The sequence below is a fragment of the Monodelphis domestica genome, chromosome 1 (assembly GCF_027887165.1).
Source record: "Monodelphis domestica isolate mMonDom1 chromosome 1, mMonDom1.pri, whole genome shotgun sequence".
Lineage (NCBI taxonomy): Eukaryota > Metazoa > Chordata > Mammalia > Didelphimorphia > Didelphidae > Monodelphis > Monodelphis domestica.
The window spans coordinates 693563760-693635848 of NC_077227.1; the positions used below are offsets into that span (position 1 = coordinate 693563760).

Genomic DNA, 72089 nt, shown 5'->3' on the forward strand with positions numbered 1-72089 from the left:
AAGGTCAGTTATGACTTATCCACAATAAGCAACAAAACCAGAATTCAAACTCTATCCTCTGACTCCAAATGGAACACTCATCCCATTCTACCGTGATTCTTTCTTTCTCCCATCTAGACTTGCTTTTGGTACTCTGTATCCTCCTCATTTGTGATTCTCTTCTCCCCAACTCATCGTTTTCTGTCGACACAATGGCAAAGGAAACCCCCAACTAAGTTATCAGTTTCCCCTCTGGTCCAGTTGCTCCCGCCATATTGATTGGGGAAGACTTGTGAGGATATTGACGCTGATTCTGAGAGGTGTGAGACTAGGAACAAAAGAGGCAACTCCTGCTTCTGTTCCCCTGAGCCAAAAGAAAGCAATGGGAAGGGAGGGCAGGGAAGGAAGGAAGGACAGGACAGGACAGGACAGGGGGATGGATGAGTTGGCCCCTGAAGTGGCTGCTGGGCCCTTGGGTAGCTCTTTGGTTGCTCTCCTCCCTTCGCTTGTCGCCTGAGCCCTGGTTGAGAGAGTCTCTCTTAGTTGAAGTGCTCTAATCACTTGAACTGGAAAAAAAGTTTAAAAATACCCCAGATGTTTACATTCCTTCCATATGAGCTTCTCTGTTCTCACTGTAGTTTGGCCGTTTGATCCGGGCCTGCTGATTGGGAAGTGTCTTTGGTATTGGACACAGGCCCAGCTCGGCCCCCTGCTTGGCCCCCTGGAGGCCCCAGTAACATCCCTGAGTCCTCCCTGCCCCCAACTCTCCCTCAGCCTCAGAGGGGCTGCTGAGAGGCAGGGGCAAAGGCTAAGACATGGTGCCACTAGCCTAGACTCTCTCCCAACACGGCGTCCTTCCCTGGGCAGTAGCCAGGCCCCTTAGGCCTGTCAGCTTCTTCTTATTAATAATAACAATAATAATAGCTCATATTTATTTGGCACTTTGTAATAATAATTCCCATTTCTGGAGGACTCAGAGATAGGAGAGCCAGGGCTGTGAAAGTGGATCGAACGGGAACTCTGTTGTCAGAGGACTTAACGACCTATGTGAATTTGGGCAAATTACTTCCTTTGACTTGTTTCCTCTCCTGCAGAATGAGATGTTTGGATCAGATGGCTTTTCTTTTCTTTCTTCTTAAAAAAAAATCCAACTAAACCTTACCTTCCGCTTAGAATTAACATTGCATATTGGTTCCAAGGCAGAAGAGTGGTAAGGACTAGACAATGGAGGTTAAGTGACTTGTCCAGGGTCACACAGCTGAGAAGTATCTAAGGCCAGATTTTGAATCAGGACCTCCCATCTCTAGGGTGGCTCAACCTACTGAGCCACCCAGCTGCCTCCTAGATGACCTTTTTGAAAGTTCCTCCCAACTCAAAATTCTGATGCTAAGGTCTAGAAGAGGCTTTCTTCACAGATAACCCAGTGAGGTAGGGGATACTGGCAGATAATCCTTAGTTTACAGATGGGGAGACTGAGGCCCAGAGAGACAAAGTGAGTTATTCCTGGAAGGGCTTCTTTCGGTGAGTCCTCTGCAGTGACAGATTACAAAGTTGAGATCCAATAAAAGTTGACCCAGCTTTAGCCTGTTAAGATAGGAGATGGACTAGGCATAAAAACGAATTAACTCGTTTTTCTTTCCATTTAAAAAAAAATTATCCAAGTTTCCTCTATACAGATGCATATCTTGAACCCTAAGGAGAGGATATGTATGTATGCAGTCAATGCACAGTCAACTTGGAGATAGAGATAGGGATAACAACTAGATGGAACCTTAGAATGTAGAATTTTTAAAAATCTTGGCCTTACTAGTATCAATTCTAAGACAGAAGAGCTGTAAGGGCTTAAGTAAGATGACTTGCCCAGGGTCACACAGCTAGGAAATGTGGCATCCAGTTTTTCCTGACTCCAGACCCTTCACTCTATCTGCTGCACTGCCTAGCTGCCCCTAGAATGTAGAATATTAAAACAAACAACATAAAATGTCAGAGCTGGAAGGGATCTTAGAACACAGAATATTCTGGAAGGTTCTTTAGAAGGTAGAGTATTAGAACTTTCCTCCAATCCCCAACCTCCAATCTGTTGTCAAATCTTGTCATTTCTACCTTCGTACTATCTCTGACATACCTCCCCTTCTCTCCCAGCACCACCCCAGTGCAAACCCTCTCCACCCCATGCCTACACTGTTTGTATTAGCCTTCAGGTTGGACTCCCTGCCTCACCAGTCTGTCCTCCATTCAGCTGCCAAAGCTCAGGTCCAATCATGTCACCTTCCCCGTCAAGAAAGGCCAATTATGTCCCAAAATAAAGTCATTTGTTTGTCATTGACAGCCCATCCCAACCTACTGTGTTCGATCTAACATTCCTTGTTCTAATGGTCTACATTTTCTTCTTAGAGCCTTTCCAGCTCTATTTACTCAAACCCATGTCTTGAGACTCTTCATTCATCTAATGTCTTTCTGTTACACCAAAGCTATTGTTAGCAGAGTAATAATGACAAATAATAACAATAGCAGCTGGCTTTGATAGAGTGAGTTACAAATAGTATCTCATTTGATCCTCACAACACTCTGGGAGGTATCTATTATTATTATCCCTATTTTATGGTGGAAGAAAGCAAGGCAGACAGAAGATAAGTGATTTGCCTGGGGGTCACACAACTGGCAAATGTCTGAAGTCAGATTTCAAACTCAGGTCTTTCTGAATCCAAACCCGATACCCTTTCCTTTTCTACAACTTCGCTATAAAACCCTTGAAAAATATGCATGAGTTTCGGGTTCTAAGATCCCTTCCAGCTCTCATGGGTTGTGTTCTACCGGCTGAGGTCCTTTTCAGTTCTAATGTTCTTTGACTTGATGGGCTGAACTATAGAAGATGAACCTGAGCTAGAAGGTGTGCTGAGAGATGGAGGAGGGCTTGGCATAATGGAAAGACATTAGACGATGAGTCTTAAGGCTTGGGTTTGAGTCTGTGCTGCTGACTAATGGGCTGAGCAATGGGCAAGTCATTACAAACTCTTGATGCTTCAATTTGTTTGTCGGTAAAACAAGGGATGAACTTGAAGGTCCTTCTCCATTCTGATATTCTCTGATTTTATTTTCTCACCTTCACAGGCTTTATAGGAGAAACTCCTGGTTGGGGGAGACAGGATGGTGTTACTGGAGGATTCTAGAGAAGTTGTTGGTTTGGTAGGGCATCCCCAAGCCTGCCAAAGCAGCCTGCTTATTTCCGGGATGGGTGCTTTGATCAGTTAATTCTTCATTGTGAGTCTTCCTTGACTCCCACCTAAGCCCACGCAGGGCATGCTGTGTCTCCTCGCTGTGACTCAGGCATATCCCCAAAGTCTCACACCAAAAGAAAGAAAGATGATCTCCTTTTGCCAGCCTCTGAGGTACTTTCTCATTCTAAATATATGATTCTAGAAACAGGATCAGGTAAGCAGAGAAGGATGTTTTTCCTAATTCTAGAATATTTGAAATTCAGTTCATGAGGGCTGGGATTTTAGATCATGATCCTTTCTGACCTATAGCTGTTGGAATAAGTGTGGGGAGAGGGCTTGGTGGAGTTTTGCCTGTGATAGGGATTAAGGATCAGTTTTTGATCAAGTTTTGGGCTCAGTCTGTGATCAGGCTCAAGGGTCCATCCATATGGATGAAAACACTCTAGCATTTTTACTCTCAAATACCCAGAAATGACATGTATGCAGTTTTAAACCCCATCAAAGGTCCCAATCCTAATATCTTCTATAACACACCCATAATATTCATGCAGCCATTCATTAAATTCAAGATCTGAAGCAGGAGGGACAAAGTTCACCCTAGAGAGATCCTTTGACTCATTCCCATCTCCCTATGTCTGGGGCAAGATTCTGAGAGTGGCAGACCTTCAAGCTACAAGAGAGTCTTCTCTGAACTCTGTGTTTCTCCTAGTGCCTCGCTCTCTCTATATTAAGCACTTAATAAGTGTTCGCTGATTGGACAGGACCTTGAGACATTTAAGTTTCGATAAATCCATTTCTCTCAGCTTAAAGACAGAGATGAAAAGAGAGGTAGAAGGACAAATTGATGGAGAGAAGACATGGGGATTCCTGAAGAGCCCTGGACTCCGTTTCCCACCAGGTTTTATTATTCCATGTTGGCTTTGGGGGACACTTTATTACAAGGCATTTCTGTGAGAAGCTAGCCATATTAGAGGAGCCTTAACTTTTGCTGGCAGGAACATGGGGCCCAAGTCTCAGAGGAGGATTCTGGAGAGAGAAGTCCCGGCTCATGCTAGGATACATGGAGACTGGGCTTGGCTTCTCTCCTCATGCCTTCTGCCCCCTGAGAATGAGAGGGCACGGGTTCATCTTTGAGATGTTGCGACTCTGGGGTTGTTCTCACCCAGCTCAGTCCAGAATCCAAGTCCTTGTTGTTGGAGGTATGGAAATTATGGGTTATAAGGAAGGCAGGAGACTCAACAACTCCTGGCTCCATCAGACAGAAGCCTTCAGGGGAATGCTTTCTGGCAGCTGTTCCACATTCTTCCTTGCTAGGGCCAAGTGGCTGAAGATCAAAATCAAGAAGAAACCTAAAGAAAGAGTCAGTCAGTTCCAGGCAAGAATATGAGTCCTAGGGGGCTTTTTCTAGATCTTGGCCAACCCAGTTTGGTGGTAATTAAATATGGGTTAATATATGTACTGTTGGGATACCTGGGTGGCTTTGTAAATAGAGAGCCAGGCTTGGAGACATTAGTTCCTGGGTTCAAATCTGGCCTCAGTCATTTCCTAGCTGTGTGACCCTGGGCAAGTCATTAACCCCATTGCCTAGACCTCTGCCTAGAATTTATACCTAGTATTGATTCTGAGATAGAAGATAAGGATTTAAAAATATACATACATACATACATATATATAAATATACACTTGCTCTTATTTTAATCAAGATTGCCCAGAGTTACCCAGCTTATAAGAGTCTGAGGCTGAGGTTTCCCTGACTTCATGTCTAGCACCATTACCCACCCCAATACCTGTTACTTCCTATCTTACCAGGTTGCTGTAGACCACAGAGTACTCTAGAAATAGGAGCAATTTTTCATAGCTTAGAATTCAAAAGAATAGGTTTTTTTGGTTATCCAGAACCTCAAGAGCCCAGGTTAGGAGGAGATAAGGACCTAGGGCTAGAGACCAATCTAGGGACTATTAAAGGCTTCCCATTTCATCTATTGGACCAGAGAGAGAAAGTAGCATATTAGAGCATTCGTTGTTCATGAACAGAATCCTGGTAAGCAGGAGGACCAGTTAGACTTCCAACAAACTCAGTTCCCGAAATAGAAAACCCATTTAGGGCAGGTGGCAAAAGAGGTCCAGGAAGGACTTGTTGGGGTGGGAAGGCGGATTAGGGCTTTTCTGTTCCAAGGAAGGCTGAAAGAGGACAAGATTGGAGCCTATAAAGGCATGTTGGGACTCCAGACCCATGTCTCCTCTTTAAAAGGAGATAATTTTCAGAGCAAAAAAAAAAACAACCAACCAAAAAAAAAACCCTAAACCTATCCTACCTCAAATAGTATTTTACCATCTCTTTCAGATTATTTGTTTTTTAAAGTTTAGGTCACTTTCCACCATCAAACCACAGTGATTCTCTGCCAATAGGGATTATTTCATTCTTTGTACTTAAACATTTGATCTCTCTGTCTCTGTCTCTCCCTTCCCTCTTTTCTTTTTTACTCCATCTCTCACTTCTCTCTCCTCTTTCTCTTATCTGTCTTTCTCTCCTCCCTCCCTCCTCTTTCTCTGTCTCTGTCTGTCTCTCTGTCTCTGTCTCTGTCTCTCTCTGTCTCTGTCTCTCTGTCTTTGTCTCTGTCTCTCTCTATCTCTCTTTCTCTCTGTGTCTCTGGGGTGAACTCATTATTTATGAAATACAATACCCTTACACTTGTGCTATAAATCCAAGTATTATTAAGGGCAATACTTTTAGAAGTAGGTTGGAAAGCTTCATGTATTCGAGAAGCATCAACTAGACTGCCAAAAGGCAGGCAAGGGCATTGTGCAAGAGCTTCAATACTCACTCTCTGAGTGACTGTGGATAAGTCACTTTATCCTCTGTAGAATGAGAGAGCTAGACTATATGATTGCTATGGTCCATGCTCGCACTAAATCTGATAATCCTGTGAACCTTCAAATAGCTCCAGGTCTCTCCACTCCACCTTGATGGGGGTCACAGATCACAAGCAAGATGAAGACTTCACTTACCTATTGCTACAAGGGTGCCTACCATGATGCCAACAGCAGACAGCAGCGTGGGCATTCCCTTCATCCGACCCACCTTGATCAAGCATCTCCTCTCAGAGTTACACAGACAGACCACCACTATGACCAAAGAGAGGGAAACGGGATTTAGAGCTGAGAGGGACCTTAGAATAAGGAGCATCAGAACTGGAGGAACCTTGGGACACAGAATGTCAGAGCTGGGAGGATCATCACGATCTCATCTGTTTTTATTATAGAGGAGGGAACTAAGACTTACAGAGGGGAAATGACTTGGTAGTGAGTATGAGAGCTGGGATTTGAACTCTGAGCCTCTGATTCAGAATCAAGTGTTCTTTTCACTATATCACATTGCGCAAAGGTTTGACATTGTAGACAGTAATTGAAAATATAGAGCTATAGTTCTTAATTTGGGGTCTTCAAGCACCTAGGGGCTTTGTGAATAGTTTCAGGAGGAGAGGGGGTGTCCTATAAATTTGGAAGGGATGAGGCCTTGAGTCAAAGAAAGCTGAGTTTAGGTCAGATACTAGTTGTGTGGCTCTGGGCAAGTCACTTCACCTCTGTTTGCCTCAGTTTCTTTATCTGTAGAATGGGGATAATAATAGCACCTGTCTTCCAGGGTTGTGAGAATCAAATGAGATAATATCTTTAGTACTTAGCACATTACCTGCTTCATAGTAGGTACTACATAAATGCCTATTATTATGATTATAGGAAAATTACATTTTTATTTTCACTAATCTTCAAGTGAAATTTAGTATTTTCAATTGTGAATTTTAAAAAATTATTTGGAGAAAGGACATAAGCAACACCAGACTGCTAAAGGGGTGCAAGATACAAAAAAAAGTTTAAGAACTCTTGATGAAGAGGACTTCTTAATCAAATAGAGGTTAAATTAGATGGCCTCATGCCCCTTCCAACTCTGAAATTTTCTGAAGGACTGGAAACTAGAGGAAAAAGAATTCTCTAATCTGCTTTTTTTTTGACCACTCTGAATCCATCTTCCTAGATTCTTCTGATTCCTTTTCTGTTATCCAAATACCATCTAAGCCACACCATCACACTTTCTAGATTTGCCATACCTCATTCACATAATATGCTTTTCTGCCTCCCTAAAATTGCTGGTGGAACTTTGAATTAGTCTAGTCACTCTGGAAAATCACCAAACTTTGACCAACTATCCCATCTTTAGGCCTAGATCCATGGATATTAATAACAATTTATTTATATCTGCCAAAATCTTCATCCTCTGTCATAGAAAAACTGGAAACAAAGAGTGCCTATTGATGAAGGAATGGCTGAACAAATTGTAGTATATGGATGTAAAAGGATGTTATTGAACTCTAGGAAGCAAAGATTGTGGGGGATTTTAAGAAACCCCAGAAGACTTTTATGAACTGATACAGAGTGAAAGTAGAAGAAACAAGAGAAGAAAGAAAAGCACATTAAAAGGCAACTGTATTCAGATGAATAGCAACAGAGGATAAAACAGACATCCATCCTCTAGAAAAAAGGTTTATGTCTGTGGTTGAAAAGCAATTGCATACACTGCCACATATGGTGGCTTTGTCAGTTGTTGGTTTTGCTGAACTGTTTTTCTTCATTATGAGGGAGGGTTCAGTTGAGGGCAGGAAGTAAAATTGGAAATGACCTTTATAAAATTTTTTACACAAAAGGATAAGTTAAAAAAAACTCTTGTGAGGATCATCCCACTTAAAAAAATAGGGAATTATTGGATAGAGAAAGTGCTAAATAACACATGATGGGGATCGATTGCACCTTAATGGAGAGGAAATGGATGGTTGTTATGTGGAAGTTATTTCAGAATTAGTTGAGAGTATACAGTCAGATCCCTGGCTTATTAGAGCAAAGGTCAAAATCAATGAGAAGAAATAATAAAAAAGAGAAGAATATATGTGTGATATGTGTCAGGCAACCGAGGCAACTCAAAGAAGCTGTTGATGCTGAAAATTGAGAATGAATAAAGGATCTTTATCTACATAGACTATCAACATTTCCTAAAGAAGTTTAAATGATGTAAATCCATCGCCACAAGAACTCCAAACATCTAAACAGATTGTGAACCTTTCCTAGGGAAGTTTAATTGATATAAATTCATCACCATAAAGAGAAGTCCAAAAGCTTAGTAACAGTGTTAACCTCCAAACACTTGATTTTCTCGCCAAGGGGAGAGACATGGCAGCCAAGGTCAACACTGGTTTCGAATATAAATTTGTTTGCAAAATCTAATGGGGAAATGGATAGAAAGCCAACCTCAGAGATGAGAGCTTCTGAATTCAAATCTGGCCTCAGATACTTCCTCACTCTGTGACTGTGGGGAAGTCACTTAATCCCCATTCCCTATCCCTTACAGTTCTTCTGTCTTAGAACCAGTAGTGATTCTAAGACAGAAGGTAAGGTTTTTAAAAAATCAAATGGGAAAGGGTAGTGGAGGATGAATGAAATCCCTTCATAAAACAGTGGGGAGCAGTGAAGGGGCAAAATAAATTTATAGAAAGGTTGGCAAGAGTCCATTCAAAGGTGTATCTTCTCAAGGGCATTTAAGTATATAATTAGGATCACACAGACAAAAAATAGAAAAGATCTGAAGACAATTTCTGCAATACACTTTTCTTCATCAGTGACAACTTTGGAATTTTTACCTAATATTCTCTGGTGTGCTGCAGAAGGAATCAAAAGTGATAATCAGAAAAACAAAGGTCCAAAGAGCAGTTGGACTATATGAAGCAAACACAGAGGAGGTCTATGCTGGAGATGACACATTTCTAAGGATGTTCATGGATCATTTTTTAAGATATGGGAAAGAGGGGAGGATATGAAATACTTGCAAAAAATTCTAAATCTTTTTATTACCAAAAAAAGAGACAATATAAATAAACTCAACAAACTATTAGCATTGTTAGCACATACTTTCCTTGAGGAAGGTATGAGAAAAGAAGAGGCATGGTTTCACAAATAATCTTCTACAGCAGACCATATATTTATAATCACACAATTAAAAGATATAGAGAATATTTTTTCAAACCCTTACCTTCCATCTTAGAATCAATATTGTGCATTGGTTCCAAGAGAAGAAGAGTGGTGAATGCTAGGCAATGGGGGTAAAGTGACTTGCCCAGGGTCAAACAGCTAGGAAGTGTCTGAGGCCAGATTTGAACCTAGGACCTCCTGGCTCTACGTCTAGCTCTTAATCCACTGAGCCACCCATAAGATGTAGAGTGTATAAAATCCTATTGTGCTTATGTTTATTCATTCTAAAAAAGCATTTTATTTAGCAGAGCAAAACATCTCAAAGACTCTTTTGTCCCACATCCAGATGTCAAAATTATTCAGGAAGTCCCAAAAGGTTCATTTTTTGAACATTAATCTTTTTTTCTGGTGATTCTGGTAATTCATGTATTGAATTCATACTAAGTCCAGTTCAATTCTGGTGATTCATGTAGGCCATGAATTATGGCCCTACATCATGCAGTGCTGATCTCCAACAAATTAAAGCTAGGGTCATCCAAAGGGTATTTTGTGGACATGAGTCAGTATCTACCAACGACCAGGGCTATAGAATGTAGCATGTATGTATAGAATGTAGAATATAGTAGTATTATGGTGGAAGCTGTTTTTTATTTATTTTATTTTACAAGAGAAGGCTTACTGCAGGGGTGTTTGTGTAGGAGTAGGAGGTAAGCATGGAACACTAGAAAGGTCTGTGATACAAAAAAATAAAAGGTATTAATGAAAAATAAATAAGAAAGAGCAACAACCCTACTCCCAAGTATATTACAAATGAAGACTTGCTCAAGAGAGTGGTGTAAATAATAATCAAAGGGGTGAATAACTAGAAAAGGAGGAAGGAGGACACAAAGTGAGAGTGAGGGAAAGCTCAGAGATAGCCAGATTTTTCTATTGGTATTCACACAATGATAAGAGACAAAGAAGAAGGCCCCCTCCAGTATGTTGAGAACATGGACAAGAGCTGAAGAAGATGAGAAAAAGAACTCATCTCAATGAGATCATATTTCCATTAAGGTATGGAAATATTTATATCTTGCTTTTGTTTCAAGATCTCATTTTAGGGATGAAGCCCATTTTCAGGTGGGACCTATTTTAGGATCAGTTTGGCATGTCAATTCAATTAAATTCAACAGCAAATTTTATTAAATACCTACTGGATGGAGCAATAGGGAATGTGCCTTTTGGGATATAGACTCAGAACCTAGGAGGGAGTGTTTCTATTGGGATCACCAATACTTACTAGTCAGTTAATCAATGGACATTTATTAGATGCCTATTATGTGCTAGGCATTGTAAAAAGTGTTAGAGATACAAAAAAGGGCAAAAAACATTCTCTGTCCTCAAGAAACTCCCATCTAATGAAGATATTTGCTGCTCAGTTTCAGTACCAACTCAGGCCAGGTTAGGATTGCTTTGTTTGGAGACTGCGTCTCTCTATCTTACCTTGCCTTGAAATGCAGTGGTTACTTATATCCTAATCCCACTGCTGATCAGTGCAGATGCAGCATCCCATCATAGCTCAAAACCTTTCCATGTTGGAGTAGGACTTCATGAGGGTAACAAATTGGCTTCTCCTGTGACCCACCAACCTTCACTTTCCCAATAAGCAGGCATGACAGGAATGGGCCACCACACCTGGCTCCCAGGTTAGTTTCAGTTGCAGACAGGAAATTTAATGAGAAGTGGCATGTAGAAGTTGAATGAGAAAGAGGAGAAGGAATGGCATATGGGGAGATAACACCTCTCCTCTGCCACTTGTTGGCATTAAACTTATGACAGTCAGAGGACACTCTCATAGCATGTTTTGGGAGTTTTTAAGTAACATCCTTTTCAGTACTGGGATTTCAGAGATAGGCACACAAATCAGATCAAAGTACAGCAGTTTCAGACCCTGGAATGGAACTGGGGAGTCTTGGAGTCAACCATCCTCAGCTTGCATTCACATATAGCTGACTATGACCAAGAGAGTCAACAAAGGCTCCTCAGAGTTTTCCAAACTTTATGGGGCAACTCATTGTGAATTAACCTTCCTGCATCCCACTCTTGTTTTACAGGGAAACAAAAAGTTTATGAAAATAAAGACAAGGGGGGCAGAGCCAAGATAGAAGTAAACCAGAGCAGCTCCTTGTCTCCATGAGAATTCTTTCTGATCAAGATTAAAATATCACCACAAAACGAATATGAGAGTGAAAGAACCAACAAGGAGACAGAGTGAAACAACTATCAAGAAAGGAAAAACCCAAAAGGTAAGCAAAGAACATCTGGGACATGAGGGTGAGAGGAGAGCAGAACCAGCGCGAGGCTATAGCAAGGAGGGAAGAAAAATCAAGACAAAACCCAATTTCCAGATTGACGCAATTATAATTTGAGAGACTGAAGAGACATGAAAACAAACTCCAATATGAAAATAGAGGTTTTTCTTAGGGTTAAGAGCTTGGAAGTGATTAGATGATATATCCTATGATCCATGTGCCTAATGCTTTTTTATTTTACCAGGATTGTACTAATCAAATTAAACTATATGTTGTTTGAATGAATGTTAACAAGCCCTCTTGCCAGGGGCTTGTTAGAATATGTTTGAAACACTGACTGATGAGCAATCCTAGATGTAGAATGTTTGAAACACTGACTTATGAGCAATCCTAGATGTAGAATGTTTGAAACACTGACTGATGAGCAATCCTAGATGTAGAACCTAGGATATAACTCTACAAGGTACCTCAGGTTAAGGGTTTTCTTCTAGGGCCCTCACTTATTAAGGAGGTTGGTCATGTTTATGGGACTATTCTATCACATGTGAGAAACAGTAGGATGTCTCTTACATAGAGAACTATCAGGTGCTGAAGTAGGCATGGCTCTTATTCTCAAGAAGTTTATAATCTAGTATTGCGATAAGAGACAAACATAGGTAGCTATAGCATACACGGTGATAATTGAATTAGAAAGGTAGAAAGATATTGATATGGGAAATTGAGTTTAAAATGTTATGGGAAATGTAGAGGAAGATGCTTACCAGTTAAGGAGATTAAGGGAGGCATCCTGAAGGAATTGACATTTGAATTGGATTTAGTATGAATTCAATACATGAAAGAGTAGGGAGAGCAATGCAGGCAAAAGGAGCACCATGAACAAAGGGAATGAAGATAGGAGAGTACAGATTAAGGTAAGAAGTCCATTTTGGCTTAAGAGTAGGACAGAATGTTATAAAAGGTGGTGATAGGGGGTAGGAAGCCCTGAATGTCAGGCAGGTAAGTTTAAGGTAATAGGGAGCTAATGAAGACTTTCAACTACCTCCTTTCTCAGATTACAGCCAATTTATCTTGGATCTACCTTAAAAAAAATTTTTAAGCATAGATATTTATTTTGATTGTTTACATATAACAATAATATCATACATATGATTTGTTATAAATATGCTAATCCAAGGGAAGCAAATCTATCTTTTATGCATGCATGTATGTAGTTTGTATGTTGTCCCCCTCTACTGTGGCTCTTTGTGGGCAGGGGATGCCTTAGACACTTAAATGCTTGTGGATTTGACTTGATTCAAGAAACAATATGTCCAGATTTAGATGAAGCAAGGGTTAGAGACCAGTCACATATGCATGAGGAAATTGTCTGGCAGTTGTGTGAGAGATATATTGGAGAGGGAAAAGAGCATCTTGTCCATCCACTGAACTATTGAGCTCCTAGGGGACAAGGACTATGTTTTGTACTTCTTTCTTAAATCATCTCAGCACCTTAGCTCAGCAAATCCTGGATTGTTCCCTTCCACAGCACTCTCCCCAGGTAGTTGAACAGGCCTTACCTCTTATTTGGAGTTGTTGGGTCTGAGATGAGTGTGTCAGGAAGACTGGGACGAAGTATTCTTGGGGCTCCAACCAGCTGAGGGCCATGGTGAGATAAGCATGGGTACCTAGGGTGGGAGCAGGGAAAGAGTGGGATATTGGGATAGACAGACATACAGGAGGACAGAAGGTGGCCAGAGCATAGCATGGACAAATCACAAGATTTAGAGCTCAAAAGCTCCTTGGAATTAATCTAGTCCATTTCTTTCATTTTTTCCAATAAGAAGGCAGAGAGGAAAAATAACTGTCTACAAGGTCACATAGTCAGGATTTGAACTCAGTCCTGCTAACTCCAAATCCAGTGTTCTTCTCTCAATTCCCACTTTCTCTTGGAGAACTGCTCAATTACTCAGTCTTCTGCTTTTGGTCCTCTATCCAAGTCCTAAACTCACTGTTGAGTGCCCGAAGTCTCCACTCTCGCTGGACTGTGGGGTCCTTCCCCAGGGTGAAGGAATAGGAGTCAGCATTAGCAGCATGCTCTCCCTCCTGCTGTAGCCCACTGATGACTACTCCCTGTGGCACTTTCTGGGGAGTGCAGAGGATCTGGAGCCGGGAGGAGACAGAGACAGGAATGGAGGGGGATTTTTGAGCAGGGGATGGGAGGTCTCCCTCTATATGAAGCACCAGGGCTGCAGTAGTAGTCAAGCTGGGATGGTCTGCAAAAGAACCAAGGCCAAGGTTAAGGGCTGTCTCCTCCATTCAGGGTGGGTAGGGGGAAACTGTGAGGGATTGGTTATCCTGGGCTCATCCAGGAAGTAGACTAACGAGGGATTGAGAATTTGGGGAAATCCTTCCTCATCTCTGGGTTTCAGTTTAGTCTCCAGGGGGAGGAAGACCTAATCGAAATCAGAAGACCTGGCTTTGAATCCTAGCTCCATCATTTGGATCCTTGCTCCATCATCAACTTGGTCTCTGGGACTTCATTTTCTCATCTATCAAATGAAGGGAATGGATGACATGATCTCTTGGCTCATAGATTTTAGAATTGGGAGAGACCTTAGAGGCCATTTAGTTATTCCCCTTGTTTCATAGAAGGTTAACTGACTTCTCCATGGTCATATGGCTTAGTGAGTGTCAAAGGTGGCATGTAAATCCAAACATAGCATTTAATTCTCATCCCTAACTCTACCATTTAATCTCTAAACTATGATCTCTTTTTGAGATCTTTTTTGGATCTAATCTCTTGGATTCTCACTCAGAGGACAGAAAAACATGCTCACCCCCCCCCCCCCCCCAACACACACACCCAAGTTCTTGTATCTGGAAAGAGCCTTAGAGATCAAATCCAAGGATTCTTAAATTAGGATTTGTGGATCAGAATGAGTTTTGCTTTATGCATCTAATGAAATTATTATTATTTTTTAACCCTTACCTTCCATCTTGGAGTCAATACTGTGTATTGGCTCCAAGGCAGAAGAGTGGTAAGGGCTAGGCAATGGGGGTCAAGGGACTTGCTCAGGGTCACACAGCTGGGAAGTGTCTGAGGCCAGATTTGAACCTAGGACCTCCCATCTCTGGGATTGGCTCTCAATCCACTGAGCTACCCAGCTGCCCCCTAATGAAATTATTTTGAAAAGGAGGTCCACAGATTTCACTAGATTTGACAAAGAGTCCATGATGAGTAAATAAGTCAAGAACCTTGGGCCTAATCCAATCTTCTCACTTAATAAATGAAAGAACCAAAGCCCAGGGCCCAAGGCCACATAGGTGTTAAGCAAGAGATTCCAATCAAATGTTCTTCACCATAATTCTTTTCCTCCTGAAAATTCCCACCTCTTCCTACCATTACTCAGAGTCTTCAATACCCAGAGAGATGGCAATAACTGGTTTATGCCAGAGGCTCTGACAGGAGTCTTCCACCTAAGTGGTAGAGATGGGGGTGGATTTTTTCTTTGGGTCTTGGAGAGATATCTTATTCAGAAGGCAGAGTATGGGGAGTGGAAGTGTGGGAGGGACACAAGAAGGGCAATGGCCCTTTAAGAGAGAGCACCTTCCCATCAAATCTCCTGGATAATCATTGACCACCTCCATCTGGTTGAGCCAGATGGTCATGTCAGAGGATGCTGGCAAGGGATAGGGGAAAGCTCTTTGTCCGTGTGGGAGTCATAGAATCCAGTCCATAGAATTGGATGCTTAGGGAAATATCTCTAAAGATATATCCTAGACCTAGATTGCAGGTGGAGACAGTGCTTTAGACAGAGTTCTCCCAAAGTATCATAATCTATCTTGGGACATGAGGAATTCACTTCCTGCCTTGAAAGCAGACTGGGTGGATGACCACTTGTTGGAGATATTGAAGGGGGATGGCTGCTTGGGACAGGGGTGCTATAGATGGTCTCTTTCTAACTCAGAACTTGGGTCTCTGGGCTTCCCACACTTCTTAGCTGAAAGTAGAAAAAACCATACTCTGTTCCTTCCTTTCACTCTTTTTTCTTAGAATCTTTCTGTCTGATTCTGGGTCTTTTAGATTACGGGGCCAGCCCCTTCTTGTTGCTCCCTTACCTATGATCTCAGCTACTACTTGCACAGTATATATCTCCTTAGGCTGTCCTGTCCCCAGTTTTGAAGCTATTCGGACCTCTCCAGAGTGTTCTTCAATGGACAGCCATCCTTTGGAGTCGTTCATCATTGAGAACCTATAGACACATTAGCATGATGGTAAGGAGGTAGCATGGAACAAATGGAGAAAGAAGGGATTGGGTGGATGAGGGAAGGGCAGAAAGGACTTCCAGGAAAACCTTTCTCCTCTCAGAAAAGAGTGTCCCCTGACAAAAATCATATAACTTCTCTTTACCTTAGTTTCCCTAGTTGTACAGAGGGTCTTTGTCATCACATCATGATATCTAGAGCTGGGAGGACCATTTATTTGGATCATATTTAGAGCTGGAAGAGACCTTAGAGGTCATCTAGTTCAACTCTATTTTATAGATGGGGAAACTGAGCCACAGAGAAGTTGTGGTTTACTCAAGGACATAGAAGCCATAATTGGGAAAGCTGGAATTTGATCCCAAATCCTCTGACTCCAAATCTAGCCCTCTTTCAACTGTATCATGTGGTCTCCCTTACATATCATCTTCATAACTGACAGCATAGTCTTGCTCTAGAATGAATACACTAAGGTTCTCAGTTAATATGTGTGACCTTGGGGAAGTCTTTCCTCTTTTGGGGCCTTTGTTTCTCCATCTATAATAACTTCCCATTTACAATGTTTATATCTTGTACATAACATGTTTCCTTCTCCATTGTACTGTTCTCTCTTCCCCTCTCTCTATTTCTTTTTCAAAACCCTTACCTTCCATCTTAGAATCAACACTGTGTATTGGTTCTAAGGTAGAAGAACACTAAGAGCTGGGCAAAGAGGGTTGAGTGACTTGCCCAGGATCACAATATTATGGAGTGTCTGAGGCCAGATTTGAATGTAGGACCTCCCATCTCTAGGCCTGGCTCTCAATCCATTGGGCTATCCAGTTGCCCCCACTGTTCTCTCTTTTGATTCTCATATAAACCTTGGGAAGTAGATGCTTTTATTCTCCCCATTTTATACATGAGGAAAATGAGGCTAAGAGATATTAAGTGATTCATCTAGAGTTGCAAAGTTAGTGTCAGAGGAAGTGATTTAAACTCAGGTCTTCTTGACTCCAAGTTACTCCCTCTATCTGCTGTACCACACCTTGATGCCTTAAGGAAGGGGAACTAGAGGCAGAACATCTGGTCTAACACTTTCATTTTATGCACAAGGAAAATGAGGCTTGGAGAGGCCCTGGAGAGGCTAAAAGATTTGCCCAAAGTCCAGAAGGTAGTAAGCAGCAGCACTTACTACCAAGTTCTCTCACCCAAGGAATCTTGGGGGTGTTGGGTTGGCTGCTCCTAGCCCTGGGAGGCGATGGATCAGGGTTGGAGAACAAGGCCAACAGTCCCTTAATATGCAAGATTTTCTACTGATGAAAGTTTTTCCAGAGAGGAATGGACCACACAGATAGGTTGTGAGGTCCTCTTTGCTGGAGGCCTCCAAATGAAAGCCAGGTGGCCACTTGTCTGGTTGTTACAAAGGGGATTTCCATAAAGGTATGGACTGGACTAGATTCCCTCTGAGATTCCTTTCAGCTCTGAGGTTCTGCGTCTCCATGAAGGAGGATCAAAGGGGATCAGAGTGGGTGGGGTGAGAATTGGGAACACATAGAGGGATCCATTATTCATCAATGCCCCGTGTCAAGCATCTATCCCTGGATGTGTAGCCTTGGAGTGGTGAGGAGTTTGTAGCTCTTCCATCATTTTTAGGAGACTGGTCTAGATGGATCAGAGTCATTGAATGGTGGTCTGGATCTGTATGTTTGGGGTGGGGACAAGTGGAGAATGGAACAGGAGAGCCTGGGACAGCCCAAAAAGGATAATTTGACTATAGCTAAGGTGTCAGGAACATGGAAACCATTGGGTCTAGAAAGAGTCTTCAACTAGAAGATGGAGATGGGGCAACATGGAAATGACATGAGAGACAACATGGCATAGTGAGTAGAGCATAGAACTTGGAGTTAGGAAAATTTGGGTTCAAATTCTGCCCCACATATACTTGCCATGTGATCCAGAGCAAGTCTCTTCCTCTATCTGGTCCTCTATCCTAGTTCCTCTATCTGGTTTCCTCATCTGTGAAATGGGGACAATAGTATCACCTACCTCATGAAAGGGATGGGACAACTAGGTAGCACAGTAGATAGAAAACTGGGCTTAGAATCAGATAGACTCAAATCCAGCCTCAGATACTTCCTAATTATGTGACCCTGGGCAAGTCGCTTAATCTGGTTTGCCTCAGTTTCCTCATCTGTAAAATAAGCTGGAGAAGGAAATCACAAACTACTCTAGTATCTTTGCCAAGAAAACCCCAAATGGAGTCAGAAAGAGTCCAACATTACTGAAATGACTCGACAACAATAGCTCATAGGGCTATTATAAGAATCAGAGATAATGTGTGTAAAGCATTTTGCAAACTCTGGAGTTAAATAAATATTAACTTTTAAACTGAATTCCTTGAGAACAAAGACTTTTTTTTTGCCTTTCTTAGCATCCTCAGTGTCTGGCATATAGTAGGCATTTAATAAATGCTAGTTAACTTGATTTGAATAGTATTCTGTTGAACAGATCTGGGGATGGGCCAAAGGCAACTGGAGGCTGAGAATGGGAAAAGAGAGCTGATCACATGAGGTCAGAGCCAAGCCCAGGGCCAAGTCACATCTGGTCTTCATTTTCGTCCTCTGTAAAATGAGAGTTGGACAAAATCATTTATAAGGTTCCTTCTATCCCTAAATCCCAGGATTCTATGATTCTGCCTCCTGAAGAATGTCCTTTTCCCCCATTAGGAGGGATTCATCCAGTCTCCTAGGATATTGTCCCACCATTGGGTGGTTGGGGGGTCCTGGGAAGCAGTGTAACAAGGAGAATAATCATACCAAAAGCTCATGTTTCTATAATTTTAAGACTTACAAAACATATTCCCCCAATCCTATTGTCCAGATAGTATAGCATTATTTCTCCTGTTCTACAAACGAGGAAACTGAGGTTCAGAGAAAATGACTTGTCCACAATTCCAAGGCTTCTTATAATTTATCAGAAGATCATAGGTTTAGGGAGCGGGGGGCGGGGGTGGTTCAGTGGATTGAGAGCCAGGTCTAGAGATGGGAGGTCCTGGGTTCAAATATGATCTCAGATACTTCCCAGCTATGTGACCCTGGGCAAGTCACTTAACCCCCATGGCCTAGCCCTTACCACTCTTCTGCCTTGGAACCAATACACAGTATTGATTCTAAGATGGAATGTAAGGGTTTAAAAAAAAGATCATAGGTTTAGAACTAGAAGGAGTCTTACAAGTCATTGAGGCCACCTATCTCTTTTTTACAGATAAGGAAAATGAAGTAGGCAGAGGTTAAGTGACTTGCTCAGAGCCACACAGCTAATGAGTATCTAAGATGGGATCTAGGTTTTCCTGGCAGTCATCTAGTGGTCTATCTGTCTCTTGGCTCAAAGCCAATCTCCCTCCCCCCTTAATCCAACAAGCATTTATTAAATGATTACTGTGTGCAAAAAGGGACTTAGGATAGGAATTGGCCCAGAAGATCTCTCAGTCCCTTCTTGCTTCTAAATCCTAGGAGTCTACTTCATAATTCAAGTGATAACTAACCCACAACTCTGGTAATGGAGAGCTGCAGGATACTGAGCATCTCTAGGGTACTTGGGTGCTGATGGGCCAGGGTAAGGAGCAGGAGGGCAATCCTTGGGGCCCGGATTGAAGAGGGAGCAAGAGCAGCTGTTACCTGAGTGGAGGGCTCTGTGGATCCTCTGGCGTGATGGTCAGCAATATGGTGCCCGGTGGGGTACTGGCTGGGACAGTGACCTCATAGCTCTCCTGGCTTAGGAGAGGGGGGTGCATGGGTTCCTCCACTAACACGGTCACAGTGGTTGTGGCTGGGGGGCCTGTCCCTGTCCCCATGAGCTCTGCCAGGTTCTTTGCCATAATCACCAGCTCATAGCTTGGGGTCGAAGCGTAGTCCAGTTTCTGGGACCAGAAGAGTTGAGGATCACTGCCAGGTTTTTCTCTCTCTCCCCCTAGAGATCCTGGCATTTCCTGCCCATTCATTAAAGTTCCTCAAATATCATAGGAAGCCTTCATTGACTTTCCTGGCCCAACTGGCTCATTTGCCATTCCCCACGTATAAAACATCTGCTGCTTTTGGACCGACCAGTCGTCCCCTAATTCCGGAATCCTCTCCCTTTTCACTTCCACCTTTTGGGATTCTTGGTTCTCTCTGGGGCCCAGCAGACTTGCTTCCCTCTACATTCATACCAACTGTGGGTGCTTCCCTTGCCCCCCCAAATGAGACTTTGTGTACAGTTCCTATTCGCTTACCTGTGTCTGTATTATTTCTCTCTCTGTGAGATATAAGCTTCCTGAGGGTAGATCCTGCTGCCATTTTTGTCTTTGTATTCTCAGTGGCTGGCACACTGTCTGGCACCTAAAAGGTGCTTGATAAAGGCTTGTTGAATTGAATTAACTGAATTCATCAATGATGGTCACTGTTTCCTATACCACAGGCATTCCATGCTACTGCTGTTGGGTTGTTTCAGTCATGTCTGACTCTCCATGACCCTACTGGGAATTTTCTTGGCAGAGATCCTGGAGTGGTTTTGTTATTTCCTTCTCTAGCTCATTTTACAGATGAAGAAACTGAGGCAAACAGAGTCAAGTGATTTGCCCAGGGTCACCAGGAAGTAAGTGTCTGAGGCTGGTTTGGAAATCAGGTCCTTCTTGCTCCAGGCCCAGCTTTCTGTCCACTGTGCCACCTAGCTGTCCACTACATGTTAAGGGTTAGGTTATTTTGTCCCTCTCTCAAAGTTTGGACTGATGTATCGAAAGGGCCAACATATCCCAGAAAGAGTCTGATATCTGAGGGGAGGTGGCTTCTAGTCCTCACACTACTATTTATGATCTTTTTGACTCTAGGCAAGTCACATTGATGTCTCTGGGCCTCTGTTGACTCATCAGAAAAATGGGGGTATGATTCCCTCAGTACCTAACCTACTGGGCTGATGGGAGGATTGAATGAAATAGTAATACATAAAAACCCAGTGGAATTGCTCGTCAGCTCTGGGAGGGGGGAGGGAGGAAAGGAGGGAAAGAACATGAATCATGTAACCATGGAAAAATATTCTAAATTAATTAATCAACTAAAGTGAGTCTTATTTAAAAAAAGAAATCCTTGTCTTCAAATCAATACTAGTATTGATTCTAAGGCAGAAGAGCTGTAAGGGCTAGGTGATTGGGTTAAGTGACTTGCCCAGGGTCACACAGCTAGGACAAGTGTCTGAGGCCAGATTTGAACCCTGGTTTAAGTCATTGGAACCCGACTCCAAGCCTGGTGCTACCTAGCTGCTCCTAATGTTTAATCAGCTCTTAAAGCACTAAATTCGTTAGCTGTTATTACCTTACCTAAGCACACCTGGCCCGAGAGTTCAGTGGCAAGGCAATTATTTTCTCCTCAAATATTACCAGGAATGGAAAGTCCCCAATTTTAGTTTGTGTCTAAACACCCTATGTCCTGTGACAGTCTCTTCCCGGAGGAGCTGGAGGAACAGTCGGTCCCTAGTCTCAAAGGCTAGGGCTGAGGGAGGAAAGATGATAATCTTTTATATAGGAAAACCGTGGGATGGGTCCTGGGATCTGCACGGATGGCAGCAGGGATGGAAGCCACCTGACCATCCCCAGCCTGGAGCAGGGCTTAGCACCCATCTGTGTGAGTCCCCAGGTTAGGTCTTGGGCAGAAGCAGAGGAATGGAGCTTCCGTCTTGCCCTCAATTGCTTTTTTTACTTTCTAACCAGCCCCCGCTCCCCACAGACAATGACCGCCTCTGTCCTGGACAGCTGCCCTCTTCCACAGGCCAAACAGAGTCCCCACAAAAATTCTTTCTGCACGTCCTGTTTCCAAATGGTCCCAGAGTCACAGCACCTGATGCCTCCCCCACTCCCAGTCCTCCCTGCCCCGTGCAGGAGCAGCTGCCAGCCTTGGGGTGGGCCCAGGATGTGCCAGGAGGAGAAAGCCAGTTTTGGCCTTATTTGGCCAAACATGTTTCTAGAGACTCCTTTTGCTTTCTCTTCCTCCCCACCTCCCCCTTCCACCCAGGGAAGGACAGAGAAGGGAGGATGAACACTTTCAACTGGGCCTTCCTTCCCCAGATCCGAAATCCCCACCAAGGCAGTCAGATCATTGGAACTTGTCCAGGGCTTATGCTAGGAGAGTCACAGGGTTAGATCAAGACACGGGACCTGAGAGGCTAGCTAGACCAACTCCCTCATTTGACAGATGAGGAAATTGAGTCAGAGAGCAGCCAACTGGCATGGCCCACTATCCATAGCTGGTAAGTGGCAGGGACTTTTGGGACTCCAACCTGCCAGGCAAGCACTTGGGCTGCTGAACTATCCCTGCCTGAATGGAAGGGGGTAGCCTTTGTGGATGGGGTCTAAGCAAGAGAGAGCCTAAGGCATGGTCAGAGAGAGATGGAGGGCCCAGAGACTCCCTGCACCTCCCATTCTGTTCTGGCCCAAGCCAATAGGAGACAGGAAGGATGTAGCATGAGAGAAGGGCCAGAGGTGAGGAGGAGGAGGAGGAGGAACAGGAGGAGAAGGAGGAGGAGGAGGAGGAGGAGGAGGAGGAGGAGGAATAATAATAATGATGATGATGATAACAACAACAACAACAAATAGCATTTATATAGCACGTTAAGGTGTCTACCTACTACACTCAAGGTATTGTGTTAAGCCCTTTATAAATGTTATTTCATTTAATTCTCACAATACCCTAAAAATCAGGAGCTGTTATTCTTCCCATTTATAATTATATAGGCATATATAAAATATAGAGTTATGTGTAGTATAACATATAATTATAACAATAACTTCTTTGTGTCTAAACACCATGCCTCTTGTTACAGTCTCAAAGATTGTATAAATATATGTAAATATAGTTATATAATATAATAATTATAAAAATTTTGTATCTAAATACTGTACCTCTTTATAATAACTTTGTGTTTACACCGTACCTCTTCATAGTCTCAGATTGTATATATAAATATATTTATAGATATAGTTGTGTATAGTATAATATGGAATTATAAAAACTTTCTATCTAAATTCCATACCTCTTGATACAGTTTCAGAGATTGTATATATAAATATATTTATAGATATAGTTGTATATAATACATAATTATATTAACTTTGTATCTATACCATACCTCTCAAAGATACAAAGTATATTTATATATATATATATATAAATATAAGTATATTTATAGATATGGTTATATGTAATATAATACATAATAATAATTAGCACTTATATAGCAATTTAAGGTGACTCCCTACTATGCTCAAAGTACTATGCTAAGCCCTTTTATAAATATTATTTCATTTTATTCTCACAATACCCTATAAATCAGGAGCTATTATTCTTCCCATTTATAATTAGTCACATATAATATATAGATATTGTTATATATAACATATAATCATCATAACTTCTTTGTGTCTAAATACCATACCTCTTGTTACAGATTCAGCGGCTGTCTATACAACTATATTTATAAATATGGTTATGTATAATATAATATATAATAATGATTAGCATTTATATTGTAATTTAAGGTGTCTCCCTACTATACTCAAGGCATTGTGCTAAAGCCTCTTATAAATATCATTTTATTTGATTCTCACAATACACTATAAACTAGGAGCTATTCTTCTTCCCACTTATAATTATCATATAATATATAACTATTGTTATGTATAATACAATATATGATTATAATAATAACTTCTTTGGGTCTAAATACTATACCTCTTGTTTCAGTCTCAAAGACTGTATAAAGATATATGTAAATATATGTATAATATAATATATAATTATGATAACTTTATGTCTAAATACTATACCTCTTGATATAGTCTCAAATCCTGTCTATTTAAATATGTAAATGGTTATGTATAATATATAATTAAATAGTTAGCATTTCTACAGCAATTTAAATACTTCTGCATATGTCATCTCATTTGACCTTCACAACAATCTTAGTACATAGGTACTATTATATCTCCATTTTATTGATAAGGAAACTGAGGCAGACCCAAGTTGAATGACTTGCTAAGAGTCACCCAGCTAATGAGTCTGATACAGAAGTTGAACTCATATCCTCTTTTTATTTTTACTTTTAAAAATTTTAACACCTTTACCTTCCATCTTAGAATCAGTATGGTGTGTATTAGTTCTAAGGCAGAAGATCAGTGAGGGCTAGGCAATGGGGGTTAAATGACTTGCCCAGGGTTACACAGCTAGGAAGTGTCTGAGGTCAAATTTTAACCCAGGACTTCTTGTCTCTAAGTTTCTCCATCCATGAGACACCTAGCTATCCCTGAACTCATATCCTCTTGACTCTATTAGCTGCAACACTCTAACCACAAAGCTACCTAGTTTAGCTTCTCTATCCCATACTTGCTTTTGTTGCCTCAGTTCCCAGACCACCTTCACCTCCATTCAGTTTAGGCAGGTACTCTGTATTCATAACTCTGCCCTAGGCACATTAGGAGGGAGAAAGAGGGGAGGACACTAATAACAATAACAATAACATATCTGTAGAACTTGAAGGCTTACAGCACAAATATTTTCCCATACTTGGTGAAGTGTCTCTTTTTTTACATATCAGGAAACTGAGGCTCAAAAAGGCTAATGCTTTGCCCAAATGATCGTATAGTTCACAAGTAAAAAATAAAATACTTTTTTGCACTTCAAGTATTTGTCTCTAAGAAGCCCAGAGCCTCATGTGTGTGTGTGTGTGGGGGGGGGAGATAAGGAGACTCCAAAACAGAGAGGAAGTAGCTTCCACACAGGCTAATTAATGGGGTTAGTGAACCAAGTGAGGGGTGAGAAGGGAAGTGGCTTGAGTCCTGGACTCTGGGCTTCTCTCTCCCAACAGTGCATCATTCTATTGCCCTTGACTATTTTCCCACCATTCCATCAGCATCAGATAAAACTATCTAATATAGTTACCAAGTGGAAATTGGAACTTAGTTCCCATACTCCCAAGGGGAGACAATTTCCTGTGAAACCTGTGAATCCTCAGAGGGCTTAATGAGAAGACAACATCTAGACCAGCGGTTCTCAACCTCTCAATTTGTAGCAATGAGAATACATAATGCAATCAGGTATTTACATTCCGAATCAGAACTGTAGCAAAATGACAGTTTTGAAGTAGCCACCAAAATAATTTTTTGGTTTGGGGTCACTGCAACATGAGGAACTGTATTGCGGGGTCACGGCATTAGAAAGGTTGAGAACCACTGATCTAGAGGAAGGATCTGGCCCTGAGTACTAGGGGGAAAAGAGGTATCGATCAACTCTCCACAACACTAAGTCTATCTGTTTAAGTCTTTTTTTTTGTCTTACTGTCTCTGTGTCTATGTCTGTGTCTCAGTGGTCATAATAATAATAGCTAGCATTTATAAGGGAGACTAAGTGGAACAGTGGAGGGAGTGGAGGGCCTACAGCCATCTTCCTGAATTCAAATCTGGCCTCAGACACTTCCTAGCTGTGTGACCCTGGATAAATCACTTCACCCTGTTTGCCTCAGTTTCCTCATCTGTTAAATGAGTTGGAGAAGGAAAATGGATAACCATTCCAGTGTCTTTACCAAGAAAATCCAAGTTGGGGTTATAAAGGGTTGGATACAACTGTTTACCTCAGTTTCCTCATCTGTAAATAAGCTGGAGAAGGAAATGGCAAACCACTCCAGTATCTTTGCAAAGAAAACCCCAAATGAGCTAATAAAGTGTCAAAACACAACTGAAATGATTGAACAACAAAACATTTAAGAAGTGCTTTACAGTTTGCTAAGCACTTTACTTTTATCTCAGCTGAGCCTTACAACATCCCAGTGAGATAGGTTGTGTTATTATCCCCATTTTACAGATGAGAAAACTGAGGTTAAGTGGCTCTGGGTGACACAGCCAATAAATGTCTTAGCCTAGATTCAAGTTTGTTTCATGCTTACTCAAAGGAAGGAAAGGAACAATTATTTATTAAGCACCTATTATGCTCCAGGCACTGTGCTGGGGTCCCAATAAATATTATCTCATTTGATCCTTACAACAGTTCTGTTAGTTGGTGCTATTATTTTTTCCATTTAACAGTTGAGAATACTGAGGCAGATTGATGTGAAGTGACTTGTCACACAGCAAGGAAGGGTCGGAGGTTGGATTTGAACTCAGGTCTTCCTGACTCTAGGTCCATCACTCTATTCACCTAGTTGTAGGTTTTTCTGTCATCCCTCCAAGTGGTCATCCAGCTTCAGTCTGAGGACTGAGATTGAGACACTGTTCTACTATGGACCAGCTCTCATTGTTATAATGTTTTTCCTTACAATGGAGCTCTGAGGCCAAGCAGAATGAGACCAGTCCTTTTCCCAAGACAGTCCTTCAAGATCCTGAAGACCTAGAAGATGTCTCCTATCTTCCAGCCGTTAACTCTTCTCTGGGTATTTATTATTCACTTGTTTCAGTTGGGCCTGACTCTTTGAGACCCCATTTAGGGTTTTCTTGGCAAAGATACCGGAATGATTTGCCATTTTCTTCTTCAGCTCATTTTACAGATGAGGAAACGGAGGCAAACAGCATTAATTGGCTTGGCCAGAGTCACACAGCTAGGAAGTGTCTGAGGCCAGATTTGAATTTAGGAAAAGTCATTTTCCTGACTCCAGGCCTAGCATTCTTTTCACTGTGTCACTTAGCTGCCCCTTGCTGTAACCCTTCTCCAGGTTACATGTCCTCAATTCCTTCTATCGAGCTTCATGTGGCACAGCCTTGAGGCTTCTCATCAGCCTGGTTGCCTTTCTCCAGATGCACCATCTGGAAGTGAACACGACATTTCCAATATGGTCTGACCATTAGGGCCATCGTATCCGTTGGTCTGGACCCTTTTGACTGCCTCATCACCCCAAGGTCTGCTAATGAGCTTTCATTTCACTAATCACCCCAATCCGTCTTTTTCACACTACTTGTTGACTAACTGCACTTCTCTTATCTCCTGATTTTGCCATTTATTTTTTAATCTGTGAAGGATTTTCCATTTATCTCTATTAAGATTTGTCTTCTTGCTATTACCACAACCAACAGTTGATAGCAATAGAGTGCTTTGGGCTTTGCAAATGCTTTATAGGCATTTGCCTATATTTATAGTGAGCCTATAGGGAGTCTCCTTTGGGTCCAGAAGTAACCCAAAGAAAGAGGTCAGGACTACAGAGATTCCTATTCCCATTTTACAGAGGACTTCAGCTCATTGGATTCATCCCATCATGCTTGCTGGCTGGAATATTTTTGGATTCTGACTCATCCAGTGTCATTGGAAAAATGGGTAAATGTGCTATCTGTGCCTTTATTCAAGTCTGACCCAAGAATTATGCAGTGTGGAATGAAGGACAGCTCCCTAGGGCACTACACCACAGACCTTTTTCCAAGTTGACATAAAGTAATTAATAATAACTTTTTGTGTCCAATCATTCAGCCAGTTCCAAAACCACCTAAGTGTGCCATTGTCTATACTAAGACTCCCTCTTTTGTCCATAGGATAGTGTAATAACCTTTAACAAATGTCTCCCTAAAATTTAGGCAAACAATGTTGATGGAATTCTCCTGTTGACTCATCTAGGCAGGACATCATGGTTTATTTCACTGATGTCAGAACTTCTACTGGAAAGAATACAATCTATTTATAAGGGGTTCAATTACTTGCCCACAGTAATATAGCTGGTCAATATCAGGGGCTTGATTTGGATCTAGGACTTCCAGATTCCAAGTTCAGTACTCTCTTCCTTCCTTCCTTCCTTATCTCCTTTCTTTTCTTCCTTCCTTTCTTTCCATTCAAATCCTGTCTCACACATTTACTTAATGGGCATATTAGAGTAGGGAATCCTTATGGGTATAACTTGTGAGGAAATGGTTTCTGAGATCCCTTCCAACTCTCTAATTCTGAATACCTCATCTATTTCTTCCTTCTGTCCAGGCATTCTCTAGTATGCCCCCTGGGACAATATGGCTTCTGTTACTCTCTCTACTGACTTTGAGCCAAATGTCAAGGGACCTAAGTTTCTAGCATTACTACCATTCTATACTATAGCTGTGTGACTTTAGCCAAGATAATTCCTCTTCATGAATCTCAATTTCTTTATCTATAAAACTGATATAGTAGTACTTTTACTATGCATCTCCCAGGCCTGCTGTGAGAAAAATACACAACAAGCCTTAAACCACCAGGTAAGGGTGAATTTCATTATTAGTATGGATCACATGAGTGTATATACATCATATTTGGATTTGCATCCCCCACTCACATGCCTGCTGTACATCTGTTGTGTTGTACACACACACACACACACACACACACACACAATCAATAACTAAATTTTAATCCTTTTAATGCTCTGTCTGATAGTGATTTCTGATTTGACCACAGTCTTTCATTTAGTTGTTCAGCAAACGTTTACTCTGTCCTAAGTAAGTGCTTTACAATGAAGCACTTACCCTGTGCTAAATGTTAGGGATACAAAGAAAGCAGATCCCAGATCTCAGGAACTCGCAGTTTAACTAGGGTGCCCACACCTAAATATCTAGGTACATATACCATTTAGACAGGAAGGCATTCAGAAAGGGGTGCAGGTAGAATGGTTCAGGAAAAGCTCTCTGCAAGAGGTAAGATTTAAGTTGGAACTTGAAGGAAACCAGGGAATCTGGGAGGTGGAGATGAGAGGGGAGAGCATTCCAGTTGGGGTGGGAGTGCAGCCAGTTCATGGGTCACGAGAGTACAGCTCCCTTCTGGGTGACCGATGATCTCAATGCAAAGCCCTGGGAGTTTGACCTTTCCTGTCTCCCCATCCCCTCTGACACTCCTGACAGCCAATTCCTGGATCCTTAGGGTGGACTCTGATGCTGAGGCTTGAGCTCCCGCTCAAAAGTATTTACTGTAACTCCCACCCCAGATCACTCTCAGTCCCAGAGATGGAGAATACATCTGCTCTCTGAGAAAACCTCAAGCTACGATGACCCAGGAAACAGCTGTCCCCAACCTCCTCACCTTCTGAAGGCGAACATCTGCGTGGCCACTCCGCTGGTCTGAGTCTAGGACAAAGGTGCCATTGGGGTCTCCTTCCACAATGGAGAAGTCAATAAGGGTATATGCTGGGTCCAGGTCAGCATCTGTGGCTGTGACTGTGGCCACTCGAGTTCCTGGCACTGTATCCTCGGAAAGGCTGACTGGCCCATACTGAGAGCAAGAAGTAGGGCATTACTCCAACAGAGGCAGTAGGGTACAATGGAAAAACCATTCAATCTAGTGACAGAGGACTTGGATTCAAATCTCCACTCTGACCCTTATTGTGATTAGAAAAGTCATTTCTTATCTCTGGATCTCAGTTTCCTCATCTTGTAAAATGAGAGCATTTGACTAGATCATCTCTAAGTTCCTTTCCAGCACTATATCCTCAAATTAGCCCCAGGATGAAGGGAATTTAACACGATAGAAGGAAAGGAAAGAAGCATTTGTTAATGCTTCTTTCTACATGCCAGGCACTGGGTTACGCACAAATATTTTCTCATTTGATCCTCACAACAACTCTGAGAGACAGGTGCTATTATTATCTCCATTTTTACAGTTGAGAAAACTGAGGCAGAGGTTTAAGTGACTTGCCCACAGTGATGTAGCTGGTGTCTGAGACGGGATTTGAACTCCACTGCATTACCTAGCCATAGTGAGGGATTTGCTATCTTTCCCTCTGGGTCCTTGGCCCCTTTCACCAGCTTACTCCTTCACCATCCTCTTAGTTACATCACTCTCTTGTGGGTGTGGGAAGGGTGATGGCAGAGCATCAGTGGTTACCTGGGAGGCTGAGAACACAGGGGCATGGTCATTCACATCCATCACCTTGATGCTGACTTCGCAGGTGCTGCTCAGACCTAGAAGCCAGAGAATCATTGAATGGTACAATTCGAAAACATCTCCCAGAGGTACACTTGTCACAGCCATCCCTGAGTGGAAGTCCCCATTATAAAATCCAGTGATGGGGAACTCACTCCTTCCTTAGGCAGCCCATTCTGCCTTTAGGCATTTCTAAGTAGTAGGAAGTTTTTCCCTCTATTAAGCTTAAATCTACTTCTCCAGTCTGTCCCTTGGGGTAGTGATGGTGGGAGAAAGGGAGGGAGCAGATTATTATCGCCATTTTATAGTTGAGGAAACCAAAACATATAGCAGTTCAGTGACTTTTCCAAGGTCATACAACAAAGGTCTGAGGGTGAATTTGAACTCAGATTTTCCTGACTGTAGGTCTAGCATTCTCTTTGCTGTATAACCTGGTTGCCCTCCTCTGTACCCACACCCCCAATCCCAGAGAAATGTGGAGAAGAGAGTGTTTGGGAAAGTCCAGGTCACATCTTCAGGGGAACCCTTATTCCTAAGAAAGAGACAGCAGACAAAAGGACAAGCAGAACATGGGTGCATCACACTGGATGGAAGCATCTGAGCAGGGGGCCTACCATCCCTGCAGCCTTTACATGGTCAGATCCCAGTATTAGGCCCACATCAGTCACTCAGTCAATGAGCAGAGGCAGCCTGCAAATAACTATTTATGCAAAGTATTTTTTGTTGTTGTTCAGGTATTTTAGTTGTCCCCGATTCATGACCCATTTCCAATTTTCTTGGCAGAGATACTGGAGTGATTTACCATTTCCTTCTCCAGCTCATTTGACAGATGAAGAAACTGAGGCAAACAGGGTAAAGTGACTTGCTCAAGGTCACACAGCTAGTTAAGTGTCTGAGGCCTGATTTGAATTCAGGGAGTTGAGTCTTCCTGACTCCAGGTTCTACACTCTATTCACAGCACCACTTAGGTGTCCACATGCAAGGTATGGGCAGTATAAATAGTCTCAGAGGAAAGACTACTAGCATGAAGGGATACCAGGACAGATCTGCAGAAAGTAGAACTTGAGTGAATCTGTCTTTTTTTTTTTAACCTGTTATCTTCTGTCTTAGAATTGCTATGTATCAGTTCCAAGGCAGAAGAGCAGTAAGAGCTAGGCTGCTGGGGTTACAGGACTTACCCAAGGCCACACAGCAAGGAAGTGTCTGAGGCCATATTTGAACCTAGGTCCTCCCAACTCCAGGCTTGCCACCCCAACCACCATGCTGCCTAATTGCCCCAACACAGACACATTCTCGTCACCTCTCACCTAGACTATTGCAATAGACTTCCAAGTGTTGAAGTGACATCCCCATTAATCTCCCCCATTAATCCATCCTCCACTCAGCTGCAAAAATGATTTTCCCCAAACCCAGGTCTGATCATGCCACCTCCCTCCTCAATCAACTTCAATGGTTCCCTGTCATCTCCAAGATGAAACCAAAAATGTTCTGCTTGGCTTTGAATATCCTGCCTATGTTTCTTATACATTCCTCTGCATATACTGAACAATCTAGTCTCACTCTTCCTCACATAAGATACCCCATATTCCATCTAGGTGTCTTTTAAAAAAACTTAAACCTTTACCTTCCATCTTAGAATCAATACTAAGTATTGGTTCCAAGGCAGAAGAACAGAAATGGGCTAGGCAATGGGGGTTAAGTGACTTGCCCAGGGTCACACAGAGAGGAAGTGTCTGGGCCATTTGGCCTCAGATCCACTGAGTCCCTACTCAATGTCTTTTCAAAACTGGCTGTCCTCTATGCCTAGATTGCTTCCCCTAGTCACTTCCATCAAGACTTAGCTCAAGGAGGCAGCTAGGTGGCTCATGAACAGAGAGCCAAGCCCTTGTGACTCTTCTGTCTTAGAATTGATACTAAGAAGGCAAGGGCTACAAAAAAAAAAGGAATGGTGTTTGTGTGAGTGGAGAGCAGAGGAGATGTATGGGAGAGATGCCAAGTTAGAATGATAAGATTTGGATATGTGGGATGAACGAGAGGGAGAATCAAGGATGGCACCAACGCCGGTGGTGGGGAGGTTAATAATGTCCTAAATAGTAACAGGAAAGTTGGGAAGGGGGCAGGGTTCAGGGGGAAAGATAATGGATTCTGCTGTGGACAGGTCTCTTATAGACAGTTACCGCCTTCTTCTCCAGCCAGGTCAGCAGCAAGCACAAGCAGCTTGTAGAGTTCTCCTGCCTTGAGTGGGGTGTCCTGTACCGTCACTGCCCCTGTGTGGAGGTCCACAGAGAAGGAGGAGCCCTCGGGTCCGGGAGGTTCCTGGCTCAGGAGCTTGTAAACCACATGGGCATTAGGAGAGTTGGGGTCATCAGCATCTGTGGCCTGGAGCCTGGTCACCTCTGTCCCTGTACATGAGGGAAATAGCAGCTGTCACCAGAGGAGCACAGCCTGACCTGAGCCTGACCATAGTCTAACTCTGGGTTGCTTATGGTAGGATCCTAACTGGATCACGGTCTGCCATGACTCATTGGCTTGACCACAATCTGGCCATGCCTCAGCCACAACTTGACCACAGCCTGCCACTGGCCACTCTAGAAGCAAGAGTTTGATGTGTGGCATTTTCCCATTCTCACTCACAAGTCCCTTCAAGGACCCCATTAACGGAATTCAGTTTGGCAAACATTCATAAAGTGCTCACTATGTCCAAGGTACTCAGAACAGACCAGGCTCTCCAGTAAGCTCCATCTTACTAGAGGGATGTATCACTTATGCAGAGAAGTGGTTGTTGTCCTTCTTGCTGAAGAGGACCAAACCGATATCACTGGTGATGCCTTTTGACTTGAGCATAAATTGAATTTAAGAGAGAGAGAAGGGCCCAAAATTGTCAGTCTCACTCTCTTTTCCAGAGTCATCTAAGTCCAATTGCAAGACAAAAGTCAGGATGACTGGATATAGGCCAGGATGGCCGACCAAGCTCTAAGTGCTCCACAACCCCTGCTTCAGCCGCCTTCATGGCTGCTGGAATAAATTCTACCCATTCCACTGGGGAAAGGAAGTCTTCATATGCTTGGGACCCCTCCCCATTGATGGGTTTGAAGCCTATCAGGTACCCTCAATCTGGTTTAGCCTGTCTGCCTAGATGGTTTACTGTGGTGTGGTTGCTGTGCATGGTACAGTTTCTTGGAGCCACAGGTAAGAGCTGGGTGGCAGATGGATGCTCAAAAAGGAGAGTAGCCTTGAAAAGGACTCGGCAAGCCCTCACCTTAGAGGGGCTAGTCCTCCCTGAACATCCCATACATCCCATGCAGATTAGGAAGTACAAGGTGATTTATTTGGGAGAGTCTTGGGAGATGATTGACTCCCTCCCTCTGATTATGCTCAACGACTCCAAGCCAGTGTAGCCAGACCTGCAGTGGGACAGATCCTCCTTAGCCTTTGCCCATTCTTGCTCTTCATTTCCCAGAACCTAAGCCATAGACATCCCCATTCCTGTCCACTCACTTTCCTTTTCCATTCTTTTTTTCCTTTTGTGGTTTTAGATAGCTTACATTTCTTCTGAAAACTTGCCATCTGTTCCTATCTTAACCCTTTATCTATCAGAGAATGTTGTTAGTTCTCATATATTTGTATACATTCCCTATAGGTTTTAGCTATTAAAACTTTATTAGATAAATTAGTTGCAAAGACTTAAGAAAAAACCTTACTTCCATCTTAGAATCAATACTGTGTATTGGTTCCAAGGTAAAAGAGCAGTAAGGGCTAAGCAATTGGGGTTAAGTGACTTGTCCAGGGTCACACAGCTAGGAAGTATCTGAAGCTAGATTTGAACCTAGAATCTCCCATCTTCAGGATTGGCTCTCAATCCAAGGAGCTACCTAGTCTCTTGTAGTCAAAATTTGTCCCTTACTCCAACCCATCTGAATTGGCCCCAGCTCTGCTCTCCAAACAGTCCAGAACAACAGCTTACCTGAGGAACTGAGCTCCAGGACCTCAGAGGGGGAATCAGCAAGAGGGCAGTTAGGGGGGTTGTCATTCTCATCTGTCACAAAGACTGTTAGCACCAATGGGTCACTGTAGACCATGCCCTCCATGTTCCTGGCCCACACGGTGATCTGGTACTAGAGAGGGTGAATCATAAGGTGAAAAGAGGGAAAGGAAGATGTGGAGGCAGACTTGGAAGCGAGTACAGCTCTGTATGTATGTGTGTGTGTGTGTGTGTGTGTGTGTGTGTGTGTGCATACACACCCACACATACAAACATAGCTATACTTTCTCATAGGGATAACTTCTGGATCTCTCTTTCTTCCCTCCCTCTCTCCTTCCCTTTCTCCCTCCTTTCTCTTACACCATCTCTCTCTCTCTCTTTATATGTATATGTATATATAATGTATGTTTATACACACATATACGGCTTTATATATATACATAATAGATAGTTGAATGGATGGATGGATGGATGGACAGACAGAAAGCCATATGTAGATAGATAGATAGATAGATAGACAGACAGACAGATAGATAGATAGACCAGACAGTCAGATAGATAGATAGATAGATAGATAGATAGATAGATAGATAGATAGATAGACAGACAGACAGATAGATAGATAGATAGACAGGCAGATAGACAGGCAGATAGATAGACCAGACAGACAGACAGATAGATAGATAGACCAGACAGACAGACAAATATATAGATAGACCAGACAGACAAATAGATAGATAGACAGATAGCTAGATAGCTAGATAGCTAGACAGACAGACAAATATATAGATAGACAGACAGACAGATAGATAGATAGATAGATAGACAGACAGACAGACAGACATATAGACAGACAGATAGATAGACCAGACAGACAGACAGATATATAGATAGACCAGACAGACAGACAAATAGATAGATAGATAGATAGATAGATAGATAGATAGATAGACAGACAGACAAATATATAGATAGACAGATAGATAGATAGACAGACAGACAGACAGACAGACCAGACAGATAGACAGACAGACAGACAGACATATAGATAGACAGACAGACAGATAGACCAGACAGACAGACAGACAGACAGACAGATAGATAGATAGATGGATGGATAGATAGATAGATAGATAGATAGATAGATAGATAGATAGATAGATAGATAGACCAGCCAAACAGACAGATAGATAGATAGATCGGTCTTTGGTTAGCTAGATCTTCAGCTGGAGGCATAAAATCAAGAAGGCCTGAGCTACATCTGCTGTAGCTGTAGAGAGGGATTCCCAGTTGCATGGTCTGGATGGTCCTTCCCACTTCACAGCCTAAGAGACCTTGATTCTTTGATAGCCTATGAACACTACCCTTGCCATCTCCCAAGTTGCTTCAAAGCAAGATGATCTTGATGATGAAAACGCTACTCCTCAAATTAGTTTTTGGCTAATGTAGTCAGAGGTTAAGCAGAATGCCACTGCCAATCCCTAACAACCCCCAGTGCCCCCCCACCGCAGTGCATATATATCCTAACTTCCAACAATCCCCAGCCTCTTCACCTTCTCTTGGATCTCCCTGTCCAGTTCCCGGGTCACACAGATGTTTCCTTCTTCGTTCACTTCAAAGGGTCCTGGGGGCTGGCTCTCCAGGTGATATTGCACATCCCCACCACTCCAGTGCACCTGAGTAGGAAGAGGGTTAGGGACAGGATGATGGAACAACCCAGGGAAAGGGGACTTGGCAAAGGCCCACAACAAGGGCCTGATGACCAACCACCAATCTTCATCACAAACTCAGACTCATCCACCCCAACATATTGAGTCCTGGGTCAGAGATTTTCCCTTCTTGAAATGAATGAGGGGGTTGGAGGGTGCGCTAAGCCCTCCACCTCCTGAAGAGAATGGAGCTTATTCACACTTCCGAGACCAGAAGCAGTATGAACTATGTGTGAGTCAGGAGACCTGGGTTTGAATCTTGGTTCTATCATGAGCTAATTCCTTGGGTGACCTCAGGGGAAATCATGCTACTCAGTTATGCTCCTCAAGAGGTTTACAAGTTTGACTTGTGGTCAGTCGGGCAGGGGATGCCTCTCTCAGAGGAGGGGGACAATAGGGTCTTCAGAGAAGTCTTGCTACTCCCTCCACAAGCCCTTTTCACTGCTCTTCGATAACTCCCTGGGACTAGGAGGACTATGATGGTTTTCTAGTCTTATCTCATAATGTTCCCTGCCAAGTATTGGAGAATCCAGCACCGTTGTCACTGGTCTCACACAAACTGGGCTTCCTTACCCTTCTGCCCCTGATTCCCCATGAATTGTAATGCCTTTTCTATCCTTCTTAGCTCACTGAAGCCCTACCCATCCTTGAAAGCCTACATCAGATACCCCTTCCTCCAAGAAGCTTTCTCTCATCCCCTGGTGATAATACCTTTTCTACTGGACTTCATACTTCACTTTGTCTTATACCTCTCTGTTACACAGGTCTTCTAATATAAAGTTGTGTTGTGCTTGTCTGTGTGGTTATCTTCTCCCCTAGAAGACTTTAAGCACTATGAAGGAAGGAATTGTGTCTAATTTAAAATTTGTATCTCCCCTAGGGCCTTAAATGGTACTCTTCATGTTGTTGTTGTTTTTTTAACCCTTATGTTATGTCTTAGAATTATTACTAAGTAGAGGTTCTAAGGCAGAAAAGTGGAAAGGGCTAGGCAATAGGGGTTAAGTGACTTGCTCAGGGTCACACAGTCAGGAAATGATGGAGATCACATTTGAACCCAGGACTTCCTGTCTCTAGGCCTGGCTCTTGATCCACTGAGCTAGCTACCTGCCCCCCTCTTCATATAGTTTTGTTGTTACTGTTGTTCAGTTGTTTTTCAGTCACGTCTGACCCTTCATGATCCCATTTGGGGTTTTGTTTGCAAAGATATTGGAGTGGTTTGCCATTTCCTTCTCCAGCTCTTTTGACATATGAGGAAACTGAGGCAAACAGGGTTAAATGACATTCCCAAGGTCACAGAGCTAGTAAATGTCTGAGGTGAGATTTGAACTCAAGTTTTCCTGACACCAGTCTTGGCACTTTATCCACTGTGCCTGTGTGATATCCACTCCCTTGCTGCCCTGTCTATAAACTAATAAATATTAGTTTACAAAATCAAATTTCTTGCCAGCTCTGGGAAGGGGGAAGGAAAGGAGGGAGACAGACAATTTGGATCATATAACTTTGGAAAATTCATGTGGAAAATTACATGTAATTGGTAAAAGAAAATATCTTTACAAAGAAAATAAATATTAGTTTAATCAAATTAAATGGAGACAGTATTTTGGCAAGGAAAGAACTTGGAATCAAGTCAGAGGACCTGAATCCAAGTTTCAGTTTTCCTATTTATGTAACTTTTGTGATCTTGAACATGTTAGTTTTCCACTGAAGGCCTCAGTTTCTTCATCTGTAAAATGGAAGCTCTGGATTGGATGAGCTCTAAAGCTATGAGTCTCTGATCTTTGCCACTAGAAGGGGACATTGATCCCATCTTGTCCTCCACCCTCATTTTACATATAAAGCTCAGAAAAGGAAGGCAATTTTCCCAAGGTCATGAAGCTAGGAAGAACAGAAACCCAGGTCTCCTGATTAAGGCCACTATTCTTTACCCCAGTCCCTGGTTGCATTTAAAGACCCAGAGATCGGGCACTGGTACATGACCTTGGCAAAGGTCTTGGCTAGGTCCCAGTTTTTAAAGTTCTCGACCAGCTCCTACCAATGAGGAGAGGAAAGTTGAGACAGGAGAGGTGAAAAGGGGGGGCCTGAGGAGGCTTTTGGGTGGATCCCAGAAAAAGTGCTTCTTTCTGAGACACCTAAATAGCACAATGGATAGAGCACTAGTGCCTGAAGTCAGGAAGACATGAGTTCAAATTCTGCCTCAGACATTTACCAGCTGTGTGACTTTGGGTAAGTCACGTAACCTTTGTTTTCCTCAGTTTCTGCACCTATAAAATGGGGATTATAATAGTTACTTGCCAAGATTGCTTTGAGGATCAAGTGAGATAATATTTATAGAGTATTTATCATAGTGACTGGCACATAGTAGGCATGATATAAAATCTTATCCCCTTCCCTTTCCTCTCCTCAACTGAGCTGACTTTCATCTGGGTCACTGCTGTTGTGGTTCTGAGGGATGGAGCAGTTTGCGGACTTGGGAGGAGAGAGAACAGCACCTCTTGGGCCATGTGACTCACATCTCAAACTATGTAGCTGCAGGGTAGAGGGCTCTCTTTTCTCCCCTTCCCAGGCCCCCCTACAGGCTGTTATGGCCAAGTGGGCTATTTTAAGTTCCCCACTGGCCCAGGGCATTCCAGGGGATTCCCTAATGGTGCTAAGAGAGGGCAAGGGTACTGGGGGAGGGGAAAGAGCTTAGTGAGGCTCCTCTGGACTTATGTCTGGAAGCTAAGACTCTCTGAAAGGCATTCCTGTCTGTGGGGCGAGAATCCTTAGCTATGGTGTTGAATTTTCTCACCTTAAGGGAGCCAGCAGGGGCTAAGGGCTAGGCAGGAAGGCTCAGAGGTGGAAAGAAAGACTGAGATCAATTAGGTCCCTGGCTTCTTGCTCTCGTCTCAGGACCCTCCAGTAGATGTAGTCAAATAAGGTAAAGACCCTTTATTAAGATGATAAGATCTCTGAGAACAAGAATCCTATCTTCCCCAAAGTCTGAGAGGGACCCTTATTATGTGCACTCAACCTATTCCCCTCTATGGGCTATGAGAGAGGATGTTGGGGGATAAGGAAAATGATCATGGCAGAGGTTGTGATGAAACATCAGCCCATAGAACTCATCATAGACTCCTAAATGCATGGAGACAACAAAGAACCACAGGCTCACAGAACCTTAGGAAGAAGAGTAAAAGTATAGAATCACAGAACTATCAAAGACACCTAAAACCATAGTGCTCCTGGACTAGACAATCAGTGCCATGGAACTGTGGTCTTGTAGACTTATAGAACCATAGGCAATCCAGAGCAAACTAGATTTATGGAACTATAAATATCCTCAGATCCACAGATGTCCAGCACCATGGAACTACAGACTCATGGCAGCATAGGACACCAGAATGGGAAAGTCCCTAAGTGATCATCTAGCACAGTGATGGTGAACCTTTTAGAACCTTTTAGACATTGAGTGCTGTGCCATGCTCCCCACCCTGAGACTGAGACAGCCCATCTCCCTCCCTTCCACCTCCTATTCTTGACAGGGGTGGAAGAAAGGGAGGGGAATGGCTTGGGTACTCTGCTCAGGGGAGGGAGTAAGCACTTCCACCAGGCTGCTAGGCAGAGGGGCATCGAGGAGAAGTGGAGAGGGTTAAGGGAATAGCTCCACCCTAGTCCCTTTGCCTTTCTAGTAACTAACTCTGGTGGGCAATGGCACATATGCCCACAGAGAGATCTCTCTACCAGAAGCCATGATACCCCGGCCAGCTGACCAGGTCATGGTCTGAGGAAATGAGGCAGACCCTAGAATGAGGGCCCCCTGCTGATTCCTCTCTGTGACTTCTCTCCCCAAATTTTCCCCACTAATGGACTTGTTATGATTATTATTCTCTCCCCATATACAGGAGAAATAATATGAGAGCAAATACTTATAGGATCAATAAATATATACTCTACTTTAAGCACCCTAGGTTATTACACCAAAAAGATTGCAATTACAGAATTAAAGCCCAAAGATTACTGCCCATGACCCCTCCTTTCTTAAGCATACAACATGCTTCAAGGCCTTACAATAAACACTGGCCAAAAGTTTGAGCACTAATAATAAATCTTTCCTTACACTCCAATGAATCTGTTGATGAACAGAAGTCAGGCAGCATTGCTAGGCACTTCAAAGTAACACAAGAAAAACAGAATTTGTAAATTGAGGAAAACCCCCAAACTAGTCTGCTTTAAGTCCTCACACCTAGATACAAAGATGTTTCATTATTCATCTCCCAAGCAATTGTGATTGATAGTGAAAGCTGACCAAAAGCACAATGATCCCCTCAGCAGGGCAAGGGGTACTAACCAAAAATGGCTTCATTCACATAAATCATATCTATCACAGAGTGTTGTAGAAACCTAGTAAATGATCACAGAATTCTTATTGTAGTAACATCATAAGAGTGTTATTTAGGTTATTTGATAACATCCAATCAAATTGTAGAACATCATATATATAGAAGATTGATTGTGTGTCAAAGAAGCATGTACCAAAAAACATATATAATAAAAAAACCCACAGTATTATGGCAGAGCACTGTGTGATGCCTGCATATGTGGGTTGAATGCACAGTGTCTCATCTCCTTATTCCAACTGTGACAACTCTGGGCAGAGAGATCTTGGATCCTCAGAGAGGCTGCTGGACAGACCTCTATATTTCTCCATGCCATAAGTTCACCATCATGGATTTAACATAATTTCCTCACTCTATAAGTGAGGAAACTGAAGGTTAGAGGGAAATGACTAGTAGCTATGTGGGTAATTGGAGAAAGCTTGGGACAGACACTTACTAGCTGTGCTGTTAAATCACTTAAATGCTCTATGCTTCAGTTTCCTCACCTGTAAAATGGGGATGGTTATAGCACCTATCTCTCATAGGAGCAGTAGTATCAAACACATAAAAACCAGGTCATTCTTATAGGTCATGTATTGACTAAGTTTTAAAATCTAATATTTTCTATGTTTTATTGTATTTTTATTTATTTTGTTAAATATTTTCCAATGACATTTTAATCTTGTTTGAGCTTTACTTAGGAATGCTACACATCTGACATCTCTGGTTATATAGGTCAAATGAGTTAACATATGTAATGTGCTTTATAAACCTTAAAGTTAATATATATGTCACTATTAAATTATTATTACATTTTTGTTGTTGTTAGTCCAAGGTCATTCTTATAGAGGATGACCTTGGAATTGGTAAATGGCAGAGCCAGGGCTGGAACTCAGGACTCCTGATTCTCATTTTGGAATTCCTTTTGTTCCATCTCACAATCTCTGCAAAAGTTCTTGTTGCTCTTTATGTGAATTCTTATAAATAATTTAAAATCGATCCCTCCTGGGTTGCCATTTCTTGGTCTCTACAAGAAGACCACGGTATGTTCTTACTTACATGGGTGAACGAATTAGGGCACAGGTCCTGGGTATTTTCTGCTAAGTGGATAGAGTCAGGAGAGAACCAAGTATTCTCCACCACGACAACATTCACAGTGGCCATGGTTCGGTGACCTGAAGTCTGGTCTCCCAGGTCTTTTACCTGTACCAGCAGCTGGTAGTGACTCACAATAGTAGGATCAAGCTCAGAGCTCCCTGTAAAGTATGAAGGAAGGATATCATTATTTGTAGGTAGGAATGGAGGCAAATCCACTAGAAATTCACAATCTCTGTTTAGATCCTGATAACAGGAGAGGATAGAATACATAATCCCAATGGGTAGAAATTATGATATGTAGGAATCAGAACATGGATATCTGAACTATAAGCTCTTTGGATAAATGCAGATGAGTAGATGGATGGATGGATGGATGGATAAAGAGATAGGTAGGTAAATAGAAAAATAGATGCCTGTGAGGATGGGTAGATCAATGGATAGATGGATGAATGTCTGTATGTATGCATGTTTGGATAGAAAGAGAGACAGGTAGACAGATGGATGCCTTCAAGGATGGATAGATCAATAGATAGATGGATGAATGAATGATTGTGGATGGGAGCAATGAGAGTAGCTGTTTGGTCTAAGCCAGGGGTTGAACTTGGAGCCTAAAAAAAGACAGTAAGCTTCCTCAGGGCCCTGGATATCAGAGATTTATCTCCAGAATGGTACAAAGCTAGACTCTAGGATTATAGCATTATAGGCTAGAAGATTTAAAGCAGGAACGGACTTCAGAGACCATTTAGTCCAAATTTCCATATTACAGATTAGGAAAAGAAGGCACAAAGAGGCTAAGTGATTTGAGCCAGGTCACTCAAAGTATTAGCTTCTTGTTTTTGGTATTGCCACTTGGGAAAGCATCTGTTCCTTGATGACTCTTAATGTCTGCATCCCTGGCTTATCAAATTATTGTTGTTTAGTTTAGTATAGTTCACTATAAGGAGAAGATGGGAGACAAGGGAAAGTTATGTCCCTCAGAGTCAAAATTTAGGAATGGACCCCAAGTTCATGGATAGTAGTAGGAAAGGTCAGGAGTTTGGCTCTTATCTTTTAACATCTTTCCTCAAGACTCTCATTTTGCCAATGGTCATAGAGATCACTTGGCCCTAAGAGTGGTTAAGGGACTTGGGATCTACTTACCCTTCTCACTGAGGGTGAGAGCCCCTGTCCTGACCTCCAGCTGGAACATGTCTGGGGAGGGCTGGGCTGGAGTCTGACTCAGGATATGGTACCGAAGATCTGAGTTGGCTGTGCCTGGCTCATCCCCGTCTGTAGCACTGAGGTAGAGGAAGGGTATACCTGGCCAGAGGGGAAGGAGAGAGGGTAGTGATGGTGGAATGATTCCTCTCAGAAAGTTCAGCTTTTAATTTCCCTCCTGATTTCTTCTTTCTCAACATCCATCTCAAATTCCTTCATATCTGAACTTTTCTCAGGAACCATGGATCATATTATTTAGAGTCAGAAAGGGTATTTGAAGTAATCTATTCTAATCTCTTCACTTTCTAGAGACTCAGATTAGGGGAAATGACTTGATTAAGGTCACACAGCCAAGAAGTAGAAAAGTCAGAACTGAAACCCAGAACCACTGACTCCAAATTTAATGTTTGTTCCATTACACTACAACCTAGCAGGAGTAGCATAGACTTGAAATCAGAAATAACTGAGTTCAAATCCAGTCTCAGACAATCACTAGCTGTGTGATCTGAGGCAAGCCATTTGACATTGTCTCAATTCCTGTTTTATCATCTATAAAATGGGGACAGTAGTAGCACTTCTCACAGGATTGCTCTAAGGATCAAATGAAATAAATTCATACTTTTTTTTTTTTTGCAGATGCTAAAGCACTATAGAAATGCTAGCTGTCATAGTGATCTTTATTATCCATGAGGATCACTCACCCCATCCTACTTTGTCTGCTCATCCTTAATATGCATATACTTCCCAACCTATTAGTCCAACTCTGATAACATCAGTATTTCAAAGTCTGTGTGCAATATCATCAGTGTCAGTGATTATTACACGGATGCAGATTTTAGGTCCTTTATACTTTGGCAGGTGGCCTTGGTCATTTTCAGGTCAGTACTTGGGGCAGAAACTTACCATATGGGTTTGTATGAGAAGACTTTTATGAACTGATTCAAAGTGAAGTAAGCAGAACCAGGAAGACAATATACACAATGGCTCCAATATTATAAATGGAAGCAAAAACAGTAACTGAAAATGTATACAATGTTAATTAAAATGACCATGATGGACTTGGAATAACTATAAGATGGCACCTTCCTCCATTCTCTGAAGAGATGGGACACTAGGGGAATGGACGCCACATATGATGTCAGACTTGATGAACAAATTGGTTAATTTTGTTGAATAATTTTGTTGAATAGTTTTTCCTCCCCTTTCTCTTCTATTCTTTGATATAAGGGATAGTTCTCTTAGAGAGGAAGAACAATTTTTTTTTAATTTTAAATCTTTTATTTTTATTTTCAGTTCCAAATTATCTCCCTCCTTCCACCCTTACCCATCTACTGAGAAGGCAAGAAATATGATGACCATTATACATATGAAGTCACGCAAAATATTTCCACATTAACCATGCCACAAAAAAGCAAGAAAAATAAATAAAAAAATATGTTCCAATCTGCACTAAAGAGTCCATAAGTTCTTTCTCTGGAGGTAGAGAGTATTTTTCATCCACAGGTCCTTTGAAATTGTCATATATCATTATATTGCTCAAAGTAGCTAAGTCTTTCACAATTGATTAGCATTACAATATTGCTGTTACTATGTGCAGTGTTCTCCTAGTTCTGCTTACTTCACTTTGCATCAGTTCATGTAAATCCTCCCAGGTTTTTTGGAAACCATCCCCAGGAAAGGCTATTTTCTAAAATAAAATGCTGTTGTGAAAAAATAAGATATCAATACTTTGCAGCAGTGGTGGAGTGGAGGTAGTAAACATAGCGTCATCTCCACATCACAATGAGATATTATCAGGACAAGACTTTAGTGGAGGAACAATATGACTTATAGTGACCTTTCTAGGGGGAGCTGGGTTGCTCAATGGATAGAGAGCCAGGGTGAGAGACAGGAGCTAGGTTCAAATCTGGTCTCAGATACTTCCTAGCTGTGTGACCCTGGCAAGTCACTTAATCCTCATTGCTTAGTCCTTACTGCTCTTCTGTCTTAGAGTTGAAACTAACACAGAAGGTAAGGTTTTAAAAAATTAAACTTTGTTTCTTTAATGTTTACAAAGAGCCTGCTTTACAACAGTCTTTTGGGGCAAGTGGTACAAAAATCATTATCCATGTTTTACTGGTGAGGAAACTAAGGTTCAGAGATGATATGAACTGTACGTCCCCTGAGGCTTCCTCTATATTTATTCCAATCCCCACCACTCGGTCTCCAAGATTAGATTAAGTAATAGACCTCCAGAAGAGAAGATCTGGTAACCCCTAGAGCTGTTCAACAATGAAATGAGCTGCCATTCTCCCCACTCCCAGACCTCTAAACCCTGTAGTCACTCACCAGCATGAGTACCCTGGCTCAAGGTCCCTGTGTAGTCAGCTTTGGTGAACTGAGGCACCTGGTCATTCACATCCTTTACATGCACTATCAAGGGCTGTGGGCCCCACAGAAGGCTCCCATCTTCAGCAGTGATTGTCACCTGGGAGGTCACCATGAGAACGGGGGAAATGAATTAGTTCTCCAAAGGAGGCGCCACGTTATCTCTATCAAACAAGTGGATCCATCATGGGCTATGTGTCTGTTTTCCCATCAGACAAGGGGCTCTCTCTCCCCCACAGCAATAACAACTTACATATCCATAATCAATAAGTCAACAATGAGCATTCTTTAGGGACCAGCTATGAGGCAAGCATTGTTCTAAGCATTTTAAGATTTATAAAGCACTTTTCTAATAACACAGTGCACAAATTAATACACTCATTAAAAACAAACCAAACTCTTAGCCTGTATTTTAGAATTGACACTAAATATTTGTTCCAAGGCAGAAGAGCATTAAGAGCTAGGCAGTTGTAGTTAAGTGACTTGCCCAGCTAGGAAGTGTTTGAAGCTAGATTTGAACCCAGGACTTCCTGTCTCCAGGCTGGACTCTATCCACTGATATAGCTGCCCACATGTTCTCATTTTAGAACTGAGGAAACCAAGGCTCAGAGACTTATTCTGGGTCACACAATTAGCATGTGTCAGAGCTAGGATTCGAAACCAGACCTGTAAGCCTGATGCATTTGTCAGATACACACAGATGTACCTAATTCCCCAAGGCTCGCAGGAATTGGCAAGGGACTAATACCTGAAGGTTGTACTGGGCTTGCTCTTCACGATCCAGTGGTCTGGTCACAAACAGGAAGCCAGAGTCAGATTCCACCCCAAAAAGGCCTTCTGCGACGTCCTCCCCAGCTACCTGAATGATGGCAGGGCTGTCTGAATGCACAGGGGGCAGCTTCAGCTGAGGGGGGGCAGGTAGAGAAACAGGGAAAGGTCAGAGGGAGAGGAAGGAGAATGCTATCAGGAGTGAGGCTGGCTTGCGCAGGGTGTCACGGTACATGTGTGCACATATTGGGGAGGGATGAGGCCACCCTACAGGCTTGTGAGTTCAATACTGATGAGAAAGTTTCCCTTCCTCCAAAAATCTCAGCTCAATGATGCTTGCAATCCCATCATTCTTACAAATTTGGCTCATCTTCTACCCCAACTCCTACCTCCACCCCAAACCTGAAACACATTAAGTTATTATAGAAAAAGACTCTGAGAATCTCTCTCCCTCCCTTTCCTCTAGTTCGGGGTCTGGGGCAACAGGTCATCATTACCTTCTTCAGGTACAAAGGAAAGTTTCCGGCATAATTCTCTGGAATTTCCACGGAGAGCTCACTGGTGACAGCTTCAGGTACAACCTATGGGGGAAGATGTCCTGAACACCAAGTTAATGTCTCCAAAAGGCCATTTAAAAAAAAGGAGAAATTATATCCTTGGGGGAGAGTGGAAAAGAGCAACAGATTTGGGGACAGAATGGCTGACCCTGTGTGATCTTGAGCAGGACAGTCAAGCAAAACCATCCCTGAGTCTCAGTTTCTTCACTTTTGATATAAATAGAGGAATGCTAATAGAAAAAAAAAGAAAGTAATAACAAAAATAAGCTAGAGGGGTAGGAGGGGTACCATGGTGTTGAAAGTGAGAAGACTGGTTAGCTCTGTCATTTATTAGCTAAGTGACTAGGAGCAAGTCATTTCCTCTCTCTCAGTCTTTTCTCATTTGTAAGGAAAGAACAATTACTTTTGCACTGTCTCTCATGCCAGATGCTATCATGTCTTATCAATTCTAGCTCTACAATATCTTTTTTTCCACTAATACGGCTTCTCTCTCAGAATAGGGCTTCTTGTTGTTCTGTCCCATCCTACTTTGTGACCCCATTCGGGGTTTTCTTGAGAAAGACACTGGAATGACTTACCATTTCCTTTTCCAGCTCATTTCTACAGATGAGGAAACTGAGGTCAATAGAGTTAAGTGACTTGTCTAGGACCACATAGCTAGTAAGTGTCTGAGGTCAAACTGGAACTTGGGAAGATGAGTTTTCCTGACTCCAGGCTTGGTACTCTATCCAATGTGCTACCTGGATGTCCCTAATATAGGGTATAACTAACTACCTTTACCTGGGACTATTACAAAAACCTCCAACTGATCTCCCTACTGCCAGTCTCTTTGCTCTGCAAGTCATTCTTTACACAGTTACCAAAATGATATTTTGGGGGGCTAGCAGGGTGGCTCAGTGGATTGAGAGCCAGGTCTAGACATGGCAGTTCTAGGTTTAAATCTGGCTTCAGATACTGTGAAATTAGAATCTGTTACCCAAAAAAAAAACTATGATCCTCAGCAAAAACTAGAACTCCACTCACTTCCTATTGTTAAGTGCTGATGTAGACAGGAATAATTGCGTGGAGTTCTGTGTCTACCCTCTTTCCCTTCCTGTTGGTGGTTTTGGTGGAGCTGGGATTTTTGAGCAGGTAGAAAACTTAATCATGTGGTTCTATTTTGTCTGATAATAAACATTATAAAAATAATACTTGAAGTATTGGACATTAATTTGACTCTTACAATACTTCCTAGCTGTGTGACCCTGGGCAAGTCACTTAACCCTCAATGGCTGACTCTTATGAGCTTTGCTAGCTTGAAACCAATAGTCTTGACTCTAAGACATAAGGTAAGGGGTTTTAAAAAATAGTTTTTAAACCCCTACCTTCTCTCTTGGAATTAATATTGTATATTGTTTCTAAGGCACAAGAGTGATAAGGGCTAGGTAATGGGGGTTAAGTGACTTGCCCAGGGTCACACAGCTAGGAAGTGTCTGAGGCCAGCCCATTTCTAGGCCTGGCTTTCCATCCACTGAATCACCCAGCTGTCCCCCCAAAATGAAATTTTTAAAGTACAGGTCTAACCATGTCATTTCTTCACTACACCATCTTCAATGACTCCTTATTTCCTCTAAAATTACATGCACTATCAGGCATTTATAGACTTGTACAGTCTGGTTCCTCCTACTTTTCCAGTTTTATTTCATATTCCCCCATTTTGGTCAAACTGTCAGTTGCTCCTCATATAGGACCTTCCATCGTCCACTGTACCTCGGTGGTTCTCTTGTCTAGAAGGTGCTCCCTAGATTCCTCCAAGATACTAAGATGCTATGGATCTGTTGGATGCTAGGACTACACTGTAAGGTGGGGAGGCAATGGGAGAGATGGACTAAGAAAGACCCACTGACATTCCCATGTTGCTCCTGGTCCTAGGTTCTCCTGAATTCTAAATTTGAATCATAGAGGTGGAAGCTGGAAGGAGTCATAGAGAATGAGCCAGAGGAGCCATTATTTCATCAATACATGGACCTCCCTGATGTGGAATTTCTCTCCACTACTGCAGTTGGCCTGCGTTTGTAACTTTTTTTAAACCCTTCTGTCAGTAACAACTTTAAGACAGAAGAGTGGCAAGGGCCAGGCAAAGAGAGTTGAATGACTTGCCCAGGTCACCCAGTTTGGAAGTGTCTGAGGCCAGATTTGAATCCAGGTTCCCCTGACTCCAGGACTGGCATTCTATCCAGTGTGCCATGTTGTTGCCCCACTTGTCACTTACAGTCCTAGAGAGTTTCTCAGAGTACTAAGACGTTTGCCTTTAATCATACAACCATCATGCAGTAGAGGCAGAACTTGAATCTAGGTTTCCTGACTCCGAGACGAGCTCTTTAGGCTGCCTTAGAGACTGCAGAGGAGGAAACCAAAGCCTGAAGAGAGGAAATGATTTGTCCATAGTCACACAGTAACATCAAGGGAAGAATTGAAATAAGCATCAAAGTCTCTTGAACCCATTGCACCTGCCTTACAAATGCTCCTCATTTTCCCGGTGTGTGTGTCCTTATTCCCCATCCAAAGGAGATTGTCTCCTCCCACTTTCAGTCCTTGAAGCTTAAGCAGGTCTCTGTGACTTTCTCAGACTTACCCTTGTCCTCAGTGTATGCCTGGCTCACAAGAATAAGAACAAATAAAGAGTTTCCCACCCTCTTGAGATCAAGGCTTTGGGGTGGCCCTGGCTGATTTGTTCATTCATAACCCCATAGTGAAGACAGGTAACATCCACCCCTCTGGCTCTGCCTCAAGGAGAAGTTGTGTCCATCACTTACCTGGTAGATGAAAGAGCAGAAGATGCCGAACAAGATGGTAGCCATCACTGGAGGCCTTGTGTTGAAGGAATGGAGATTGTGTCTAAGATGAACAGTCTCCTGGCCAACTTAACTTCCTTCCCACCCAATAACCTCAGCCCCCAGGTCACTTCCTCTTCTATTCCCTCTCAGCTCTGCCTGACTGGAGGTCTTATCCTTTCACAATCCAGTTAAGGGAGGCACAGTACAATGCACCGACAGACTAAAAGAGAGTAAAGACTAAATCCCCCCAATTACTGGTAAGGGCACCTTCATTTCCATCTTCCAGTCACCAAGGGTCACCACGTCAGTGTCATAAGTCAACTTGGATTAATTAAGAGCTTATAGGCACTGTTCTAAGCACTGGAGATACCGGGAAAGGCAAAAGAAGGGTCCTTGAATTCTCACAGTCTAATTGGGGGGACAACAGATTCTCTGTCTCTGTCTCTGGATATGTGGCAGCTACGTGGCACAGTGGGTAAAATATTAGACCTAGAGTTTGGAAGACCCATCTTCCTGAGTTCAAATCTGCCCTAAAGCTAATGTTACTAGCTCTGTGACCTTGAATAGGTCACTTAGTCCTGTTTGTCTCAGTTTTCTCATCTGTAAAATGAGCTAGAGAAGGAAATAGTAAACCACTCCAGTATCTGCCAAGAAAACTCCAGTTGGGGTCATGAAGAATCTGACAGGATTAAAAATGGTTGAACAACAACATATGTATATATAAATAGTAGACAGACTAATCTTAGAGGCAGTAGTAGTAGTGGGTGTATGCATGTGAGAGAGACAGAGACAGGGAGAGAGAAAGAAGGAGGGCAGGTGGGAGTAGGGAAGGAGAGATATGGAAAGAGAGAGAGAGAGAGAGAGAGAGAGAGAGAGAGAGAGAGAGAGAGAGAGAGAGAGAGAGAGAGAGAGAGAGAGAGAGAGAGAGAGAGAGAGAGAGAAATAGAGAACAGAAAGGTCTCTAGTAAAAAATAAGATTTGAGCTGGGACTTGAAGGAAGCTAGAAGGTAGAGGGGATGAAGGAGACCATTCCAGGTGTGGAGGAGGCATGGAGTCAGGCAAGAGAGAGTTGAAAGCAGGGACAGCAATAAGGCCAGTGGTATTCCTGGATTATAGAGAAACAGGAGAAGAGTAGCATCCTTAACTCCTTACTCTGTGCATAGTCATTCCTTTTCCAGCTCTCCTTCACAACTTCTCTCCCTCCCTCTCCACTCATGCAGCCTCATCAGCTCTGACTTGGACCATAGCAGTAGTCTCTAACTGATCTCCCTACCTATGGTCTCTCCCCACTTTACCTTCAGGACCAACAGAAAGTACTCTGGCATTTAAAGCTTTTCATTCCCTGGTGTCTTTCTCCCTTCTTCTTTTCCAGTACTTAAATCTTGCACCACTCCATGCACTCTATAATCCAACTTCCCTGGAACTTCTCTTCACCAGTTAGGACTCTCTGTTGCCCAATGTTTTCACTGGTTGTCCCCCTTGCCTGGAACAAATTCTCTTTCAGCTCCACCTCTTAGCTTCCCTGGCTCCCTTCAGGATTAAACTCAAAACCCACCTTCCCAAACAGGTCTTTTCTACCTCCATCCTCACTTTCTCCAGTTGCTAATAGCTTCTTCTTTCAGATTGCTTTCCATCTAGTCTGTATATATCTTTCAATTATTTGCATTCTGTGAATTGCATTGGAATATATATTCCTTGAGGACAAGTAAGTTAGGAGTCTTAGTGGATGAGTGCTGGATCTGAAGACCAGAAGACATGAGTTCAAATAACACCTCAGACACTTATGAGCTGTGTGACCCCAAGGAAGTCATTTAACCTCTCTCTGCCCCAGTTTCCTCAACTGTGAAATGAGGAAAATAATAGCACCTACCTTCCAGTGTTGATGTAGGCTCAAATGGGATACTTGTAATGTATTTAGCACAGTGCATTGTTTGTAATTGTTCAGGTATTCCAGCCATGTCTAACTCTTCTTAATACCATTTAGGGTTTTCTTGGCAAAGATACTGTAGTGGTTTGCCATTTCCTTCTCCGGCTCATTTTACAGATGAGGAAATGGAGGCAAACAGGATGAAGTAACTTGCTTAGGGTCTTGCAGCTAGTAAGTATCTGAGGCTGGATTTGAATTCAGATCTTCTTGACTCCAGGTCCAGGACTCTATCCACTGCTCCATCTAGCTACACCCTTGCAGATAACAGGTGCTTAATACATTTCTCCCCCCCCCCCCTTTTTTTTAAACCCTTACCTTCTGTCTTGGAGTCAATACTGTGTATTGGCTCCAAGGCAGAAGAGTGGTAAGGGCTAGGCAATGGGGGTCAAGTGACTTGCCCAGGGTCACACAGCTGGGAAGTGGCTGAGGTCAAATTTGAACCTAGGACCTCCCGTCTCTAGGCCTGGATCTCAATCCACTGAGCTACCCAGCTGCCCCCACTTCCCTTTTTTTTTAAACTTCATATCCACAGAGTTCAGCATAGCACCTAGCCCATATTCAGTATTTCATAAATGTTTTTTGACTTACTAACTCAGGTTCAAATCCTCTGAAGCTTCCCACCTATGTGACCTTTGGAAACCACTTAAACTTTCTCATCCTCAGTGTCTTCATCTGCAAAATGAGAGATGGTCTAAATTGGTCTCTGAGACCCTTCCTGCTCTAGATCTATGAACTAAAGGTTATAGAATGATGGAATCTCAGGTCAAGAAGGGACCCAAGAGGCCACCCAGCTCAAATTTAGCATATTAGGAATCCCCTCTACAATAGCTTTGATAAGTGGTCAGTCAGCTTCTACTTGAGAGTCCAGGCAGTCCCTTCCACAGCTTGACAGCTGGTTAGAAGTTGTTCCCAACGATATCCTAAATTAAACCTGCCTCTAAGCCCCTTCCACGCATAGTTCTGCCCTCTGAGGCCAAGCAGAAAAAAAATCCAATCCCTAATTTACTTGGTAGTCTTCTTTCTTAAACTCAGCACTCTTGCTTCCTTCCTTCCCCTACTTCTCCTCTACAGGTTTGACATCTCCAATTGCCTCAGCTGATCTTTATATGGCATGGTTCAAAATCTCCGCATCAACTCAGCCATTATATACTGGACCTCTTCCATCTTGTCAATGACCTTCCTGAAATGCAATGACCAGAATGAATAATTCTCCAGATGTCTAGCCCACCCAGGGGATGATAGGACTAGGCCTAAGAATAGAGGATTTGAGAACTGGAAAACACCTTAGGTCAATGGTTTTCAAGGTGAGGACTTTCCTTAACCCTCTTTAGGTGATGGCTTGATTCCAAGGAAATTATGGCATTCCTCCAAGAGGGAACCAATCAGAGAGGGAAAGATGGTGGTCACATCCCACCCTCTCAGCAATGGCCAATCTCAGAGCTTATCTCCAACACAGTTTAACCACTCCTTTCATCCATTAATAAGAAACATTCCTCCACTGTGCCCAGGCTTTCTGCTCCTCCCCTTCTGCCACTTTTTGGCTCCTCTGGGTGGTTATAACCTAACCACAATCCTAGCAACTGCTACAAAGTCTTCACCTTCCCAAAGAATACCCACATTCTGCCTCAAACCATATCATGATTGTAGGAGGTACCCTGAAAGGTTGTGTTCTGCAATATAGGTCAGTGCCTGGTAAGACACCCCACTTTACATGGTGGGACAGAGTGAGTTGAATAGGACAAAACAACATAGATGGGTTGTGATGTCAAGTGACAACTTCATCCTGTCATCTTTCTTTCCTAAACTCAATCTTCTTCAAGACTTCTATATTTCTGACCTACATGAACTGATGCAGAGTGAAATAAGCAGAACCAGGAGAACATTATACATATTAACCTGCAATATTGTGGAGTGATCAAATGTGAAAGACTTTGCTACTAACAGCAATATACTGATCCAGGACAATTCTGAGGGACTTGTGGAAAAGAATTCCATCCACTTCCAGAGAAAGAATTGTTGGGAGTAGGAATGCAGATGAAAAATATGATTTATTACTTGTTTATTTGGGTATATGTTTAGAGGTTTAGGTTTTATGGGATTGTTCACTTACAAAAAGGAATAATATGGAAATATGTTTTGCATGATAATACATGTATAACCCAGAAAAAAAGAAAAAAAATCTTCCATATTTCTGTCAAGAACACCACTCTCCTTTAAGTCTCCCAGGGTTTCGTTACCCTTGTTATTCCTGTCTCTTTACTCAATGGAAACCTCGCTTTCCAAAGTTACCAATGATCTCTTAATTGTCATGCAATGACAATCTCCATCTTTCTTGCCTTCTCTGTGCCTTTTGGTGCTGTCATCCTCTACTTTTGGTTACTTTCTCCTGTCTAGATTGCTATAAACAATGCCAAGATGCCACATAAAATCTCCCACATCTGCACACTTTGACACAGTAGAAGCAGAATTTCCTCCTGTACCAAAAACCTTTCAAATGATGAGAATTTCAGTGAGTTTTAAACTCCTTTCTTAAAGGCAGAAAACTATAACATCTAATTAATTGACATCAGGGAAGATGGGCGATTATGAGCCAAATGTCAGCAAAAATCTTTGTATGATGGCTGGACTAATTAGAAAATGATTCTAGTGAGATTTAGTGAGAGCAGTAATAAGGTCTTTCTTTTCTTTGGGATATTTGTGAGGCATTGTCTTTTATTGCAAAAACCATGAAAACCAGACATCAACATGGACTGAACTTAAAACCAGGCTTTGAAATTGCTATCACAGTATTAAACCAAAATTAGAAGAAAAAAACAAACAAACCAAAACATATTTAGTTGCAAAGCTCTCACCAAAATATCTGCAAATCACTACAAAGGAACATTTTGGCAAGGACAAAATATTTCTACTCTGTTAACAAATATTATTTTCAAAATATGACATCTTTATTTTATCCTTTTAAATGGTCTATTTTTGTTTTATATTGACACAATTATTATACAAGCATATGGATATGATGTATAAATAAAAAATAAACATCTAATTGGGACGCAAGCTCAAAGATCTTTTATTGATACAGAAGCATAGAAAAATCAGAGATCATGCTTCAGATGCCATCTCTTGAAGTTGTTTTTACTTTACAGATGAGAAAACTGAAGCCCAGGGAGTTGAAATCTCTCACAAGAGCCCTTCTTTTGTCTTTTGTTCCCACTGACCAAACCGTTACAGTTCAAATGGTCTCATAGTTTGCTGACTTCAGAAAAAATCTCATACAAACCAGGCTTGTCTAGAGAGTTCTCATGACAGGATGTTAATGTTTAAGAGAAGAGGAAAGGGGGCATGGAGGTGGCTCAGCTTATTGAGACACACATAGAGAGGGGAGGTCCTGGGTTTAAATCTGATCTCAGATACTTCCCAGCTGTGTGACCCTGGGCAAGTCACTTAACTCCCATTGCCTAGTTCATACCACTCTTCTGCTTTGGAACCAAGACATAAATAGTATTGATTCTAAGATGGCAAGGCAAGGGTTTACAAAAAGGGGAGATGGGGAGGTGGAGGGAAATAGTGGCGAATAAGATCATGCTTATTTGCAATCCTAGGGAGACCCTGAGCACCAAACAACTTCCTAGTGAATAATGTGAGAATCAACAATGCTCCATAAATAGATGCAGCTATTCCACCAAGGCTCCAGTTGGATATTCTCTTGAGGCTGCTCAAGATCCCAGAGCGTAGGGATCTGTAATTATCTCCAAATGTAAAAATCAGAATCACGAGATTTAGAGCTAGAAGGGCCCTTTCAGATTTTCCAAAGCTGGGCTTCTTAACCTTTCTTGTACCCTAAACCTTTGGGGCAGTCCATGGACCTTTTCTCAGGAAAAACTTTTTAAACACTTGAAATTCTAAATTTTAGTGAGATGGTAGTGAAAATAAGTTATAAATAAATATATATGTATATATGTATATATACATTTTTTCCTATTCAGATTCATAGACCTCCTGAAATTTGTCTATGGACCCTATTCAGGGGAGGGAAGTCCATGGATTTCAGATTAAACCCCAATCTAGCCCAACAGCTTCCAACAGAAGAGGAAACTAGGATCCCAAGTACGAAACTTACTGATTCAGAACCTCCTTCTCCCTCACTTTCTATATCTAATTGGCTGCCAAGTTCCGATGCATCTTTTTCTCCAGTTCCCTCACCCCGAAAGGCCCCCTTCTCTACATTAGATTGCCATTGCCCAATCCATTGCCTCTCAGTTGGACTATGGTAGGAGGCTCCTAATGGTACCTCCAGTCTCTCTAATTCAGCCTGCTCCCATTTTTGTACTTCTCTTTCTAATGAAACCCTAATAATTCCACTCCTCTATTTAAACACCTTTAATTGTTCCCTATTGCCTTCCCGAATAAAAACTAAACTGTTCAACTTGGTATCCTTGTAGCTTCTAGCCCACCATTTTTAACCTCGTGTATGTCCTTTGCTCCAATTAGGCCAATCACAGGATTAGAATTATAACTAGGAATTGCCGTATTTAGAGCAAGGAAAGGAGTGGGGCTGGGGGAGAGTGGGTGAAGGCAGAGAAGAACTCATCTGGGGTGTAGTTTCAGTGGAAAGAATCTTCCCCAAAACATCAGAAGGTTCCTACACTACCAGCTTCTGAGAAAATGGAAGATGGTGGGATCAGGAAAGAAAGTGGGGTCACCTGGGGAAAGAAAGCTTCAAGTGGTACAGTCAGCACATTCTAATCTTTGTTGCCTTGGTGCAAAGCTCTGATTACCTCACCCTCGTTAAAGCTTTGCATAGGATCCTAGATTTAGAATTGGAATGGACTGAAGAGATTTATCTGGTCTGACCCTTCCTTTTACAGAGAAGTATGCTGAGACTCAGGGGATGAAGATGACCTGCCCAGAGTAAAAATACTAGTAGATAATGGAACTGAGGACAAACTTAGTTTTCTGACTTTGAATTCATTTTTCTTTCCAGCCTATCATGTTTCACACTCCCCTACCTCACTTCAATTTTTATTCATAGTATTCTAGGATTCTGAGCTGGAAGAGAACCTAGAAATTCTCTAATCCCTTCATTTTACAGAAAAGGAAACTGAAGGCCAGATAGCATAGTGGATAGAGTTCTGGACTTGGAATTAGAAATGCTCTGGGTTCGAATCTCACCTCAGATACTTAGGAGGATGAGTTGCTTAATCTCTTGCAGCCTCATTTTCCTCATCTGTAAAATGAAAGGGCTAGACCTGATGCCTCAATGACTTCTTCCAGCTCTGATATATAATCTAGGACCTTGCTCCAAGGTCACAGAGCTAACACATAGTAGAAGCTGCTGTTGGGTTTCAGGGGGTTTTCACTTAATACCTTCTCCCTCACTAGGATATATCCACCTCTTATAATTTCCCCTGACATTTTTATATATCTCTTATTTGACACATATCTCCTTTCTTGTTGTTCAGTTGTATCTGACTCTTCCTGACCCTGTTTGGGGTTTTCTTGGCAGAGATACTGGAGTGGTTTGTCATTTCCTTCTCTGGCTCATTTGACAGAAGAGGAAACTGAGGCAAATAGGGTGAAGTGACTTGCCCAGGGTCACACAGCTAGTAAGTTGTCTGAGACCAGGAAGATGAGTATTCTCGACTTCAGATCCAGTGTTCTATCCACTGTGATACCTAATGGTCCTTCTCCAGGGAGCTCTTGGGGAGTTACAGGGACAGGAGACTCAGTTGGGGACAATAGTTACCTAATACTCAATTATTACCTTCCTAATTGTGAGCTCTCTGAGGGCAGGAGATTTCTTAGCCATCTTAATCTTTCCCAGAAGGCTTTGCTGCTGGGTAAATGTTTTTAGTGGCTGCTGCTGAAATACAAAACATCTTCCAAAGTCAAGTCAAATGCCTAAGCATTTATTAAGTGCTTGGGCTAGGCACTGTTCTGTGTTAGGAAAGAATGACGCCGCCTGTCAGCCCAGGAGTTTAATGGCTTTGGTTGTCATGACCCAGACTTTAAGTATAATTTACACAGTGTCAGTGAAACTTGCCTTACTCCTTGTAAGAAGTAAAGGATCCTTCTTCAGACATACTACAGGGGAAGAGAGGCAGCATTGGGATAGTAGAAAGGGAGCACCATTCAAAATCGAAAGCCCTGAGTTCAAATGCTGGTTTTGTTCACTTAACTATCTGTGTGACCTTGGGCAAATCACTTCCTTTCCTGAGACCTGAAAAATTTCCTCATTGGTTAAATAAGGGAGCTGGAACTACTTAGTTTCCAACTTCCAGTAAATCTTTAAGTTCTATGAATAAACCTCTAGAATTGCAACCAAAAAAATGGGCTCCAAAATCCCAGGTTTGGCCCTAGTATCTAGTTGCACCCCCAGACTCAACTATGGCCAAGGACCACTGCTCATGGATTGTGTGGCTTCACTGGTCCCACCCTTCCCTAACCCTGCCCTTCCTTCAAAGAAATGGCTGACTTTGTCTTAAGGTCTCATTGCCCTCCCTAGAATCTACTCTCCTTCTCCTTCATGATTGAGATGCTAGTGGAGTCTATCCCCTCTTCCATGTCCTCCAGGGACAACTCAAAAGCCAGAAAGGAAACAAAATAAAAAAGTTCAGCCTTAATTCAATTCCATAAGAATTTATGGTTCAATGTTTGAAATTAAAGCCCTAGAGGATGATGGTTATATCTACTCCTGGCAAAGACCTTCAAGTGTCAGTTCCAGCTGCCAAGTCTCCATCTTAGATCTTCTCCTTGGTTTCCAGCCCTTTCTGCCTCTCCCTAGTGACAGCCCTCTCCCCCTCATCCCCTAGTCTTCACTTTTCCTGTTCTTCAGGGTCTCCTCCCACCGTTGACCTCTATAGCCCTCTCTAAGCCTCAGTGACTCCCCAACATTTTCTCCAAGCCCCCTCCAATGGACTTTGCCTCTTTTCTGAGGACTACTTCTTCTTCTAACTGCTGCCCCTCTTCTATCTTTGCCATCCCCACCTCTGGCATCTATTTGTTCCCTGGCTTCTCTCTATTCCCTCACCCCCTGACCCCCCAGCTCTAGCCTCTGCCTCTTTCAGACTCCATCCCCATCTCTGAGCAGAGATATCCTTACCTTCTCTTGTCTTCACCCTGGAGAGCTTCCCAGGCTGGTCCTTCTCCAGGGAGCTCCTGGGGAGTTACAGGGACAGGAGACTCAGTTGGGGACAATATCCACTGAAGAGTGGAGGGTTGAGGAGGATGTCCCTCAATCTAGGAAAACTCCGTTCACCTCCCACTGGGCCTGAAGGACAGAGGTTTGACTCACAGCTTGCCTCTAACTGCTCATTAGTTACTGATTGACTTCCTAATTAAGAAAAGTCCCAATGACTAACTCAGGAGAGCCATGGGCTGAGATTACCAACCTGTGACTGGAAGCTGGGCTTTGGGTTGGGTTTTTTCCAAATGGGCGACACTGGGGTGTATGGAGAGGGGGCACAGAACATCAAAGGACAGAGGTGGGCTCAGCCTTCAGTTAGCCTAGAGCCCAAGTTGGGACCAGAGCACTTATTGGAGACCAACTGGCAGAATGGTCTAATGGAGGACATTGAAAAAAACACAAACAAGGTCAGTAGGACTGAGTTCAAGTCCGAACTCTGCTGAGTTGTTACTTCCAGTAAGTCCTGTTTTCTCTGGGACTCAGTTTCCACATTTATAAAATAATGGCATTAGACCATATCAGGAATTTTTTTAAACCTTTACCTTCCATCTTAGAATCAACATTATATTTCAGTTTCAAGGCAGAAGAGTGATAAGGACTAGGCAATGGGGGTGAATTGACTTGCCCAGGGTCACACAGCTAGTGTCTGAGGCCAAATTTGAATCCAGGACCTCCTGTCCCTCAGCCTGGCTCTCAATCCATTGAGCCACTTAGTTGTCCCCATGCTTTGAGGTTTTCAAAGTGTTTTATATTCATTTCCTTATTTGATTCTCGAAGTAGTCTGGGGAGGTAGGAACTTTTATTATTATCCCCTTTTTAAATTAATGAGAAAACTGAAGCAGAGAAAGTAAAGTTATTCACCCATAATTTTTAAGTAACTACAGCTGGATTTGAACTGAAGTCTTTCAAGTCCACTCTCCTCCAAGGAAGAGATGATATTTCCATGGAACTGTTGGCGCCATGACATTTTCTGCCCAGCTCTAAGGCTGAAGAAACTAAGCCTGAGAGAGTCTCACAACCCAAGAAGGTTTTACTTGACTCCGAGTCTTGTGGTCTCTCTGCTGTGCCAACCAGCTGACTTCCAGGCAGCTACTTTTCTGTGCCTCAGTTTCCCCATCTGCCATATAAAGGGCTTCGATTAGATAGCCTCCCAGATCCCTTCCAGACCTGAATCTACTATCCCATGATCCTTCCTTCTCTGACTGGCCCAACTCCATTGCTGTTCCCAGAGTGACTGAGATGGATAATCAGAATCATTAGACCAGCTGGAGCAGCCCCTTGGTAGACAAGGACAGAATAAATGATTCCACAGAAAACGGGGTTAAATGTAGTCTGCACTCCTGCCTCTAAACAAAACCTTTCCCATGCTTGAGCCCCTTCACTGATCTTACTCCTGCTTCCCCCTGCGCTTCCTGCCATTTTCTCTTCTAAAATGACAGCCTAAATGTTCCCATCTGCAGTATGGGTTCCCTTTGTGGGATGGGACAGAAGGGGTACAATTCCCACACTTTTTACCAACCTTCAGGCCCCTGCTTTCCTAGGACCAGCAGACCCTTTCACCTTGGGCAGCCTGAGCTGACCCATCTTCTTTGATGAGGGACTCTGGGTAATTTAGGGATTCCCTTCCCCATTATTCCTTTCATTGTCTGTTCCTGAGAGGCTCCTGGATAGATCTTTCTCCCAGCAGGCTCTGAGAGAGCTAGAAGGGCCAGGAGCTTAGACAGCACTGTTAGCCATTGAAACTGAGGTAGATGGGGAACAAACATTTATTATATGCCTACTATGTTCATTTCTAAGCACTTTACAAATATTATCTCATTGGCTCCATAGAACAGCCCAGGGAGATAGGGGCTACTCTTATCCCCATTTTACAATTTGGAGAAACTGAGATAAATAAAAATTAAGTGACTTGCCCAAGGTTATAAAACTAGAAAGTATCTGCATTGAGATTTGAACTCAGGGCTTCTTGACTCAGGAGTCGAGACTCTAATCCCTGGACCACCCAACCGCTTCCAGCCATAGAGTCAGGAGAAACATGGGTTTACATTTAGATGCTGTGGGTTTCTGGGTAAATCACTTCCCTTTGTCCCAACTTGAGTTTCTTCATCTAAAAAATGGGGACGCTAATGCCTGTGCCTTCCAGGGTACCTCCCGGGAATGCGCGGAGGGAAATGCCTTCGAGAACGAGAGGAAGCCGGGAGTTATTCTTTACAGCATCCCAGGTCCCGAGGTTGGCCAGGGTTTCGTTTTAGCACGAGTGAGTCCCTCTGGCCCTGGCCCCTGGGTCCCGCGGCTGAGGGGCGCTGCTTTTTGCTGTTCCCTTTCGGGGGAAGGGTTCACGGGACAGAATTCCCCCAGGGCTTCCGTGGCTCAGTCTTGGCTCGGTCATCTACCCCTTTCCTTGGTTCCCTGGGCATCCACCGCGCCCCCTCCCCCAACCGCCCTCCCTTTGTACACAGTGAGGAGTTCAGCCGGAACGAAGAGATAACGTCCAACCGTGGCTGGATGGAGCTGGGGAGCGGAGGGGGTGGAGAGAGGCAGAGTAGAACTCTGACTGAGAATGTCCGGGAGGCATAACGGAGGCATAACGCTCTTCCCCAACCCCTCCCCTTGGGTGGGGAAGGGGGGAGAGAAGCAGCCACCATTTCGTCCGGGTTTCTCCACTTGGTCCCAGACATGGCAGCCATCAGAGCAGGCTCTTCTCCCCAAGTTTTTTTTTTCCTTTTAAACTCTTACCTTCTGTTTTTTGAATCAATACTAGAGAGTGACTCCCAGGCAGAAAAGCAGCAAGGGCGGCTAGGCAATAGGGGTTAAGTGACTTGCCCAAGGTCACACAGCTAGAAAGTGTCTGAAGGCAAATTTGAATCCAGGACCTCCTGTCTCCAGGTCTGGCATTCTATCCCTTGAGTCACATACCTGCCCCATCTCCCCTGGGTTTAAGTGCGCTGTCCATGGCTAGATAACAGGAGATTTCTGGGAGAGGAGTATAGGGTTGGGAGCCTAGAAGAAGAATCTGGCTGGGGTTCTAGGATCTGAGTTAGGCTAGAAAGAGGGGATCAACTGGAACTGCTTGTCAGCTCTGGGAGGGGGAGAGGGATAGTGAAGGGGGTGGATCATGAATCATGTAACCATGGGAAAATATTCTAAATAAAAAAGGGAAAAAAGAAATCAAGAAAGTAGGGAATCTGAGGAGAAAGAAATAGCTGGAATTGCCTTTGTGCATGGGGAGAGGTTGTTGGTTACAGGGACATTTTATTTTTATCGATTGATTTAAATCCTCACCTTCCATCTTAGAATTAATATTGTGTGTTGGTTCCAAGGCAGAAGAGGGGTAAGGGCCAGGAAATGGGGGTTAAGTGACTTGCCCAGGGTCACACAGTTAGGATTTGAACACAGAACCTTCCATCTCTAGGCCTGATTCTCTATCCACTGAGCCAACCAGAGGCCCCCAAACAGAGACATTTTAAAGAAGGCTGAGCACCTCGATTCTACTGGCCAGAGTAGTGGGTTTAACACACCAATGTCACCAATTCAATATGCCCTTGGACTGTGGGTCACTTCTCCTCTCTTGTGAGACTCAGTTTCCTTGTGTATAAAATGAATGTGTAGGATTAACTAGGAGGTCTCTTAAGATTCTTACTAGTTCTGAAATTCTGGGTTCTACTGTGATATGCCTCAGGTAGCTATGGCTGGAGGTAAGGCTGGTGATAGAATGAATGAATGGAGTGCTGGACCTAGAGTCAGGATTATCTGGGTTCAAATCTAGCCTCAGCGATTAAAAAAAATTTTTTTTTTGTAAACCCTTAACTTCTGTCTCAGTATCAATTCTAAGAGAAAAGAGTGGTTTGGGCTGGGCAATTGGGGTTAAATGACTTACCCAGGGTCACACAGCTAGGAAGTATCTGAGGCCAGATCTGAACCCTGGCACTCTGCTCCACTGAGCTGCCTAGCTACTACCTCCCAGCCTCTGCCATTTATATAACTGTGTGACCTTGGGCAAGTCACTTAATTTCTATCTGCCTCAATTTCCTCATCTTGTAAAAATGAGGAGAGATAATAGCCATGGTGTCCTAGGTTGTTCTGAGGATCAAATGAGATACAATTGTTAAGTGCTTAGCTCAGTGCCTGGAATACCATAGGCACTCCACAAATACTTGATGCCTCCTTCTAGCTCTGACATTATTCTGAGACTCTCTCCAGCTCTGACATTCCCTTCTAAGACCCAACTCCCTCTTCTACTTCTGCCAGTCTAATGGAGGACTGACCCTAAGTCTGGCACTCCAGAAAGAGCCTTGATTGGATGGAAGTCAGAGGACCTGAGTCTGTGTTCTGGTTCCTCCTCTTACAGTCTGGTGACCTTGGGCAAATCCATGTACTTCTGGCTTTTTCCACCTTGTAAAGTCAGGGAAGTGGCCTAGATGACATCTAAGGTTCCTTCCAGCTCCAAATGGATGATTCCTGCAGAGAATGTGTCCAGATCCAACCTGCAGAGCAAGGCTCCACCTAAACCTTGTGCTGGGAAGCAGAGCTGGCCAAGCTTAAAGGACGGAGACCTTGACCATGTCCTTGAACCTGAGAAAGCTTCTCTGGAACGCAGCTGAGGAAACTCCCGTTTCTCCCCTGCACGGACCAAGCCCAAAGCCTCCTGGGCAGGATGGGGCAAGCGATGGTCCTGTTCCCACTCCCAGAGGAAGGCAGACAGACAGAGGACTCCATATCACAGGGCTGGGGGGTGAGGTCAGGTGATTTGTGGCATTGAGGTGAGCCAAATGGGGCTGAGCCCAAATTTTTGACCTGGAAATGGGAGAAATCGAGAGAAAATGTTCTCCAGGAAGAGAGATTATCCTCTAAGGAAGTTAGGACCCTGAAGCAGGAAGCTTATTTCATAGGACATTAACTACTCGATTTGGAATGGACCCTCATTTTCCAGATAAGAAATAACGTGTGTAACACTTCAAGATTTACAAAGCCCTTTTCTTTTGACTCTGTGAAATACACAGACCCATTTTACAGATTGAAAACTAAAGTTTAAAGATACACTGTGACTTGATCAAGGTCACAAAACAAGTTAATGACAATAACTGAGAGATACTAGATGTCTCAGTGGTTAGAGCACCAAGCCTGGAGTCAGGAAGATTTTTCTTCCTAAGTACAAATCTGGCTCCAGACATTTATTCAGCAGTGTGACCTTAGGCAAGTCACTTCACCTTGTTTGTCTCATTTTCCTCATATGCCAAATGAGTGGAGAAGGAAATGGCAAGCCACTCTGGTGTCTCTGCCAAGAAAATCCCAAATGGGGTCAGGAAGAGTCAGACATGACTGAACAACAAGAAGAATAGCTAGCATTTATACAACACTTTAAGGTTTGCAAGTGCTTTGAAAATATTATCTCTTTTAAACCTCACAGCAACCCTGGGAGGCTCATTTATTAGATGAGGAAATGGAGGCAGACAATAATCAAGTGACTTGCCTAGGGTCACACAGCTAGGAAGTATCTGAGGCAGGATCTCTACTCAGGTCTTCTTAACTGGACGTCCAATGCTCTATCCACTGAGCCTTTCAAAATTTGCAAAGCATTTTTTATACACCTGATGTCCTCATGAACAACAGTGCAGCAGACACTATAGGTTATACTCCCATTTTATGGATGAGAGAATTGAGGCTGAGTGAGGTTAAGTAACCTGGTCATACAACTAGTAAGGATAAAAGATAGGATCTGAACCCAGACTTTCTTAGCTGCAAATCTAACCTTTTATCCACGATGTCAGGGTGCTGGTAAAACCCAGATATTTCAAGAAGGCTAGGCTAGAGGCTTAGCACCAGGACTTGGCTTCCAAGGATTGAGCTAAGCCAATTTTTGACTCTCTGTACTTTGTCACTAAGCTCCCCCAAACATATCTTCTCTCCTTCCCCATCTCACTCTCTCTCTGTGTCTCTCTCTCCCTCTCTCTCTCCCTCTCTCTCTGTCTCTGTCTCTCTCTGTCTCTCTGTCTCTGTCTCTCTCTATCTCTCTGTCTCTGTCTCTGTCTCTCTCTCTCCCCCTCTCTTTTTAACCCTTACCTTCCATCTTAGAATTGATACTGTGGATTGATTCTGAGGCAGAAGAGTGACAAGAGCTAGGCAATGGGGGTTGAAGGACTTGTTCAGGGTCACATGGCTAGGAAGTATTGGAGTCTAGATTTGAATCCAGGACCTACCATTTCTAGGCTTTCTCTCCACTGAGCCACCTAGCTGTCCCTGGGTGTAGAAATTATATAACTTTTATTCAGATCTTCTGGCTTAGATGCTTTTCCTAATCTGTGTCTCAATATTCTTAAATATAAAATGGGAGAGATTAATGCATGCCCTAGATACTTTTTTGAGCAATTATGCCAATCAAACGGCAATAATAGATTTAGAAGCATTTGGAAAAGTTTTACTCTAAAAATGTGAAGTGCTATCATTGTTACTGCCATAGCCATCTAGTCTGATGCATGTTTGATCATAGCCTGTCTTGGGTGATTATTACTCTTTTCTCATTCTATGAGCACCCTGGAGGTAGGGACCCACATCTTTTTTTTTTTTTTGGTCTTCTCTAAGGACTGGGAAGAGAACAGGAGGGGATGGATGGATAGAGAGAATAAATGAATGCATGAATGAATGAATAAAATTGATGGATCAATGGGGGCAGGGAAGGATAACATGGATAGATGGATGGATGGAGAGAAGAAATGGATGAATGCATGAATGGATGAAGGGAATAGATGGATAAATGGAGGCAGGGAAGGATAACATGGATAGATGGATGGAGAGAAGGAATGGACGAATGCATGAATGAAGGGAATAGATGGATAAATGGAGGGAGAGACAAAAATAGGCAGTGTGGGCATGTGAAAAGAATGCTGGCCTTAAAGTCAAGATGTCCTGAGTTTGAATCCTGATTCTCCTACTTATCAGTTGTGTGATCATAAGCAAATCTTTATGTGAGCCTCAGTTTCTTCATCTGCAAAATGGATGTAACTCCTATATAACCTACATCACAGGAGTGTGAGTGCACTCCCTTTTCACTTTAGCCTTTTAGAGTCCCTGTCTGCAGAAACTCAAGCACTACCTTCTGCATGAAAGCCTTTCCTGATCTCCCTCTATATTCTAGGGTAATGGACCTAAGGGGCACCCTCACTGAGGCTAATTGAGCTATCTCCCTTCCCCACCCCCCAGAAAGAAAAGAAAACCCTCATTTATTCCTTATTCCTTCCCCTACCCATATTCCCCTCAACAGTCACAGCTGTTCTCTCCTGGCCTTCTCTTTATAACCATCAACATTTTTCACAGGAGTATAGGATTTAGAGATGGAAGGGCCCTGAGAGAGATGATTATCTCAAATTGAGGAAGAAACTAAGGCTTGAAAATAGTAAATAGAAGAGTTGAGATTTGAACCCAGGCCTTGTGACTAAAAATTCAGCATTCTTTCCACTACGATAGGAAAGGCTATCTCCTGGGTGGTCCCTACAGAATTGGAGTCAGACCAAGTTGTCCTTACCAGGATTTAATTAGAAAGTGGTTAGCACAAGTTGTTCTGGCTTCTCCTCACACTTGCCAGCACACTCTGGACCCCCTGAGAGCCTGGCTCTGAATTACTGTGGGGGAAGGGGGAAGGCCAAATTGGGAAGGAGGGGTTGGGGGAGGGTATGCTTCTGAAGGTACTGTGATGGAGGAAGCGTGCCATGGTAGCCAGAAACTTTAGTGTGCCATTGGCAAAGGCTTTCCCCTCCACCCCCATTTCTCTCCTCAAGGTGCTACCCCACCTTCCACCTCTTGCTCAAACTCAAGCCAGGGGAAAGCCTCGAGAGTTGACTGAGAAAAGGCGAGTCCTCCTTTCCTCCCCAGCCTGTTCCCAATTTTGAGGACCCAAGAGTCAGGGAGACAGTGGAGGCAAGGGCTGAGGGTTCAGGTGGGTGACAAGGCTCACTGAAGGGAGTCAGAGCCTGTCCCCCTGAAGAGAGACAGCTGAGATCAGGAACCAGAGGGAGGGTCCCACCAACATCCAGCCTGGGGTTCAAGTCCAGAACTGCAGCTAGCAATTTTTGTGTCTGGGGGAGGGACGGGGGAGGCTGGGGTTGGGGTATGGCCCAGGGGAAGCCAGCCCCAGAATCAGTAGATGGAAAGGAGAATGGAAGAAGCCACAGGGAGAGGGGAGGACTGGGGGTTCTGCCAGAGAGTGTAACCCCTCCAGGACACTGGGAGATTTCTATTACATCCAAAGAGAAGGAAGCCAGCTCAGCCTCTGAAGTCAGGGCCAGGCAGAGGAAGAAGTCAGGGCCAAGGCCAGGGAAAGGTTGTTGTTTTAGACCAATCTCTAGTGACTCCTTCTAGCTCTGGCTTTGGGGGGAGTCCAGGAACCGATCCCAACCTCTCTGGGACAACCTCCGAACGCTGGGTCGGATCGCCATCTCTCTGGATGCCTGTTCTTGCAGAGGGCAAACATCATGGTGGGCGAATGCTTTCCCATGGGGCAGGGCTCCGAAGGGCCAGCCCATCAGAGCTGCCTCTAATGAATCCTGTTAGAATCACTCTAAGAACCAGTCCCCCCCCCCCCAAACTCTTAAGACTAACTTTTAGGCCCTAGAATACAGACTTTCAGAACTGGAAGAAACTTTGGAGCATGATTAATTGGATTTGGAGGAATTGATTGGAAGGAAAAGTCTAGAACACAATCAGAGAAGAACTTTAGAATGTAGAATATGAAAATACTTTGTTCTCACCTCGATGAGGGAGATTGAGATGATTTTACCCCATTTTAAAAATGGGGGGACAAGAGGAGGGACACACCCGAATGTCAGAGTGGGAAGAGACCCCGAGCATAAAATGCTTAGAGCCGGACAGGGCTTACGGATCTAGTCCAACCATCTCATTGCATGGGATTGACGAATCCTGAGGTCTAGGGAGCAGAAGCGATTGGCCCAAAGTCACACAGCTGGTACTAGTTACTGGGAACCCGGGTCATTCTCTGCTCTTCCTGCTGCCAGGATGGCTCACCAGCTCAAACACAGAACAGAGGGGCAAGGGTCCTGCAGAAAATAATTTGTCTGGGAATAAGCTCTAACAGGAAATAATCCTTTATTATAAAAGTCTGCATGTAAACAAATTACAAATTCATCAAACGACTTAAATGTAAGTGCAATATTAACTTACTGCATAAAATATTCAACCAAATCACCCCCTCCCTCCCCATTCCTTTTCTCCCACCGGGATGTGGTTTCGACTGTCCCCACAGGGGTCTGAAACAAGTACGGGCCTGCGTACCCAGGTCCTGGGGCCTCCTTCAAGGGATGACTTGGGACGGTGCAGTCATGTCCAATAAGCACACAGAGCTCCAGCCAGGCCATAGGGGTAAGGCCCCTTGGCTGGGCAAAGGCTGGAGCTCCAGCTGCTTTCAGCCTCCAGCCTCCCCCGGCAGCCACTCCAGCCTCCTTCCCAGAATCATCACCGAATCTTAAGGCATCGTGGATTTCAAGCTATTGAATTGTCCAATTCCCTCATTTTGTAGATGAAGAAACCAAGTCCCAAACTGCGGTAGTCGCTTGTCCAAGATCACATAGTTAGCGGCAGAGTCCTAGGATGTGACCCCAGGTCCCAGGACTCCGAATCTAGTGCTCATTCCACTATAGCACGGATAGGGGCTCTGTGCCTACCAAGAATCCCTCTGTGCCACCCCTTGGGGTGCTCCCCTTCCCCCCTCCCCCCAGGAGCTCCACCTAGAGCACAGAGAGATCATGGCAGGACTTGGATTTGGCCTTGAAAGCCATCTTTTTGTTGTTCTTGGCCACGATTCTGCCCAGGAAGCGCTTTGCCTTCTTGCCAATGCTCTCTCGCCTCTTGGTGTTGGCCATCCTCCGGGCGTTGTCTTCTTTGCTGTCCTTCCGGAGCCGGATCTGCCGGACGATGCCCTCAAACAAGTCCTGGACATTGTGGTGAAGGGCAGCTGATGTCTCAATGAACTTGCAGTCAAACACGACGGCACAGGCGCGGCCTTCTGTGGATCCAAAGGGAAAGGAGAAGTGATGAGGAACCAGAGGAAAGAATAGGGCACAATTCAAGAGGCTAAGGAACTCCACTGAAGGCTTCTTCCTGAAGAACCCTAGTATAACACACCTATGACTTGGGCAAATTCCTTCCCTTTTGCCTCAGTTTCTTTATCTATAAATGTAAGGATTCAAATAGATCTCCAAGGCATTGAATCAGTTGGGTGGTCAATGCACATTAAGTGTCTACTGTGAATCTGGCATTGTGCTAAGTATTTTAGGGGATAAAAAAAACAAAAACAAAAGATAGATCCTGCTTTTCCCATCCTTTTGTTGGTTCTGCTGCTCCAGAATTCACTTTGTGGTGCTATTTTAAAGTTGTTTAGAGAGAAATTTGGGAGAGCACAAATGAGTTCTTGCCCTTGCTCCGCCATTTTGACTCCACCTCCAGAGTGGAGATGCTCATGGTCTAATGGGGACATAACCAGCAAATATGTACAATAGGCTAGGTACAGAACACACAGGAAATAATTAACAAAGAAAATGCACCTGAATTAAGAGGGATTGGAAAAGGCTTTGAGCAAGAGGGAAACTTTGGAAATAAAAAAGAGAGAGAGAGAAGGAACCTTAATGACCAATTAGTACCAACTCTTCATTTTATAGATGAGGAAACTCATCTCAGAGAATTAGGAGAATATTGTAGCTCCAACATTTTGTACTTTGTTCTAATATTCCATGTTCTAAGGGTCTCTCCAGCTCTGACATTCTATCGTCTCTGTTTCTAGACTTGGTTGGACCACATGAGAAGGCACAGCTTTGGAATCTTCCTGAGAAACATGGTGACTTTCTTTCTTTCTTTTTTTTTTAAACCCTTACCTTCCTTCTTGGAGTCAATACTGTGCATTGGTTCCAAGACAGAAGAGTGGTAAGGGCTAGGCAATGGGGGTCAAGTGACTTGCCCAGGGTCACACAGCTGGGAAGTGTCTGAGGCCAGATTTGAACCTAGACCTGACTCTTAATCCACTGAGCTACCCAGCTGCCCCCAACATGGTGACTTTCTAAGAGACAAGTCCTTCAGAAGAGCATCGTGGGGTTGTGATTATATATATCTTCCCTCTTCTCCCCTTCACTTCCACCCAGATGGGTTAGATTGTAAACTCCTTGAGGATAGGGGCTGTCTTTCATTTCTTTTTGTATATCTAGCACTTAGCACAGTGCCTGGCATATGGTGGGTGATTAATAAATGTTTACTGATGAATTAAGTGACCCAAATAAAAATGATTCTTTGTACTTGCAGAATATCATACACCTCTTGCAACCAGTCACTATTATGAAATCCTCAAATTCTCCCTATGAAGGAGTCAAGGATTATTTACTAAGTGATGGAGGCAATTAAGAGTCAGGACAAGGATTCGAAACCAGGTCACCTGTTTACAAGTCCAGTGATGGTTCTATTACACATGAGGGAATGAACATGGGGAATATCCTGGGGCTAGAAGTCTGCCTTTGTCCCATGCAGCCTAGGCGGATACAAGCAAATAGCAAGGAGGTGTGGGGGACTTCAGGGGAGAATCTCAGGCTGGGAGGCCAGTAGAAGGGGCACAGAGAGGATTGGGAGAAGTAAGCTTTCTTTCCCTCAGGGGATGTCACCTCTCATCTGGAAGAAACTATTAGAAGCTAAATGCCCCAAATTCTCCCTGGCATTACACAGCCCATGTTCTGACTGACCCTAGAGGAGTACCTTCCTCCCAAAGTGCTCAAAGGGGGTGATGTCTTGGCCTCTGGACTGGAAACCAAGGGGAGTGGAGCGGCTAAAATGAGATGGACAGATTCTGCCTTGAATTTCAAATGAATCCTTAGAAGTCTTCAGTGCCACCCTCTGCTCCTTGTTGGTCTGCCCTCTCCAGTCTCCATACTTTTGCTCACTTGACACTCTGTGGTTGGAATAGATGTCCCTTTCCTCCATTTCCACCTGCCAACGATCCTCCCTTCCTTCAAAGCCCAGTTTAAATGCCTTTTCTCTGAAGCCTTCCCTGACCATCCTACATCCAGGAGAAAGTGAACTCTTGCTGCTCAAATTTCTCATAGATTTAAATTTGGGGCAGGGGAGGAGGGAGTTGTCAGAGTCATTTCATCCCACAAAAATGCAAAAGTCACAAAGGACTCACAGGCACCCATAAGCAACTGACACAATTTTCCCTCTCTAGTGGGTCCCACTTTTCCCTTGAGATCCTAAATTCCTACTTATTCAGAGACATCCCAGAGTTTGGACTCAAGTTCTTGGGAATCTCTAGCTCTCTGTGAGAGCCCCACACAGTCCCTTTCACACTTTTAATAATATCAGTAATAACTTATTAATTACTAATAATTATTGAGATCAAATTATTATTAAAAACTAGCATTTATATAATGCACTAAAGGTCTCTCTCCATCTTTGTCTCTGCCTCTCTGTCTCTTTCTGTGTCTCTCTCAGTTCCTCTCTCTCTCTCTCTCTCTCTCTCTCTCTCTCTCTCTCTCTCTCTCTCTCTCTCTCTCATTTATCTCATGGTATTGTGCTTTGAAAAGCACTATTATTAACCCTCAGAAGACATGAGTTCAAGTCTCAACAGCATGGCAAGTAAAGTAAGTAAAACAACTTCCCTTTTTTGAGTAACCTTAAAAATGGAGATAATCAAACAGAAATCATCATCCAGGCTCTGCCCACCTCACAGAGCTGGTGTGAAAAAGGGAAAGAGTAGTGGGCTTGTTGTTATCTCCCCTTCATTTTAGAGATGTTTCTCTCCAGTAAACTGTATGAATGCTTCTTGAGAGCAGTTAAGTCTGTTATATGTCTTTTTTTTTTAACCCTTACCTTTTGTCTTAGAATTAATACTGAGTGTCAGTTCTAAGGCAGAAGAGCAATAAGAGCTAGACAACTGGGGTTAAATGACTTGTTCAGGATCACACAGTTAAGAAGTGTCTGAGGTCATATTTGAACCCAGGACCTCCAATCTCCAGGCTGGACTCTTTATGCATTGAGCCACCTAGCTGCCTCTGTTTATATATCTTTGTATTTCCAAGCTCAGAGAATGAATGTTGTTGGTCTCTAAAGCCAGAGGATCTGGATTCAAATCTCACCTCTGTTGCTTACAACTTGTGTCCCTTTGGGCAAATCATTTAACTGCCCTGAGTCTTAGTTTCCTCATCTGTAAAAGGAGAGAGTTGGACCAGATGACCTCTTTGGCCTCTCTTAGCCTTAAGTCAACCCTTCTCTGACCTCTCAGTCAGGAATACCAAATTAAGTACCCTCTGCTTCCGTCTGGTTCCTTCCCTTCCACCTCTTCTCTCCTTCACTCAGACCCTCCCTTGGATCCTTGGTCCGTCCTGTCCCTCCCCTCCATCCCCACCAAGCCCTCAGCCTCCCACAGAGTGCTGTTCCGAACGGACGTGCCGAGAGAAGCAGCCTGACTTCAGCCAGCATTTTTCTGTCTTATATTTAGAAACTTGGCGGGTCCCCGAGGGGAGGGGAGGAAGGGGGGTGTCACTATCTTTTAACTGTGCAATTGCTGGGATTTGAATCCCAAGCTTGGGGCCTTTCCTTCCAGGGCAGCAGGCTTACCATCCACGGAGACTTCTCGGGAACGGACCAGGTCGCTCTTGTTGCCCACAAGGATGATGGGGATGTCCTCTGATTGGCGGGCACGCCGTAGCTGAATGCGCAGCTCCGAGGCCTTCTCAAAACTCACTTTGTCAGTGACCGAGTACACAATGACATAGGCATCGCCCATCTTCATGCAATGATTGGACAGCCACTGACTCTCATCCTAATAGGGGAGAAAAGTACCCTTTAGGTCACACAATGAACTCCCTGCCTGCCCTTGACCTGGCCGCTGCTTCCTTAGCTTCTCGTAGACCGTGGAATTTCTCCCAGCCTGCCAGGGGAGGAGGATGAGACACCAGCTCTGCTTTTCTTTTCAAAATATCAGGCTTATCTCATCCAATCATAAAATGTAAGAGCTGAAAGGGACCTCAGAACATAGAATGCTGGAACACAAAATGGCGAAGCTAGAAGGGGTAATACACAAAACACTTTGAAAGGAACTAGTTTGTGTGAGCAATTTAGAGAAGACCCAATTCCTGCCCTAGTATAGTTTGTTTGTTGCTGTTTAGGCATTTTACTTTTGTCTGACTCTTTGTGACCCTATCTGGGATTTTCTTGACAAAGATACTGGAGTGGTTTGCCATTTTCTTCTCCAGCTCATTTGACAGATGAGGAGACTGAGGCAAACAGGGTTAAGAGACTGCCCAAGGACACAGCTAGTATTTGCCATTTTCTTCTCCAGCTCATTTGACAGATGAAGAAGCTGAGGCAAACAGGATTAAGAGACTGCCCAAGGACACAGCTAGTGTTTGCCATTTTCTTCTCCAGCTCATTTGACAGATGAAGAGACTGAGACAAACAGGGTTAAGAGATTGCTCAAGGACACAGCTAGTGTCTGCCATTTTCTTCTCCAGCTCATTTGACAGATGAGGAAACTGAGGCAAACAG

General features: G+C 43.2%; 2 protein-coding genes across 2 annotated transcripts in view; both read right to left on the reverse strand.

Moving 5' to 3' along the window:
* Positions 1-4061: 4061 nt before the first annotated feature.
* CDH16 (cadherin 16) lies at positions 4062-57675 on the reverse strand. The gene is made up of 18 exons (XM_007477109.3): positions 57477-57675; positions 48430-48484; positions 45575-45658; positions 45058-45213; positions 44271-44409; positions 41886-42044; positions 40707-40903; positions 35137-35259; positions 33566-33716; positions 31779-32003; positions 29563-29639; positions 28762-28950; positions 19402-19643; positions 15602-15735; positions 13492-13755; positions 13060-13167; positions 6207-6323; positions 4062-4546 (listed from the first exon to the last, which is right to left on the reverse strand). Exons 2-18 carry the CDS (start codon positions 48472-48474, stop codon positions 4452-4454), a joined length of 2505 nt encoding a protein of 834 aa, XP_007477171.2. The 5' UTR covers positions 48475-48484; positions 57477-57675; the 3' UTR covers positions 4062-4451.
* An 8964-nt stretch (positions 57676-66639) lies between these two features.
* Positions 66640-72089, reverse strand: part of RRAD (RRAD, Ras related glycolysis inhibitor and calcium channel regulator) — a 12944-nt gene continuing 7494 nt past the window's right edge. The window contains exons 4-5 of the mRNA XM_056801648.1: positions 71160-71364; positions 66640-67572 (exon numbers count right to left, since the gene is read on the reverse strand). Coding sequence (XP_056657626.1) covers positions 67295-67572; positions 71160-71364 — 483 coding nt within the window. The 3' untranslated portion in view covers positions 66640-67294. The remainder of the gene's footprint in view (positions 67573-71159; positions 71365-72089) is intronic.

Excerpts from the sequence above, each read along its gene's own strand:
- CDH16 (XM_007477109.3), bottom strand. The coding sequence starts at position 48,474 with ATGGCTACCATCTTGTTCGGCATCTTCTGCTCTTTCATCTACCAG. Across the intron at positions 44,410-45,057 it reads AAGCCCAGTACAACCTTCAG|GTGACAATCACTGCTGAAGA; the intron begins GTATTAGTCCCT and ends GTGACCTCCCAG. Across the intron at positions 32,004-33,565 it reads CCTGGAGCTCAGTTCCTCAG|GGACAGAGGTGACCAGGCTC; the intron begins GTAAGCTGTTGT and ends CCTCATGTACAG.